Genomic DNA, 70,449 nt, shown 5'->3' with positions numbered 1-70,449 from the left:
ATGCTATTCTTGAGGGCTCTACTCTCAAGATCTAATTACCTTCCAAAAGCCCCACCTTCTAATACTGTCCTATTGAGGGTTAGGATTTCAACATAAGAATTTGTGGGGTCACGCAAACATTCAATCCATTGCCGGGGAGTTGAGGGAAAGGAAAAAAATCCAGGAGTTATATATAGTTCTCATTTCAGACCTGGAATTCCATCATTCTCAATATATCCTCTTTCTTTGCTTAAAAAAAATCTCAATTGGCTGGGTGCAGTGGCTCACACCTGTAATCCCAGCACTTTGGGAGGCCGAGGCAGGCGGATCACGAGGTCAGGAGATCGAGACCCTCCTGGCTAACACGGTGAAACCCTGTCTCTACTAAAAATACAAAAAATTAGCCGGGCATGGTGGCGGGCGCCTGTAGTCCCAGCTACTCAGGAGGCTGAGGCAGGAGAATGGCCTGAACCCAGGAGGCGGAGCTTGCAGTGAGCGGTGATCACACCACTGCACTTCAGCCTGGGCGACAGTGTGAGACTCCATCTCAAAAAAAATAAAAATAAAATAAAATCCCAATTTAAGGAACTGTCTAGGTGACTGGTCTGGATGGATCCCACCTAACGCTGAAATGATTCTTGATTCAGGAACCAGGTAAGAAGCCCTCTTCTAGGACTCATTGCAGCTGTGCAAATGGCTCATGGAGCTTCTTCAGTGCCTAGCCTGGAGCAGAGTAAGATGAGCCAGCTCCCAGTGGCCCAGCATCCTCCAGGCATGCAGGGTCTGTCAGTCCGCATCCCAAAAGCCCAAAAGAGAGTTTTAACATAGAGATAAAGCCCAAGAGGCTTTAGAGACACCTTGGAATAAACCCTCTACAGGAGTCCTAAGGATATCCCCTCTTCCCAGCCCCAGTCAACAGCTCAGTATTTTGTCATAGGAACACTTGCTAAAGGAAAAACCCCTCCAGCCTCCAGGTCCTTAATCCATACCTGAGGGCAAAGAAGGGTGCAGGTGAAATGACTGACCTGCGGCTAAAACTGGGATAGCCTTTAACCCATCAGGCAAGCCCTAGAGTCAAAAGTTTTTAAAATCATTAAAGCTGAAGGGGCAACTTCAAATACCTCCTTTATTAGATAAACAAAAGTAGTTTTTCTAACTACTTAGAAATGTAATGTCCCAAATCTACTCTTTTCGTCATTCAGGAGTATGTCATGGGCTAAATTGTGGCCCCAAAAATATATAGTGAAGTCCTTAGAACGTGACCATGTTGGAAATAGGCTTGTTACAGATGTGATTAGTCAGGACAGGGTCCTACTGGAGCAGAGTGGGCCCCTAACCCAATATGACCGGTGTCCATACAAGAAGACACAGACACACAGGGAGAACACCATGTGGAGATGGAACACAGCACAGATGCATCCACAAGCCAAGGAATGCCTGGGGCTACCAGAAGCAAAGAGAGAGGCATGGAACGGAGTCTCCCCTAGAACCCTTAGAAGGAACCCACCCTGCTCTGATCTATGTTGATAAGGAGAATGGAGAACCAGGTATCCATGCAGCTCCTAAAGACAGGCTGAAGCTGGGATCTGGACCTTCAATCAAAGCCTTAGAGGGGAGATCTCAAGTTTCAACACCATGTGTTGGCAAAATGTCCAGTGCTTTACCAGCCTTACCTAAAGCTACCAGAAAGGCTTTTGGAACTGTCAACAGGGCTACAGAAATGCGAGTGAAGACCAACAGACTCCTCAAACTAAAACACCCAAATTTCTCTGCCAAAAAGATACCAGGAAGACTGTTAATGCAAAAAGCTCTGTTCCTGCCTCAGATAATGCCTATCCAGAAATAGAAAAATTCTTTCACTTCAATCTTCTAGATTTTGAGAGTTTTAACCAACCTGAAGTGCACCAGATTGCAGGCCTCCCCTTGAGTGGGGTGCCTCTTATGATCCTTGATAAGGAGAGAGAGCTTGAAAAGCTGTTTCAGCTGGGCCCACCTTCGCCTGTGAAGATGCCCTCTCCACCATGGGAACCCAGTCTGTTGCAGTCTCCTTCAACCCTTCTGTTGACCCTGAATGTTGAATTGCCACCTGTTTACTATGACATAAATATTTAAATTTCTTCATGTTTAGGGTTTGTGTGTATTCGTATTAATAAAGCATTCTTTGTTTACAGGAAAAAAAAAACCTCACCCTGCTACCACCTTAATTTTGAACTTCCAGCCTCCAGAACTGTGAGACAATAAATTTCTGTTGTTTTTAAATCACACAGTTTGGTGGACCATGTTACAGCAGCCCTAAGAAACTAATATAAAGTCAACTGAGGGGAGAAGCTGAGGACTGACACACAGTGGCAGGTCCCTCGTAAAATCTGCTCTCCTGTCAGGAACCTGGGCACATCTAGGATGAAAAACTGGGGAGACCTAGGGTTCAATGCTAGCATACTCTTGTGTTTATTCCAGAAATGTTATTAACTTCTCTAGGCCCTTCTAGGAAAACAAAATGAGAAGGGGATCAAGCCATCTAACTCAAAATCCTACTGAGACATTTATGTCAGTTTCATTGATGATTTGGGAACATAAACATTAGTTTTAAGGTGTTTAGGGGTTTTTTAACTAATTTATATGGGACTTTTTTGTTTTTCGTGTTTTTGTTTTTGGGGGTTTTGTTTTGTTTTTTGGTTTTGTGTGTGTGTGTTTGTTGTTGTTGTTTTGTGTTTGTTTTGTTTTATTTTGTTTTTGAGACAGGGTCTCATTCTGTTGCCCAGGCTGGAGGGTAGAGGTGTGATCACAGCTCACTGCCACATCTGCCTCCCAGGTTCAAGCAATCCTCCTACCTCAGCCTCCCGAGTAGCTGGAACCACAAACGTGCACCACCATGCCTGGCTAATTTTTTGTATTTCTTGTGATAGAGAGGGGGTTTCACTATGATGCCCAGGCTCGTCTCAAACTCCTGAGCTAAAGCGATCCACCTACCTTGGCCTCCCAAAGTGCTGGAGTTACAAGCATGAGCCACCGCACCCTACCTATTTTTTTATTTTTAATTTTTGTGGGTATACAGCAGGTGTATATATTTATGAGATACATGAGATGTTTTGATACAGACATGCAATGTGAAATAATCACATCATGGAGAACGGGGTCTCCATCCCTTCAAGCATTTATCCTTTGTGTTACAAACAATCCAATTACATTATTTTAGTTATTTTTAAACATACAATCAAGTTATTATTGACTATAGTCACTCTATTGTGCTATAAAATAGTAGGTCTTATTCATTCGTTCTAATTTTTTTGTACCCATTAACCATCCCCGTTGTATTAGTTGTTTTCACACCACTGATAAAGACATATCCAAGACTGGGCAATTTACAAAAGAAAGGGGTTTAATGGACTTACGGTTCCATGTGGCTAAGGAGGCCTCACAATCATGGCAGAAGGCAAAAGCCACTTCTTACATGGCGGCAACAAGGCAGAATGAGAGCCAAGCAAAACGGGTCTCCCCTTATCAAACCATCAGATCTCATGAGACTTACTGTCTACCAGGAGAACGGATGGGAGAAACTGCCCCCGTGATTCAATTATCTCTCACCAGATCCCTCCCACAACACATAGAAATTATGAGAGTACAATTCAAGATGAGATTTGGGTGGGGACATGGCCAAAGCATAACACCCATCTCCCCCACAGCCCCCTAGTGTTTGGGTTTATTATCATAAATTAGGAAATAAATCTATGATTAACCTTAAAGATAATTCATTTTATGTCTTATGTATATTAGACTTTGGGGGCTGTGGTAGGCAGCTTCTAAGGTGCCCCAATGATCCCCACTTCCTGGTATTGGAACCCTTATGTAATCCCTCCCTCTTAAGTGTGGATTGCATTTACTGCCTTGCTTCTAACAAATAGAAAACAGCAAAAGTGACAAGCTGCCACTCCCGAGATTCCATTATAAAAGGACTGTGGCTTCCATCTTGAGAGTCAGAGTCCCTCTTTCTCACGGCTCACTCCAGAGGAAGCCAGCTGCCATGCTGTGAGGTAGCCATGCAGAGAGGCCCACATGGTGGGGGACTGAAACCTGACAATGACCACATGAAGTTGGATCATCTATTCCAAAAGAGCCTTTAGATAAAACCCTGGGTCTAGCCACCAGCTTGACTGCCAGCTCACAAATGACCCTGGGCCAGAGACTTCCAGCTAAGCCAGGTTCAGAATCCTGACACACAGAAACTGTGAGCTAGTACAAAGGTGCTGTTTTAAATCACTAAGCCGGGGTTGGTGGAGGGAGTCATTTGCCACACAGTACTAATGAATAGACAGACGTCATATGGGAATCTGAGTTTTTGTGGCAGGGTCTGAAATGGGTATTCTGAAGACTGCAGTTTGGATTTTCCTCTAATGACATGGAAATTAAGAGAACAGACTGAGGGTCAGGGTCAATTTCAGCACAAGGGATGACGCACACAGTTTGGATATGTGTGCTTCATGGCAAACCTCCACCCCCAGGCTCTCCCGGTGCCTGCTTCCTCCCATATCCACACTCTTTTTTTTTTCTTTTTTAACTGAACAAATGCAGGTTTGTTATATAGGTAAAATTGTGTCATGAGGGTGTGTTGTACAGATTATTTCATCACTCAGGTACTAAGCCTAGTGCCCAATAGCTATTTTTTTCTGCTCTTCTCCCTCCTACCATCCTCCACCCTCCAATAGACCCCAGTGTGTGTTGTTCCCCCCATGTGTCCATGTGTTCTCATCATTTAGCTCCCACTTACAAATGAGAACATGTATATTTGGCTTCCTGTTCCTGTGTTACTTTGCTAATGATAATGGCCTCCAGCTCCACCCATGTTCCTACAAAGGACATGCTCTCATTCTTCTTTTATGGCTGCACAATACTCCATGGTGTATATGTACCACTTTTTCTTTACCCAGTCCATCACTAATGGGCATTTACGTTGATTCCATGTCTTTGCTATTGTGAATAGTGCTGCAGTGAACACATATGTGCATGTGTCTTTATGGTAGAATAATTTCTGTTCCTCTGGGTATTTGTCCAGTAATGAGATTGCTGGGTCAAATGAGAAAACAATCCTCATCCACATTCTTTCTCTCCTTCCACCTTTACAAAATTGAGTGAAGTCAATCTAGCTTTCCAAATCCACTTGTAGTGGACTGAAAGGCAGTTCCCAAAAAGATACATCTTCATCCTAAACTCCAACACCTGGGAACATAATTGTAAATGATAAAAGATGTGATTAAGTTAAGGGTTTTGAAATATATGAAAAAATCCTCAACATCTTTTTTTTATTATTATACTTTAGGTTTTAGGGTACATGTGCACAATGTGCAGGTTTGTTACATATGTATCCATGTGCCATGTTGGTTTGCTGCACCCATTAACTCGTCATTTAGCATTAGGTATATCTCCTAATGCTGTCCCTCCCCCCTCCCCCCACCCCACAACAGTCCCCAGAGTGTGATGTTCCCCTTCCTATGTCCACGAGTTCTCATTGTTCAATTCCCACCTATGAGTGAGAACATGCGGTGTTTGGTTTTTTGTCCTTGCGATAGTTTACTGAGAATGATGTTTTCCAGTTTCATCCATGTCCCTACAAAGGACATGAACTCATCATTTTTTATGGCTGCATAGTATTCCATGGTGTATATGTGCCACATTTTCTTAATCCAGTCTATCGTTGTTGGACATTTGGGTTGGTTCCAAGTCTTTGCTATTGTGAATAGTGCTGCAATAAACATACATGTGCATGTGTCTTTATAGCAGCATGACTTATAGTCCCTTGGGTATATACCCAGTAATGGGATGGCTAGGTCAAAAGGTATTTCTAGTTCTAGATCCCTGAGGAATCGCCACACTGACTTCCACAATGGTTGAACTAGTTTACAGTCCCACCAACAGTGTAAAAGTGTTCCTATTTCTCCACATCCTCTCCAACACCTGTTGTTTCCTGACTTTTTAATGATGGCCATTCTAACTGGTGTGAGATAGTATCTCACTGTGGTTTTCATTTGCATTTCTCTGATGGCCAGTGATGATGAGCATTTTTTCATGTGTCTGTTGGCTGCATAAATGTCTTCTTTTGAGAAGTGTCTGTTCATGTCCTTCATCCACTTTTTGATGGGGTTGTTTGTTTTTTTCTTGTAAATTTGTTTGAGTTCATTGTAGATTCTGGATATTAGCCCTTTGTCAGATAAGTAGGTTGCAAAAATTTTCTCCCATTCTGTAGGTTGCCTATTCACTCTGATGGTAGTTTCTTTTGCTGTGCAGAAGCTCTTTAGTTTAATTAGATCCCATTTGTCAATTTTGGCTTTTGTTGCCATTGCTTTTGGTGTTTTAGACATGAAGTCCTTGCCCACGCCTATGTCCTGAATGGTATTGCCTAGGTTTTCTTGTAGGATTTTAATGGTTTTAGGTCTAACATTTAAGTCTTTAATCCATCTTGAATTAATTTTTGTATAAGGTGTAAGGAAGGGATCCAGTTTCAGCTTTCTACATATGGCTAGCCAGTTTTCCCAGCACCATTTATTAAATAGGGAATCCTTTCCCCATTTCTTGTTTTTGTCAGGTTTGTCAAAGATCAGATAGTTGTAGATATGCGGCATCATTTCTGAGGGCTCTGTTCTGTTCCATTGATCTATGTCTCTGTTGTGGTACCAGTACCATGCTGTTTTGGTTACTGTGGCATTGTAGTATAGTTTGAAGTCAGGTAGCGTGATGCCTCCAGCTTTGTTCTTTTGGCTTAGGATTGACTTGGCAATGAGGGCTCTTTTTCGGTTCCATATGAACTTTAAAGTAGTTTTTTCCAATTGTGTGAAGAAAGTCATTGGTAGCTTGATGGGGATGGCATTGTAATGATCAGGGAACTGCAAATCAAAACCACAAAGCGATACCACCTTTTTCCTGCAAGAATAAGGTCATAATCAAAAAAATCAAAAAATAATAGATGTTGGTATGGATGCAGTGAACAGGGAACACTTCTACATTGCTGGTGGGAACATAAACTAGTACAGCCGCTATGGAAAACAGTGTGGAAAATCCTTAAAGAACTAAAGGTAGAACTACCATTTGATCCAGCAATCCCGCTACTGGGTACCCAGAGGAAAAGAAGTCATTACACAAAAAAGATACCTGCACACCCATGTTCACAGCAGCACAATTCACAATTGCAAAAATGTGGAACCAACCTAAATGCCTATCAATCAACGAGTGGATAAAGAAACTGTGGTATATACATACAATGGAATACTACTCTGCCATAAAAAGGAATGAATTAATGGCATTCACAGCAACCAGGATGGAACTGGAGACTATTATTCTAAGTGAGGTAACTCAGGAATGGAAAACCAAAATCATATGTTCTCACTCATAAGTGGGAGCTAAGCTATGAGAATGCAAAGGCATAAGAATGACACAGTGGAGTTTGGGGACTCAGGGGGAAAAAGTGGGAAGGAGGTGAGGGATAAAAGACCATAGAGGTCAGTATACACTGCTCGGAGGATGAGTGTACCAAAATCTTCCAAATCACCACAAAAGAACTTATTTGTGTCATGAAATACCACCTGTTCCCCAAAAACCTATGGAAATAAAAATTTTAAAAATAAAATTAATTAATTAATTTTTAAAAAAACGTTAAGGGTTTTGAAGGGAGGAGCTCATCCTGGTTACCTGAGAGGGCTCTAAGTCCAGTGGAAAATGTCCTATGACCATGAGGCAGTGGGAGATTCCACCCACAGCAGAGTAGGCAGTGTGACCACAGAGGCACTGATTGGAGAGTGCAGAGAGTGCGTCCAGAGGTCAAGGAAAACCCAGAGCCACCAGAAGCTAGGAGAAAAACAGAACTGACTCTGCCCGAGAAAACCTCCAAAAGAAGTGCAGCCCTGCCGACCCCAACCCCCATCCCAGCCCTTTGTAACCCTAATCCTAACCTAATCCTAACCCTAATCCTAACCCTAACATTAACCCTATCCCTTTATCAGGGACAAAGCAGGGCTCAGGAATGTCCACCGTACTATACCTTGGTGTTCAGGAATGTTACGTGATCGCTCCTTTTTTCCTAGCCACGAGGGCAGAGCTACCCAAGGTCATGGGAACCCACCTCTCACATCAGTGTGGCCTGAATGTGAGACATGGAGTCAAAGGACATCATTTTGGAGCTTTAAGATTTGATTTCCCCGCTGGATTTTGGACTTGCATGGGGCCTATAGCCCCTTTGTTATGGCCAGTTGCCACCATTTGGAATGGGCGTATATATCCAATTCCTGTACCCTCACTGTTATCTAGGAAATAACTAACTTGCTTTTGATTTTACAGGCTCATAGGCAGAAGGGACTTGCCTTGTCTCAGATGAGACTTTGGACTATGGACTTTTGAGTTAATGTTGGAATGAGTTAAGACTTTGGGGGACTGTTGGGAAGAGATGATTGGTTTTGAAATGTGAGGACATGAAATTTGGGAGGGGCCAGGGGTGGAATGATATGGTTTTGCTGTATCCCCACCCAAATCTTGAATTGTAGCTCCCATAACCCCCACATGTCATGGGAGAGACCCAGTAGGGGGTAATTGAATCATGGGGGTGGGCATTTCCCATGATAGTGATTTCATGATAGTGAATAAGTCTCACAAGATCTGATGGTTTTATAAAGGGGAGTTCCCCTGCACACACTCTCTCTTGCCTGCCACCATGTAAGATGTGACTTTGTTTCTCCTTCATCTTCCACCATGATTGTGAGGCCTCCCCAGCCATGTGGAACTGCGAGTCCATTAAACCTCCTTTCCTTTATAAAGTACTCAGTCTTGGGTATCTGTATTGTCAGCATGAGAACAGACTAATACACTCTCCCCTCAATGGGACCTCACCCAAGAGGCTACCTGCGAGCAGAAGGCGACCCCAGCAGAAAGAGGCTTTTTTGGTAGTACTGGGCAGAGTGTGAGAGATCAGCTGGGCATCACTCACATCAAGAATGGTGTGGGGGCCGGGCGCGGTGGCTCACACCTGTAATCCCAGCACTTTGGGAGTCTGAGGCAGGCGGATCACCTGAAGTCGGGAGTTCACGACCAGCCTGGCCAACATGGTGAAACCCTGTCTCTACTAAATTGCAAAAATTAGCCACGTGTGGTGGTGCACACCCGTAATCCCAGCTTCTAGGGAGGCCTAGGCAGGAGAATTGCTTGAACCCAGAAGGCAGAAGTTGCAGTGAGCCAAAACTGCACCACTGCACTCCAGCCTGGGTAACAGAGTGAGACTCCATCTCAAAAAAAAAAAAAAATGATATGGGCAGAGTTCCTGGAGGGGGAAGCCCAGCAGTACACCCCCGATGGATGACAAGAGCACAATTGAGGAGCCCTCTCCTCTTCCTTTCCTCCCTCCTCCCTTCCCAGACCCTGAAGGAGCTGAAGCAGCTGCCAGGAGTGGGAGGGGAGGTGAATTCGAGAGAGTAAGGACATTGGCCATACACCCGCTGCCCATCCCCCCAACCTTCCCCACTGCAGAAAGCCAGGCCTGGTCAGCTTGAAAGGAGAAGCTTTATATTGGATGGGAGACAAATATTTTTATTTAGATAGGACTGGGTTTATTTTCTTAACTTGACAAAAGCAGTTTCCTTTTTGCCCAACATTGTATAAGAATTTTCAAACATACAGAAAAGTTGAAAGAATAGTATAATAAATACCTATATATTCACCACCTAGATTTAAAACTTGTTAACATTGTGTGTATGTGTGTATAGATGGTCTTGCTAAACCACTTGAAAGCAAGCTTCAGACATCATGACTCTTCGTTCTTAAATCCTTCAATGTACATCTCCTAAAAGAATCAGACTTTTAATGTCTAAAATTGAAATTGATCTAATACCTGAAAAAAATGGGTAAACTATACTTAGCCGAAACATTTTCAAGGAGGGGTGCTATGGTTTGAATGTCCCCTTCGAAACTCATGTTGAAATTTAATTGCTATTGTGATGGTATTAATAGCTGGGGGTCCAGCACAGTGGCTCACACCTGTAATCCCAACACTTTGGGAGGCCAAGGCGGGTGGATCACCTGAGGTCAGGAGTTCAAGACCAGCCTGGCCAACATGGTGAAACCCCATCTCTACTAAAAATACAACAATTAGCTGAGTCTGGTGGCATGCGCCTGTAATCCCAGCTACTTGAGAGGCTGAGGCAGGAGAATCGCTTGAACCCGGGAGGTGGAGGTTGCAGTGAGCCAAGATCATGCCACTGCACTCCAGCCTGGGAGACAACAGTGAAACTCCGTCTGGAAAAAAAAAAAAACAGGTGGGAACTTTAAGATATGATTAGGTCATGAGGGCTCTGCCCTCATCAGTGGGTTAATGCTGTTATCAGAGGAGTGGGTTAGTTATCCTGGAAGCAGGCTCCTGGTAAAAGGATAAGTTCAACCCCCAGTTCTCTCTGTGTCTCACACTCTCTCACCCTCTCTCACCATGTGATGCCTGCCACCATGTTATGATGCAGCACTAAGGCCATCACTAGATGTGGTACCATGCTCTTGGACTTCCCACCCTCCAGAACCATGAGCCACATGAATCTCTTTTTTTATTTTTTTAAATTACCCAGTCTGTGGTATTCTGTTAGAGGCAACAGAAAATGGACTAAGACAATGTAGGGAGAGAGAAGCAACAGAGCAAGTGCAAGGATGGAGGCAGAAGAAAAATAAAAACTATATCCTACTTTGCACTCTACAAAATCCAGCCCATAAAATGACCCAGTTTCACAGAGAAGACAATTTCAGATCATGACAGGTGCTACGAAGAAAATCAAACAAGACAGAGGTGATAAGAGTAAGGCTAGAAGGTAAGGCAACATTGGAGTGGCTGGTAAGAAATGAAATCCCCAGAAAAAGAAGGTGACATTTAAGATGAGACCTTGATGACAAGGACGACCCAGCAACGTAAGACAATCAGGAGAACAGCATTCAAGTCAGGGTAACCAATGAGGCCAAAGGCCTGGAGGCAAAAGGAGCATGGAGTAATATCTTGGTGAGGGAGAGGTGGCAGAAAGTACTGAGGGAGGAGAGGTGATCACAGACCAGATCCTGTTGGTCAAAAAGAGGAGTGTGGGGAGAATTTTAAGCAGGAGCGTGACTGATCTGACCTAGGTTTCTAGATGTTATGGCTGCTTAGTAGAAAAAGACTTGCGGGGAGGGCCAAAGTAAAGCCGGGAGACCATCAAGGAGGCAGTTTGCAATCCTCCAGGTGAGAAAGTATGGTGGCTTGGACCAGGGTGGTGGCAGTGAGGTAAGCATTATTGCTCTCCCCACTTTACAGATGAGGAAGCAGAGGCCCAGAGAAGCTAAGTGACTTGATGAAGCTCATGCAGCCCTTAGGTAGCAAGATGGTTAAAATGGTAAATTTTGTGTTATGTATATTTTATTACTTTTTATTGTAATGAAATATACATAACACAAAATTTACCATTTTAACCATTTTTGAGGGTACAATAAGTGGCATTAAGTATATTCACGATGTTGTGTGGCCATGACTATTATCCATTTCCAGAACTTTTTCATCATCTCAAATAGAAACTCAGTGCCCATTAAACCATAATTCCCCTTTTCCCCCTCTGTGAGCCCTTGGTAACTTCTGTTCTACTTTCTGTCTCTGAATCTACCTGTTCTGTATACCTCCTATAAATGGAATCATAAAATATTTGTCCTTCTGTGCCAACTTATTTTCACTTAATGTTTTTGAGACTCATCCAGTTGTCATCGTTTTCTTCCATTTTAAGGCTGAGTAATATTCCATTGTATGTTACACCACACTGTGCTTATCCATTCACCTGTTGATGGAGGGCCGGGACTTTTACCAAGGTGTCTGATTCCAACGCTATTCTGGTTGGCTCTGTTGAGCCCTGTGCAGTACCCGCCGTAGCCACCAGAGGGAGCAGAGGGAACACCAGGCGGGCGCACTGCAGGCACCGGGCGGTTTCTGGGAAGAAGAGGAACAGATCCAGCCTTTTGCACACAAAATCTTACACGCAGAAACCATGCAAATAGAGGGAAGCTGGCCGCCAGGAAAGCACCCAGACTACAGAATCGGCCACCAGTGGAGAAAAGGAGAAGGAAGGGTTAGGGCTGGAAGGAGCTGCCCCTGTGATCCTGGTCCAACCCCTAAAATGGAAACAGACGCCTCTGGCCACCCACAGTTTCCCTGCCAGCTGTCCTCAGCGTGAACAACCTCCGTGCTGAAGAGCTCAGGAGGGAGGCGGAGGGGGGCTGGGTCCAGTAAGGCTCGGGTTCCCATTTCTGCCCTTCTCCAGCAGCGGCGTGACCTCCAACCTGTGGCTTGCACATTTTACGGATGAGGAAACTGGGACTTGGAGCTGTTGATCGTCCAGAGCAAGTGGAAGAGGCAAGATCTGAATGCCGCCACGTGCCTTGGGATTCTCTTCTCCAAGCTCAGCGCCCTGGTTTCTTCAGCCGTATCTCATGATATGTGGTCTTTAGGACTCTTCCGCACCTCATCTGGTTGGCCAGCCTCCCTACAGGCGAAATGTACAAGGGTCTGTGGCTCGTGAGGCTGCTCTGACCACCGTGGCCTCCCTCCTCTGAGCATCCAGCCTCTGATAATGCTACCCAAGTTTGCCCTGGCTGGTTTTGGCAGCCACCTCATGTTGACTGAATTTCTGTCAGTTTCAATCCCTCGGCTTTTCTCACATGTGCTGTTGCTAAGCCATTTCTCCCCCACTGCATCCTTGTGCAGCTGGGTCTTTGGATCCGAGTCCAGGAACTGACATTTATCCCTGTCAAATTCATCTTGTTCATTCATCTGACAAACATTTGTTCAGTGCCCACGCCATACCAGGCACCAGGAATACAGGAACGAAAGACAAGGCTCCTGGCCTAAGGAGCTCACATTGGTATTCATCACGGCAGTAGCCACCAGTGAGTGAGGGGCTACTGTGTGCCAGGCATACAGCCTCTGCTCGGTGCTCTATGTAGGCTGTCTTCTTAACCCTTACAGCACTGCAGTGTCGGTGGCATTGTCCCCATTTTGCAGATGGGAAAATCAGGGCTCAAAAACTTTATGAGACTTATCTGAAATTACATTGCCAGAAGGAAGCAGGCCCAGTATTCAACCTTTCAATAGCTTTGGATCTTGATTCTGTTCTCCTACTTAGACACCTTGTATCCCAGCCTTGGGTTCTCTGCAAACCTGATAAACTTTACTTTTCTGAATTTCATCAACAGCACCGATGAAGCTAAGATGAGATCAGAGCTCTGGGGTGGGCCACCAGTGTCCCCCTGCCTAAGATAAATAGCCATCTATGATTCTGAACGCTGTGGGTTCAGCAGATACAAATGCACCCAACAGTGAACTCCTGCCCTCACCCCCAGCACCAGGTTCCCTCCCCTGACAAGCAGCTATGTATATGGTTGCTGTCGTTTTTATCATCAAACTAGTCCCTGCTGCCGAGTCCTCTATATGCAGGAGCTCAGCTGTGACTGGCCCTTGCCTTCATCATGATAAACTTTCATCTGCCAATCCCCCTCCCCAGGAGGGACACTGCAAGTCCAAGGACAAGGTTGGTGGGGGAGGGGAACAGTTGAGGGGATTTCATAGGCTCCGAGTATTTTCCCTTGCATCTGTGACTTCTCTCCCATGCTGTCTGCTCCTGGAGGCTCAGCCCATCTTTATCATTAAGCTCTTCTGCCATGCTGAGGGAGACCAACTGCAGAGCAGGCCTGTGCAAGGGCTGTGGGCAGGAAATAAGGCAGGCAGAATACATGCGCTGCTTGGTGGGGGTAGGTATAAAATGAGCTCCAAGCTTCCAGCCAGGACCCAGGGGACACCATACTTCATGACAGAATTTGGGGTTACCACCTCACAAGACAACATGCACTCCCCTCCTCACACCCCTACGAGCTTGCAACAATTACGATTCTGCCCATTTTTGCAGGCGAGAAAACTGAGTCCCAGCAAGTGTGGTCTGGGGCAGAGCACTACCTCTGCTAAGGATGTTTCCTGAAAACAGATCTGGGATTTCCAGGGCCCCAAAGGACAGCAGAAAGCAGGGCCCTGCCATGGACACACCAGTGGAGATAAAAGGACTGCAGATGATGGAGGTGACTCCAGACTTTTAAAGACCCTTAGGACATTGTTGAAAACCTCTAGTCTAGCTTTTTGTGCCTGAAGAGCATCTGGGGAATATAAACTCACAAACTCCTGCCAAGGGTTCAGAGAGCAGCAAATACATCCTTCAGGAAGGCCCTGCCTTTGTGGCCTTATAGTTGGGTGGGGAGAGGGCAGATAATAAGCAAGTGTGTCATTTCAGACAGTGATGAGTGCTATAAAGAGTGTACGGCAGTATAGAGAAAGCTGCTTTAGCTAGCATGGTCCAGGAAAGCCTCTCGGAGGAGGTGTGATTTGAGGAGCCAAGAAAGACCCAGCCTTGGAAACAATGAGAAAAGAGATGCTGAGTGGGAACGAGGCTCTCCACCCAAAGCATGGATGGCATAACAGGGAGGAGACCTCATAGCTCAGATAGAAGATCCCAATTGGGAAGCGGTGAGAAGGTGTCCCAGGGAGCCTGACACCTGTGCCCTCCATTCTTCCTTCATTCTCCAAAGCAATGCTCTGTGTCTTCTCCATTTCCTCCCATCTTCAAAATCCATTTCTGCACAAGGCCTAGCCCAGAGCAGGTGCTGGATAAATGTTTGCTCGGTGAATAAACTCCTGAAGGCCAGCAAGGAGGAACTGTGAGGACAAATCAGAGGAGATCCTACCTTCCTCTGCAAGGAATCACTTGATGGAGTTGATGACCCCTTTAGGTGGTTCAAGCAAAAAAGACAAAGGGATTCCAGAAGGTGGGAGGAGGGGTCGCCTACACAATTGGAAAATTTCACACAAAAGTCCAGATTTCAAGCTATTTTTAAAATATCTGAAGATCTGGCAACCGAAGCCTGCATATCCCCATGGCAACACCAGCTGGTGCTGAGTGGGCCGCTGCCCCCTTCAGACTGGACATGCGCTCTGCAACTCCCCACGGCCCCGCGCTCCCTTTGGCTGGCACTTGGCCCACCTCACTCGGCCACATCACCCGGACCCCTGAGTTGAGTCGGCCAACCCTGGCTTAAGACATCGGATGAACAGAAAGCCGTGCTGGGACATGGGGACAGTGGCATGTGTCCCCTCCACCTGCTGCTAAGGAGCATCAGCCTGGGGTCCCGCCCTCGAGTTCTTAGACAGATGTCCGGTGTGAGGGAGCTCCGGGATCCACATAATCCGTTCCCTGCGCTGGGTTCTTTGCCAGGTGGCACAAGGGCTCCAAAATGCAGCCACGCCCTCTTGAGGAAAGAGGTGTCGTTCCGCTGCACACCAGAAGGGGGCGACTCTCCTGGCCATGCCTTCAGAGCTGCCCATGAGGGCCTTTCCTAGCCTTGCCCTGGCAGCTGGAGCACAGATCTCGGAGCGTGCTGTGTCCCTGCACTGTGCCACTTAGGGTGGCAGCTGAGACCCAGGTTGCCTGGCAACATGATGGGCTCGACCAGAATTAGTTGGGCCAGGGCCGCCTCCAGGGGACCAGGGAGGGCCTCGAGAAGCCCACCCACCTGGAAGGGCTTTCGGCCTGTGCCCCAGGAGCTGGAGAGCACTCCTCCTGTTCTGGCCTCTCTTCCTCCTCCTCTTCTGGGAGTGTCGGGCCTTGCTGAGGCCTGTGCCCTCAGGGCTAACCCTGTAATTAAATACTGTGTGTTTGGCACCGTGCTCAGGCTTTATAAATTTTTATTTAAAACCCCAACAATCCCATAGGTAGGTTTTATTCCCCATTTTGCAGTTACGAGTGAGGAAACTGAGGCTTAGGTGGGTATCACCAGGCCAAGTCCACGCAGCTAACAAGACGTAGAGTCGAGATTCAAATTCAGGCCTGCGGGGCTGCGCACGGTGGCTCATGCCTGTAATCCCAGCACTTTGGGAGGCCGAGGCAGGCAGATCACCTGAGGTCAGGAGTTCGAGACCAGCCTGACCAACATGGAGAAACCCCCGTCTCTACTAAAAATACAAAATTAGCTGGGCATGGTGGCGCATGCCTGTAATCGTAGCTACTTGGGAGGCTGAGGCAGGAGAATCACTGGAACCTGGGAGACGGAGGTTGCAGTGAGCCGAGATTGAGCCATTGCACTCCAGCCTGGGCAACAAGAGCAAAACCACCTCAAAAAAAAAAAAAAAAAAAATTCAGGCCTGCGGAATCCCCATTCCCTGAACTGCCTCACTCCCATAAAGGAAACTTTAGAATCAGCCTGCGAAAGGAAAGAGAGATTGGGGCTTGAGGGCAGAGGACATCCCTTGGCAGGTCAAGCCTGAAACCACCATACAGTGGCCACCAAATCTGTTAGAACCACCCAAGAACAGGGGCTGAATCTGGGGTCCCTAATAAGTCATTGATGAAGCCACGGGCTGAGAGGCCCCCAATCAGCCACCAGAGAGGAATAGCTCCTGGCCCTTGGGAATTTACGGAATGTCTTGCCATCCCTGCCAGGGGCTGCAGTCTGGGGAGCAGGACAGGGGCCCACACATGCTGCAGAACTGCCTGGAACCACCCTGGAGAGGGTGGTGAGTGGGCAGCCAGCAGGCAACAGCCAGAGCAGGAGCAGGGGCACAAATGGCCCCATGGAAGTTTCATGAGGGGTGAGAGACCCAGAATCTGCACAAAGTAAGTCTAGGCACCCCTGAGTGTGACTCAGTGAGCTCCTGGAGCCTCATGGGCCACAAGCCTTGGGAGCTTCCCCACTCCCACCCCCAGGAGGACAGAGAAGCCCAGGGGATTATTGGCCCCTCTGAGACTATCACAGAGATGTCCCAGCCCCTGAGACCAAGGCCACCACCCTGGATGGAAGAGAAATTCTGCCCAAGCTGCTTCATCCATTTTACCTCCCATTTCCCCTCAATACACCTTACACTCACATCCCTGGGTTGGCAGGTCCGTCTCCGGTTTTATCTTTTGATCCCCACCCTCAACATCCAAGTTCAGTGTAAAGGCCACCTGATCCCAGGCAGCCCACCCTGATCCCATTCCCCAAACCTGGTCGTTATCACCCTCTCCTTTGACCCCCGGAATGTGTGGACTTCTCCCATGACATTGAGGTCATCTCCTTCATGCTATGATTGTTTCTGGGCTGCTGCCTCCTCTGAGGCTGGAGGGTAGGGCAGGCGCCATAGCTCCTAGAATGGGGCCTCAGATGTACAAGCCCATGACACACACTGGATGGAGGGAGGGATGGATGGATGAATGAATGGATGGACAGATGAATGGGCAGATGGACAGACAAAGGAGTGAGCAGCTAGGAGGGTTGATGGCCCACAGAAAGTTCCATGAGGCCACCTGGAATTGTCCAGAATGCCTAGACTCACCTACTGCTTCTGAAGATAAGACTTGTCATAGCTCCTCCCCTGCCTGAGTGAATTTAAGACTTCAAAGAGTGTCCACTGTGTGGAGCTGCCAGGGAATCGGGGAATCAGACCAGTGCTGCTCCCCTCTCTGCCCCTCAGTTTCCCATAGATAAGATGAGAACGTCGAACTAGATGATTTCATGGGCCCTTCCAGCTCAAAACACAGGTCCATGCCAGGACCCAGCAGAGAACAGGGGAGACTGACTGAACCCAGGTCAGCTTAAAGGAGCCCCTGGAAGAGTTCGGACAAAAGATGAAAAGAGAGAAGGTGGGAGGAGGAAGGGAGGGAGCGGGGAGAGAGGGAAGGAGAAAAAGAGAAAGAAAATCTATTTCCATATCCCAAATTTAAAATGCATCTAGCATGTAAGATTTCCCAAATGTATAGTGTCTTTAAAAAAAAAAAAGTTAATTTGAACAGATTGAATTTAGGATCACAGCGTGTAAAAAGTGATAGATCCCCCGATAAGGTGGATTTGACTTGGGGAAGGACTGCCTGGGGCAGAGAATCCCAAAGGGAAGGATGAAGCGTGTGGGGTGGGAGAGGAAGGGTGACAGAGGGAGCGGTAGGGTTACGGAGGGAGAGGTAGGGTGATGGAGGCAGGGCTCCTCTGGTCACTTTCTCTCCCACTTTCCGGAGCATCCCCCACACCCACAGTCCCCACTTTAGCCAAAGCACCTCTATTGTCTGCTTTATACATTGATCTTAAGAACCCAATATATTGTTTGAATAAAAGGTTTCTGGTGCTTTTTTTAAAAAAGCCACGTAACTAATGAAGAGAAACAAGAGGCACAGAGAGAGTGATTTGTCCAAGGTCATATAACAAGTGCATCACACAATTCCTGATATCACTAATCCAATCACATCCATTAGGGGTTGGGGGGCGCTGCCCGGATGCAGCTGCCCCTGACTGGGCAGTTTAGATATGTATACTCTGGCTTAACTCCAGCAGCCTCAGTGGGGAGTCACCAGGCTCCTTTAAACAACATTCCACTAGGACAGGAACAGATGGATAACCCAAGCCAATTAGGAACCAGAAAATCTCCAAGAGGGCAAATGCCCAAAACAGGGGGAGCTCCAGGCGGCAGCCCAGCTCACTGCAAGCCTCACAGTCGAAAACCTTCCTAAAACAACCCCTTGGCTGCCTTGGAGCATAATTTAATCTTCCTTTGATGACTCCAGATCTCGCCCTGCCTCAGGCCACTCCGAGAACATCAATAACTGCTGGGCCCAGGTGGGAAGCCGAGGGGCGGGGCTGGACCCAGGTTGACCTGCTGACCCTGCCCCGCGGTAGGAAGGAAACTCAGTCTGGACCCTGGGGGCTGGATGCTGCCTTGGTGGAGAGGGGGCCCAGGAGGAGAATGGAAAGCCCTCCCCAACCAAGAAGGGGAGCCCTAAGGGGGCCCCTCCCTAGCCCCCAGAGCAGGTGGGAAGGGGCAGCTCCCAGGGGTTTCTGGAGGTAGGAACAGAGAGGTAAAGGCAGGCAGGAGTGATGTTGAAAACCAGCCTAGATGACTTTTTTTTTTTTTTTTTTTGAGACGTAGTCTCGCTCTGTCACCGAGGCTGGAGTGCAGTGGCACGATCTTGGCTCACTGCAACCTCTGCCTCCCAGGTTCCAGTGATTCTCCTGCCTCCGCTTCCCAAGTAGCTGGGACTATAGGCGCATGCCACCATGCCCGGCTAATTTTTGTATTTTTAGTACAGACGGGGTTTCACCATATTGGCCAGGCTAGTCTCGAACTCCTGACCTCGTGACCCACCCGCCTTGGCCTCCCAGAGTGCTGGGATTGCAGGCTTGAGCCACCCCGCCCAGACCTCTAGGTGACTCTTTAAGGGAGAGGCAATATATTAATAGTACAGTGCCCCCAAAGGCTTCGTAGAGAATGTTGGTTCTAGGGGAGGGAATGGGCTTAGGGCCACCCTGCCCCTGCCCTGTGCTTCCTGGCTGGGGGATGGTAAGGAGGTCACTTAATCTCTCTTTGCCTCAGTTTCCTAATTATTAATGCCAGACTAGTCACAGGGCTGCCGTGAGGGTTAAAAGAGCCTAATGTTGGTGGCTAGAAGTTGGGGTCTTAGACCGAAGTCTCTGCTGAGGAAAAGACCAGAAGAACAGATAGGCTCTCAGGTGAGACTGGACATTTTGCTGTTTTGTTTTGTTTTGTTTTGTTTTGTTTTGTTTTGTTTGGCTTGTCTGTATTTCCCATGTTTTATGCAGGAAACACACATTCTTATATAATTAAAATAATATTCAGAGTGAAAATAAAACAGCAGGGACTGCATTTGGTCCCCAGGGAGAAGCGGCTGATCAGGAGAGAAGCCTGTCCATTGAGGGTGGGATGGAAGGGGGCAGTTCACCTGTGTCAGAGACACAGACAGGGAGGTCCTGGCTGCCCCAGGGGCCCAGGAGATGGCAGCCCTGCATCCTCAGGGATAGATGAAAGTGACATTTTCTGTCTGGGTGTGCCCTAACACTTCCTGAGAGGCAAATCCCCTTCCCCTACTCAGGAGGTGCCAGGCAGGGGAGGTAGCACACAGGAGAATGCTGCCTGCTTATGGGCACCAGTGCCTTTCCCATTGGCTGTCCTCAGCTCCAAGTCCTCTGAACATCAGTTGAGCGGGACCTTGAACCCTCAGAGGTCAGGCCAGATTCCTTCCCAGACTCTCCCCTCGGTGAGCCTGCCTAAGCTGCTCACATTGGGCAGATGTACAAAACGGAGGCACGTCTCAGACTTCCCATTTGGGCCCATGGTGTCCAGCCAGCAGTCCTGCTAGGCTCAGCCATGCTGCCCCACCCCCACCGGCCTTCGCTGAGGCAGCCCTTTGAGGAGAGCTGGGCTTGGTGGGTCCACAGCACTCTCCCTGCCAGTGACGTTAATCCGCAAAAGAAAGTCAAACATTAGCCCGGGAAACAGCTTATGCCTTATATAAGCCCCCCTGGGGGAGGCACAAACACAGCTTGTTAGAGCTGAGCTGCCCCACTACAGCAGCTGCCGGCCCCTAGGACAGAGCAGGGACCTCAACTACACTGATCACCAGCCCCATCGGATCCAGACCCAGCCACCAGGTGAGGAGGGATGGAGGGCCCCCCAGCCCAGACACCTAGGAATCCCCAGGAATCTCCCAAGGCCAGGCTCCAATTGCGACTGGCCAAGCCCCTAGTGCCCTCTGAGACCCGCTTCGGGCTCTTACAGATACTCCAGCATGGTGGGCCCAGCCCCAGGGAACTGCCAGAAGCCAGGAGGCTCTGGGCTTGGGGAAGCCTTTCCCAGCAGGCAACCTGAACTCTGCTAACCCTGTGTATCTGCCTGGAGCAACTGGGGACGTTCACCACCCACCCCCTAATCTGTCCTTTGTAGCCAACATCCAAGGCTGGGCCCCTTGGTCCCTGCTATGTGTCCTGCACTGCTCCATGCATGCAGCATGTGCGACCAGCCTAGCTGAGCACGCACATGCTCGTACCCACAGGTGCACATGCGCACAACACACACCCGAGCCCACACAGCTGTGTCCTTATGCTGCAGCCTAAATGAGCACATACCCGTAGATACCTTTGTGTCCACACACCTGGACACACACTTCCACCTTTGATCCCGCAGCCCTCCATGCAGCTGGGCTCTTCCTCAGGCATCCACACAAGAATCTGCAGCTCCGCATGCCTGAGCTTCCACATCTTTACACACTTACACATGCACCGCTCCACACACCTGTGCTCGCATATCCACCTGGTTCACCCTCCCACATATGGTTCCATAGACCCACGCACCACCAGGCACACATATACCTCTCCCCGGCCTATGCCCTGCCCACAGCTCTGGCTCATCTTGCCCCAGTGCCATGACCTTCTCGGAGATCCTGGACCGTGTGGGAAGCATGGGCCGTTTCCAGTTCCTGCATGTAGCCATACTGGGCCTCCCGATCCTCAACATGGCCAACCACAACCTGCTGCAGATCTTCACAGCCGCCACCCCTGTCCACCACTGTCGCCCGCCCCCCAATGCCTCCACAGGGCCTTGGGTGCTCCCCATGGGCCCAAATGGGAAGCCTGAGAGGTGCCTCCGTTTTGTACATCCGCCCAATGCCAGCCTGCCCAATGACACCCAGAGGGCCACGGAGCCATGCCTGGATGGCTGGGTCTACAACAGCACCAAGGACTCCATTGTGACAGAGGTATGCCTGGGCAAACCCTCTCCCTCCACTTACCCGCGTACCCCCACACCCTGCACCGCTGGTGGGCGGCAGAGGAGGCTGGGGGGTCTGGTGTTCCCAGGAACTGAGGACAGGCCACTGGGCGGGCAAAGAGGAAGGACCTGAGTGCAGAAGCTCCTGTACCAAGACCCTTGGCTTCTTCCCACTCAGAGTCCAAGCAGTGCTTCAACAAACTGCTACTGAGGGCCCGTTCTGTGACAGGCACAGAGCTAAGCTCTGGGAATACAAAAGTGCACCATGCCTGCTCCTGAGGGATCTACAGCCTGGTGGGGATAGCACCCATTAAGGAAAATATCACAAACAGAAGTGTAAAACTGCAACTTCAAAGTGACCTTGCACTATGACCTACCCCTGGGGTGGGTGTGGGAGTGAGGGCGTGGGGAATGCACGTTGAAGGAATCCTCCCTACAGAAATGCCCCTGGAACTGAGATATAAACATCAGTCAAGGGCCAAACAGGCAGTGAGGGAAAGGAGGAAAATTCCCTCTTGTGCAAAGGCCCCAAGGTGGGAGGGCTGTGGAGGAGGGACCCCACAGAGGTAAGGCTTGAAACACTCCACAGCAGACCCAGAAAATGTCTCATCCACACACACGCAGTCACTCGTGGGTTCACCTCTCATTCCCACAGCCCTTCACTGATTCACTGACTCTCTCACCTGCCACCTCGGGGAAATCCAGAGTTAAATCAGACTCTTCAATGAACTGACAGGCCAGTCAGGAGCCTATGATAGGATGAAGATGAGAAATCGAGGACTGGCATGCATCACTGACTGCCAGGCACATTTTGGGGCTTTGTAGACACTGTCTTGTTTGATTCCAACGTGATGCTCTGTTGAAGGTGATTTCTATCTCCCCTTACAGAATTTTTAAAAATAAAAAACCTAAGACCCAGAGAAGGGAAATGATTGTCCAGTGCCACATGGCTGGTCAGTTTCAGAACTGGAATTTAGAGCTAAAGCCCATAAGAAGTACAGGGAGACAAATGTTTATGGGGGTCCAAAAGAGGGAGAAACCGTTGGATTCAAGGGAGGCTTCACGGAGGAGGTGGCATCTGAGCAGTGAGCAGAGACCAGTGTTTTCACCCTCCCTCAGGTACCATGAACCCCTCAACGGCAGGAGCCTGTTTTTGCCTCATGAGAAGAGATGCGTTCGTTGCAAAGCCCTTAACTGGTTCCAAGCACTATACATCTGTGGGTTCCTGGAGGCCCAGGAGATGTTATCTCTTTAAGAGAAGTATTATCTCCAGTTCACAGATGAGGAAACTGAGGCTCAGCTTGATTCCATGACCTTCCCATGTTATACATGGCTAGGACCTGGCAGAGGCAGGATTTGAATTTAGGGCTATGTTCAGAGTCTGTGTGATTGTTATTCATTTGTTTAACAAATATTTTTATATAAAGTGCTTACTATGTGCCAGGCATTGTTCTAAGAGCTTCACAGATATTAACACTTTTAACCTTCCTGACAACACTATAAGATAGTTCAGATTGTAATTCTCTCTCTCAGATGGGGAAACTGAAGCACAGAGAGGTTAAGTAGCTTGCTCGAGGTCACACAGCTAATAAGTGGCAGACTCAGGACCCAAACACACACACCTGCACTCCACACCATGACATTGGCTGCTCTCATATCCCTAGATTATATCTCCTCCCTGTCATATTGCTACTTTCTCCCCCCAGCACCAAGCATAATGCCTGAAACCCATCAAGTCTCCATTTGTTGACACCCAGTGCATAATACTGAGGACATAAAGTCAAAGAGCCGCTAGCCCTGCCTTCCCTCCAGGAGCACACCACTAGTGAGACGCAGACCCGCTCTCAAGCATCATGGGCAGTTTGGTGGAATACACACATTTCCCAAGGCAGGGATTTTCTGCTGCTTTGTTTACTACTCTATCTGTAGCAGCTAGAATAGTGCCTGGTACAGAGGAGGTGTCCTATGGAATGAATGAATATGTGCTTTGTACACTCAGAGTGCTCCGAGGCCCGGGGAGCGTTATCTAACCAGCCTGGAGCGAGGATCGAGGCGGGCTTGCTGGAGTCAGTAACGCCCACACTGGGCATGAAGAGGTGGGAGTTAGCGGGCAGCGCACCCCAGGCAAAAGGAAGGGTGGTGAGGGAGAAGGGTCAAACGCAAAGGCACAGAGGCAAGAAGAGAGGCCCAGCGCAGTAGCTCATGCCCGTAATCCCAGCACTTTGGGAGGTGAGAGTTAGTGAGCAGTGAACCCCAGGCAAAAGGAAGAGTGGCGGGGAAGGAGGGTCAAACGCAAAGGCACAGAAGCAAGAAGAAAGGCCGGGTGCAGTTGCTCACACCTGTAATCCCAGCTACTTTGGGAGGCCAAGGCAGGCAGATCACCTGAGGTCAGGAGTTCGAGACTGGCCAATATGGTGAAACTATATCTCTACTAAAAACATAAAAATTAGCCAGATGTGGTGGTGCACACCTGTAGTCCCAGCTACTCAGGTGGCTGAGACAGGAGAATTGCTTGAACCTAGGAGGCGGAGGTTGCAGTGAGCCAAGATCACACAACTGCACTGCAGCCTGGGCACAGAGCGAGACAACCCCATCTCAAAAAAAAAAAAAAAAAAGAAGAAGAAGAGAGCAAAAAGTCAAGATTGCAGGTTCCAGGGTAAGGCTGGAGGAGTGAGTAGTAGGATATGGAGGTCCCCAGACATGGAGCTGGAGAGGACAGCAAGAGGGCCCAGCTTAGATGCTACAGAGGTGAAGGTGTGGCCTCTGTCCTAAGGGCACTAGGGAGCCAGTGACTGTGGTGGTGTTAAGCAGGGCTGACACCACAGGTCACCTTCAAAGGCTCGTCACTCTGACTGCCCCTTAGAGGGTAGTTTGTGGAGTCTTTTAGTCCAGCAGCAGGGAGACCTGTTAGCAAGCTACACAGGGATCCAGGACACAGAGGACAGATAGAAGGGACAGTCAGAATAGATACCGGGAAGACCAGGAAGTTGGAATCTCTGGGACCTGGTAATTGAACGCAACTGAATGATGTAGGGAGTGAGGGACAGGGAGGGAGTCAAAGATGCCTCAATAGCCATAAGTAAGTTTCCAAATGTACAGGTGACTTGCCATGCACCTGAGACCTGGGAAGACAAAGAGGAGTAAAACCCACCGCCCATGTCCTGCAAAAACACAGAACCTAGCCAAAGAAACAAAAATCTCACAGGGAACAATTCAATCACCGTCACAATAACATTTGCTGCATGCTCACACTGTGCCAGATGGTTCTAAGCACTTTGGCCACATAAACTCATTTCGTCTTCACAATAACCCTCTAAGGTTAGCATCTTTATTATCCCATTTCACAGATGAGGAAACTGAGGGACAGGTCATTGGCCCAAGGCCTCACGTTTCATACGGGATGGAGTGGGGAGTCAAAGTCAGGACAGGCTCCAGAGCCTACGCTCCTCAGGAATGCACAACCCCCAACCCACAATCCGTGAGGCTGACTGTGCACCCTGCTGCCCAGGGGCATCACAGATCCTCCTTCCCTGCCTTTAGTAGCTTCTCCAGGGCAGAGACTGTGCCTCTCTCACCCATCCCTGTCATCACAGGACTAGATGCATGGCAAGTGCTCAGTCAACACCAAATGAAGGACTTGCCCCCTCAGAGCCTGGTGGGAGAGACAGACGGGAGGGATGCAGACACTGCTCACTGCTGGAAAGTGGCTTCCTTTCCAGAAAACCCCTCGAGCAGCCTCTAGAAAGGCCAGGTGGAGAGAGAGGTTGCAGGCCTTGTACCCAGTCAAGCATCAGTTCACGCTTGAGCCAGTTCCCAGTCACCATTTCAGCAGCTGAGACAGTGTGAACCGCCATCCCAGCAGGACGCCAGGGGTCGCCAGGCCTCGGGGCACTGCACCCTTCTCTGGGTCAGGTCTGGCCCAGGCATTCATCAGGCGCCGGATCCCTAGGACTCTCAGCTGTGAGAGCCCTTAGGAAGCGTCCCTGCCCAGCCATTAATGCATTAGTGGCTGGACCCAGTCAGCCACACTGGTACCAGCACAGCAAGGGCAGAGCCCTTTCATCTTTCTGTTTATGGTTCAGCCATAACAAGTCCAGTTCCATGTGCTTGGGTCAGGTTCTGGCACCCCTCGGCTAGAGATAAAGCAGTGGCTGGAACTTACCTAGAAGTAGGTCTCTGACGCAAAGGCGGGGAACCGACGTGTTGGCTCCAGGTGAGGAGGGTGGTAATGAGGAAGGCAGGGTATTTGGCGAAGAGCGAGATCAGTCCAGGTGACACCTGTTGGTAGAAGCAAGGGGCCATCTCGCAAACAGTGTGGGATCGTGAACCAGAGCTCACAACCTGCCTCTGCCAATGATCAGGAATGTCATGATCCCTAGAAGTCTCGGATTCCTCATCCGTAAAAAGGGCTAAGAAAGCAAGTGTGAGGGTTAACGGGGATAACGCAAGCACAGTACTGAGCCCAGGGCCTGGCACAGAGCATTCCATTTCCATGTACTGAGCCCAGGGCCTGGCACAGAGCATTCCATTTCCATGTACTGAGCCCAGGGCCTGGCACACAGCATTCCATTTCCATGTTAGCTGCACCCCTTGCTGGTGCCATGCTTTTTTGCTGTTGTTGTTAATAGGGATATCTGAGAACTAGAGGGTTTGTCCCCATCAGAAGAGAGGGGGATCCCCCAGTAAAAAGGGGGGCCAGCTCTCACAGTTGTTTCTAGCTCGCCCAGGCCCTGACTTTGCCTCCCTCCTCAGCCTGGCCTTCGTCTTCTGCTCAGATCCAGCTCCTCCCCCACAGTCAGCAACCTGGCAAGTTACCTCGCCACTCCAGCTTCAGTCCCCTCATCTGTAGAATGGGGATTTTAAAGAGGCTCCCTCTTGGAGGGGGCAAGAGGGCTGGAGGGCTGAGCTGGTGGAGTGCACAAGCCCAGCACTGGGTCTGGACAGGAGTGGAGGCGGTCTCCCTCCCCCTTCTGATCCCCTAAGCTTTCCTGGCAGGGGTGACCACAAATTCCTTTCTCTTGGTGCAGCAGAGAAGGTCAGGATTTTTCAGAATGAGCTTTACTAGGACATTAGGAGGAAACAAAGGCCTTTAAGTCTAGAAAGCATGGGAACACGAATTCTGGACTCTGGGCTCCCTGGAGAGGCACGTACCCCATAGTCCACACCACTGAACCTCTGCTTGTGGGCCTCAGGGCGTGGGCCCGGCCATGGATGAGCAAGATCCATCTCTCTAAGGGCCCTGGGCTTCGTCTCTGGGCCTTGAGCCTCCCTGTCTTGTCTCCAGGGCTGCAAGAAGCCCGTCCCCCACCCTCTCCAGGGTGGAAGACTGCTCCAAGGAGGCCCCAGGTCAGCTGCTGGAGAAGCAGAGAGGCTGCCCAGTGAGGCCTCCCGGGAGCAGAATTCCAGCCAGGGGAGGGTCCCCTGCCGGGTCTCTGGTCAGCCGCCTCTGATCCTCCTTCATCCCAATCCCCAGTCCCCAGTTGCCCATCTCTCATCTCCAGCAGCACTTCTGCTTCACACCCCCGTTTGCCCACCCTCGGCCCTGCCGGGGGCTCGTCCTCCTCCATCTCTTTCCTCGCCTCCCATCTGACTCCTGGGAAAAGGCTTGGGAGCCCCACCCCAACCACTTTTCAAGCCAGCCTGATCCCTATTGACAGCCCTGACCTAGAAAGCCCCTCATTATGTGCGCAGGAGGAGGTGGGACCTTCCTGTGAGCTCTCCAGGATCAGGAACTCACCAGTGAGCACCCACTGTATACAGGGCCCTGGGCTGGTGTTTGCATCCCTTCTCTCGTGACCCTGCAAATCAGGCACTGTTGTCCCCATTTTACAGAGGAATACACTGGGCTCAGATCCAGAAGGTGGCCTTCCCAGACGTGATGGTGGGTCAAGCTTTTATAGAAGAATGAGGGTGTTGGGAGGTCCTGACTACAGAATCCATGCTCTTTCTACTGCATTACCTGTCCCTGTGAGCACAGGCCTTACAATGACTTAATGACATTAATAGTGACAATAATAATAAGAAAGCTATTGTGAATTGAGTGCCTACTGTTTTCCAGGTATAAGTGCTGGGTGCTTTTCATTCCTATGTCATTCACAAGCCTGAGAAGCAGGTACTAGGTACCTGTGGGTACTGATGAAGAGGCTGAGCCACACGGAGGTTAAGTAATTGGCCCCAGAACACATAGCTCCTAAGTGGCAGAGCTGGAAACTGATGTCTTTTTGACTATCCCCAAGATACCTGGCTCATCCTCTCTGGTCCTCGTGCCCCAGCACAGGTTCCTTCAGGGATCCAGGAATGCACATGGGCAGCAGCAATTCTCCCCTAAGCTAGATCTGACCTAGCTCCAAAAGGCCCCTGAACTAAGGTAGGCTGTTTCCTTGTTCCTGCTCTAGGGGGTAGGGACCATGTATGTGGTTCCAGGCAGAGCCAGCTCCCCACACACACAGCAGGGCTCCATCCTGCTGATCATGGTCCTGATCACAAATGGCTCGTCCTGACTCTCTACAGCCCACTTTCTGCCTCATGCTCTGCAGGGGCCACCTAGCCTCACTTCTTCCTGCTCACACTTTGGATACGATGTCAGAGCAGCTTATCTGGCTCTGACCTTGACTGCCTCCTTGACCACAATCCCAGCCTATGCTGGGCTATGCTGTCTTACAGTGGCTTTCAGTAACAGCTCCCGTGTATGGTGCCTTTCCTTCAGCAGCCCAGGCCTCAGAGCATGGCACACAGGGAAGCATCAAGGAGCTGTGCTCAGGGCCAAGGGTAGCATCTTGGGTCCAGCAGACCTGAGTTTGAGTCTCTTTCTTGAAATGAATTAAGCTATGCTTGAGCAAGCCACTTACCCTCTGAGCCTCAGGTTCTTTGTCTATAAAAAGAGATAACAATAGTACCTACTTTATAAGGTTATTATGGCGTTAATTGCAAAGCTTTCTCCTGAGCATAGTGCTTTTCTCTTTCTTCCCCACCACCTTCCTGATGCATCAGCCCACACAGAAAGGCATGGCAGTGAGTTTCCTACCCTTTCCTTCCAGAACCCAGCTCCCTTGGGGCTCGGCTACATTCCAAGAAAGGAAAAAGATGGTCAAGAACACTGAACTAGGCCAGGCGCAGTGGCTCATGCCTGTAATCCCAGCATTTTGGGAGGCTGAGGCAGGTGGATCACCTGAGGTCAGGAGTTTGAGACCAGCCTAGTCCAACATGGTGAAACCTCATCTCTACTAAAAATACAAAAATTAGCCAGGCATGGTGGTTCGTGCCTGTAGTCCCAGCTACTCCGGAGGCTGAGAGAGGAGAATCACATGAACCTGGGAGGCAGAGGTTGCAGTGAGCCGAGATCGCACCACTGTACTCCAGCCTGGGTGACAGAGTGAGAAAAAAAAGAACACTGAACTAAAATACTGGCAGCAAGAACATTATGTGGAATTGCCAAAAGTTGATGAGACAGATCAGCCAAGGTCATGTCAAGGACTAAACAGAACCACCAGGAAGTTGAGTAACTGGCTCTGTTCAACCAACAAGTTGCCTTTCTTCCCTCTCTGGGCTTCCTCAGTAAAATAAAGATAATTAAATCCAAGGACTCCAAGTGGCACAGCCTATGCATGGAGACACAGTCCAGGGAAACACAAGTCACACTCAACTCTTTGAGTAATAATCAAGACATCTGCTATAGGTTTTCTTAGCAGGGCCTCCTCAGGGGCTTTGTACAGAAAGCGTGCCAAAATTCTCCCAGCCCTGTTCACTCATTAATTATTTGTTGAGGAAACATTAACATATACTATGTAGCAACTATTCTGCTAGCTATTAGAGATAAAACCTCAAGGCTGGGCACAGTGGCTCACTCCTGTAATCCCAGCACTTTGGGAGGCCTAGGCGGGAGGATCATGAGGTCAGGAGGTCAAAACCATGCTAGCTAACACGGTGAAATCTCATCTCTACTGAAAAAAAAAAAATACAAAAAATTAGCCAGGCATGGTGGCGCATGCCTGTAATCCCAGCTACTCAGGAGGCTGATGCAGGAGAATTGCTTGAACCTGGGAGGTAGAGGTTACAGTGAGCTGAGATTGCGCCACTGTACTCCAGCCTGGGCGACAGAGCGAGACTCTGTCTCAAAAAAAAAAAAAAAAAAAAAAGTCAAATGAGACATTCTCTGTCCTCAGCAAGATTACAGAATACAGGACAGCAAACAAGTGAATAAGCAGCAAGAATGCCATGTAATAGGTGCCCTACTGGAGGTAAGAACAAGAAAGGGAAATGAGGAGCACCTTACCTACCCTGGGCGGCTAGACACTCTTATCCATTTATCGAACTGACAAACACTTATTGACCACCTGTTTGTGCCAGACGACCATAAAAGAAGTTCCTGGCTCTCCAAAACGATGATATTGACATGAGTTTCAAAGGACTGTCAACACTACTAGAATAAGGGGATCATAACCAGCACCAAAGCAAAGAGAAATGCAACAGCATGGAGCTTCTGTAGTGTAACCTGATTGAATCCAAGGACTTGCATGGCTCAGACTATCATGGAGACACAGTCAAGGGAAACACAAGTCACACTCTTGACACCTTCAGTAATAATCAAGACATCTAGCCTAAGTTTTCTTAACAGGGCCTTCTTAGGGTCTTTGCACAGAAAGCATGCCAAAATTTTCTCTAAATATCTTCCTCTCTCCCAGAAATTCCAGGATGCCTTTAAAAATCTCTCCCATTTGCTCCACATCTGGTTCCCTCATTGCCATGCTTGTCTAGTCCCAATCTTCTTCCGACCACCCCTTATAAAGCCAGCAGGTCCTTCAAATATTCAGGAATCATGCCGTATATTGGTTTCCTAGGGCTACCATAACAAAGCACAACAAATTGGGTGGCTCAGAACAACAGATTTTATTGTCTCACAGACAATAAGAGGCTAGAAGTCCAAACTCAAGGTGTCGGTGTGTCCTCTCCAAAGACTCTAGGGAAGAATCCTTCCTTGCCTCTGCCAGCTTCTGGTGGTTGCTGGCAACCCTTGGCATTCCCCAGCTTGTAGACGCATCACTCCAACCTCTGCCTCTGTGGATCATAACATCCCCATGTGTCTCTCTCTTCTCTTCTTACAAGAACACGAGTCATAGTGAATTAAGAACCCACTCTACCTCAGTATAATCTCATCATATTATAACGTAGCTAATTACATCTACAACTCTATTTCCAAATGGGGTCATATGCTGATCCACAAAGAGTTAAAACTTCAATGTATTTTTTGGAGGGACACAAGTCAACCCATAACAGTTGCAGATCTCAGATCTGAGTTTCAGTCTCTGTCTTGAAATGAACCAAGCCATGCTTGGGCAAGCCACTTGCCCTGTGATATCAGGTTCTTTGTCTATAAAAAGAAATAACACGAGTACCTACTTTATAAGGTTATTATGGCATTATTTGCAAAGCTTTCTCCTGATCTTCAGGGAAGATTTGTGTTGGTCTTCAGAGAAAATAGATTTGTGTTGATCTTTAGGGAAGCTATGGCCATATTTTTCTCACCAGTTCTGATGTGCTTCATTAACCATGAAATCTCTAGGAGCAATTTAGAGTGCAATTGAAGTTCAATTTTTTAAAAATATTTAACCACAAATTGCTCTTCCTTCCAAGCTTCAAAACGTCATTGAAGGATGATAATCCTCCAGTAGACAATTTTTCCATAGTAGGTTTTCCAATCTGACTGTGAAGAAAAAACACTTCTCTCCTGCTCACTGGTGTGTGGTTATATCCTCAGCACATACAGCCTAGACACTATCCATCTTGACATGCACTCATTCTGGTGAAATGAGGCAGTTCTCCACATAGCATTTGGAGTGTGGGCCCTATGACCTCTCATGTAGACATTGGCAGATCTCTAACTTCTAAGGCTCTCAATCCCTCTGTTCTTTCTGTGGAATGTTCACACATTCAATTCCACAAGTATTGAGTGCCTAGTATGTGTTGGATACTGTTCTTGATAATGAAAGTACAGTGGTAAACAAAACAGACTAAAAGCTTTATCTTCATCAGGCTGATATTATTGGGAGAGAAACATGCAATAAACCAAAAAGATGGAAAGTCATTCAGCATTCTGATGGTAGAAGTACTACTGAGAAAATTAAGTAGAGTAGGTATAGGCTGCTGGAAGTTATAATTGTAAATAGGGAGGTCTCACTGAGAAGATAACATTTGAGCAAAGATCTGCAGGAGATGCAAGTCAAGTAGCTATCTGGGAGAACATTCTAGAAAAAGAGAACAACATACGCCAAGACTCTGAAGTAGGAGCATGCTTGAAATGTTTATGGAGCAGCCAGGTGAACAATTCAATGAGAGTGGAGTAAGTGAGGGAGAGGGCAGTAGCAGGTGAGAGCAGAGAGGTGACAGGGATAAAGATGTTAGCCAATTTTCCAGGGCCTCATAAGCCATCGTAAGGATTCAGGCATGTTCTAAACAGGACTCGAAAGTTTATTCCAGGAATGATATTTTCTGCAAATTGCTCAATTTTCTGGTAGAAACTAGCTCATGACAGTTATTCTAAAGCCTACATGATCACAAGCATCGTGGTAGAAACCAAGATCCAGCAGATCTGGTCTCAGATGGTAGAGCAGGACAGCAGCCTGAAACTATTCCAAGCAGGTCTGACAACTGACCTTCTCATGATCCAAACAGATTACTGATTTCTTAAGGCATTAATTATCATGGAGGTTGGGATAAAAATCTAATTTCCATTTGCAACTTCTTATGGGATGTATCAGGATAGGCTAGGTTATTATAACAACAATAATCCATGGCTTGAAGAATATTGAAGTGTTTCTCTTTCTCATGTGACAGTTCCAAGGTGAGTAGCATTTTAGGCCAATGGGTGGTTCTGCTCCACAGGGTCATTCAGGGACCCAGACTGACAGCAACTCTCCAGAGTTGTTCTAGTTGTCACCATTCCCACCAACAGGAGGGGAGAAAGCATGCAAGTCCAGACTAGGGAATCCCTCTTAAGCAAATGAGGTGGAAGTAACATACATCTCTTCTACTACATTCCATTGTCAAGAACTACATGGCCCCACCCAGTACAAGGTCATCAGAGAAATGTGCTATTTAGTACAGAAGAAGGGGTGAATGAATTTAGGTGAACAGTAGGTCTCTCCTTTAGATTTTCCTAAAGGGACTTTACACAGCATGCCACAAAGTACCAGAAGTCTCTCTAGATGCCCCCTTGCATATTCCACCTCACACCCCCTTGCTTCTTCCTTTACCTTTTTCCCTCCTCCATCTCCTCCCAACACACATACCACGTAGGCCCTCTTCCCAACTAAAAGGGACCACCAGGCTTGCTGGCCATGCTGGGCCACTCTGAGACAGCTGCAGGACCTGGAGACTCCATCCACCACCATTCTTCCTCACTTCCAACTGAGGAAAGTGAGAAAGAGCTCCCTGGAATGTGTGGTTCCTCACCTTTTGGAATGTTTTGCTTCCAAAACATTCTTGTGAGGCATTTCTATTGAATTAAATTCTCCACTTCATTGCACAAGTAATTCAGATGGCTAGAGCAAAGGGTGCATGTTGGGGATTAGCAGATTAGACCAGACAGGTAGGCAGGGGCCAGAGCATGGAGGGCCTCATAAACCCGTGTTAATGGGGCATTATCTTTACCCAAAGGGCAAGGAGAAGCCAGTGAGCACATTAGGCAAGACAGGCACCTGATTTGAGTGGCGTTTTAGCCCTTCAGGTTATCAGGAAAAGAATGGCTAGGAAGGGATGAGGCCGAAGGCCGGTAGACCTGTCAAGAGGTTGCTGCAGCAGCCTCATCTGGGCCTCAATTTCTTTATCTGTAAAATAGGGTGATATTAGCACCTACATAATAAGGTTATTGTGAAGATTAAAGTTAAAACATAGGAAGAGCTTAGAACAGCACCCAGTACCTAGAATGCCCTCAATAAATATCGGTTGTCATTATTAATCTAACTGCAAGATGATGAGGCCTACACTAAGGCAATAGTAGTGGAAATAGAAGAATCCAGATTCAAGAAATATCAAAAAGCTAGAATCTTGAAGATCAAGTGATTGTGGAGTAGGAGAGGGAGGAAGGAATCGAGGGTTATCAGCGTGATCTCATTTATATATGGTATCTTTTTAAAAAATGTCCAATTCACAGAAGTAGAGAGTAGAATGATGGTTACCAAAAGCTCGGAGGGAAGGGGCTGGAGCAAAGGAATGGGGAGTTACTGATCAAAGGGTACAAAGTTTCAGCTAGATGGGTGGAATACGTTTTGAGATCTGTTGCACAGCATGATGGCTGCAGTCAAGAATAATGATGCATTGTTTATTTCACCATAACTAGAAGGGTGACTTTCAAAAGTATCACCACAAAAAATGTCAAGTAAATGAAGTGATGTTAATTAGCTTGATTTAATCACTTCACATTGCATACATATATCAAAACATCACACTGTTTTCATACATGTAATATAATTGAGTTGCCAATTAAAAATAATATAAAATTTTTTAAATAAAAATAAAAAAGAGGCTGGATGTGGTGACTCACATCTGTAATCCCAGTACTTTGGGAGGCCAAGGCAGGCAGATCACTTGAGGCCAGGAGTTAGAGACCAGCCTGGCCAACATAGTGAGCTCCTGTCTATACAAAAAATCCAAAATTAGCCAGGTGTGGTCATGCACACCTGTAGTCCCAGCTACTTAGGAGGAAGGCTTTATTTAGCCCAGGAGATTGAGGCTTCAGTGAGCCATGATCATGCCACTGTACTCAGCCTGGGTGACAGAGTGAGGCCCTGTCTCAGAAAAACATTAATTAAATTAATTAATTAATTAAAAAAGAAGGGTACCAGTCCCTGAGATTGGGACTTTAATGAGAAGTGGGGTGATAAGTCCCATTGAATCTGGGATGTGCCTGTGACTTTATGCAGGTGGAGTTCTCAAGTGGGACCACCGAATCTACTCTGGGGGTCAGAAGAGAGGTTGGGCTGGAGGTGTAGATTTGGAATCTTCAGCATAAAATAGGAATTGAAGCCATAGGAACAGATGGCACCGCCTGGGGAAAGTGGAGAGAGAGGAGGATTCAGGAAGAGCCCTGGGGAAGCTTCAAGGGCTAGGCAGAGAGAAAGGAGCCGTGAAGGAGAAGAGGAGTGCAGAAGAGCAGGAAGCCTGACGGAGGGCGAGATCAGCAGCATCCACATCTGCCAGAGGGCAAGCCAGGCCAGGATTCGGGACGTTCCATTATGCGCCGTAAAAATGAAACTTCGGTGACCTTGATAAGCACAGATTCAGTGGACGGGTTGGGGGCAGAATTGAGACATGAAAAGGAGATGAGGATGGAGTGATAGCAAGTACAGCTCCTCGTTCAAAGGATTTGGCTTTGAAGGGAAGAGAGAAATCGAGTGAATGAGGAAAGGAAAGAGGTTTTAAGATGGAGAGATTTGGACACACCTAAATACTGATGAGGAGGAGCAGAGAGAGAGAGAGACTGGATCTGCAGGATGAAGAGAGGTGGCAAGGATAGAGGAATGTCCCTGTAGAGGACAGAAGGCAAGGTCAAGGGGGTAGGCAGAGGGACTGGCCTGGGCTATGTGAGGGGCAGGGAGGAGGCAAACAGGGAAGCAGGCAACTTGGAGAGGAGGAAGAAGTTGAGGCCAGACCTGGATGTGGTAGCTGAGTAGACTTTGAGAGCCATAGGACAGGCCACACATGCCTGAGGGATGCAGGTAAGGGGCCGAAGAGTCACAGACAAACCCAAGGAGCTCTGAGCTGGGCTGAAAAAGGAAATGGTCCTTGGGAGGTAGGGGCCAAGTCAGGGCACTGGGAGAGGAAGCCCACATGTATGAGGGCACAGGCTGAGCATGGCTGAGCAGGCTGTCTACACTGAGTTGGGCTAGCCCTACCTTTCTCTTGTGCAGTGGGACTTGGTGTGCAACTCCAACAAACTGAAGGAGATGGCCCAGTCTATCTTCATGGCAGGCATACTGATTGGAGGGATCGTGCTTGGAGACCTGTCTGACAGGTGAGACATGGGGGCACAGCCCATGGAGGCATGACCCATGGAGACAACCTTTCCCTACTCTGCTCCACCCATGCACCCCCAAAGAGGCAAAGAGCTGGGGAGGGTGGGATGGCTCTTGCTGTGTGGCCTTGGGCAAACCTCACTACCTTTCTGGACCACAGCCTTCTCTCCACCCCAAAGCCCTTACAAATGGAATCTTCCAGCCTTCCTTTCTTTTTTTTTTTTTTTTTTTTTTTTTTTTTTTTTTTTTGTCTTAAGACAGAGTCTCACTCTTGTTGTCCAGGCTGGAATGCAATGGCAAAATCTCGGCTCACTGCAACCTCCACCTCCTGGATTCAAATGATTCTCCTGCCTCGGCCTCCCAAGTAGCTGGGATTACAGGCGTGTGTCACCACGCCTGGCTAATTTTTGTATTTTTATTAGAGACAAGGTTTCACCATGTTGGTCAGGCTGGTCTCGAACTCCTGACCTCAAGTGATCCTCCTGTCTCGGCCTCCCAAAGTGCCGGGATTACAGGCATGAGCCACCATGTCTGGCCTCCAGCCTTCCTTTCTTCCAGGGGAAAAGGCCTCCACGTTTTGGGACACAGCATACTGGCTGTGTAGCAGTGGAGGCAGAGGAGATGGACTGCTTAGAGATGGGCGGTCCTTTGACCCCTGCTCAGTCAGCTAAACTGAGGTGGATGTAGAGGAGATCACTCATTAACTCAAACCTCTAATTGCAAACTTGTCAAAAATAGCAATTACCGAGAAAGCTGTATCTGGGGAGGGAGCTTTATGTGCCCCACAGGGAAAGGTTGGGGGTCGGGTTCAGCCCTTTGCCCCACAGCATGCAGAGTCACTCCTCTTGGCAGGCACACTGTGGCTAACCTGGACCCTCCTCTCCTTTGAGCTACAGGTTTGGCCGCAGGCCCATCCTGACCTGCAGCTACCTGCTGCTGGCAGCCAGTGGCTCCGGTGCAGCCTTCAGCCCCACCTTCCCCATCTACGTGGTCTTCCGCTTCCTGTGTGGCTTTGGCATCTCAGGCATTACCCTGAGCACCGTCATCTTGAGTGAGCTGCAGTGGGGCAGGCAGCTGGGTTTTGGGGAGCACCATCCAAAAGCCAAAAGAGAATGGGGTCTGGGTCTGGCTCAACCACAGGCTCCCAGTGACCTTGGTCAAGGTGCCACCCCCTCTCAGGACCTCAGAGGCCTCACTTAAACTTAACAATGACAACAAGCATAGGAGTAGCAGCTGTCAATACTGAGGACTTACCCTGGGCCTGACACTCTGCTAGGTGCACAATCTCATTCAATAACACTTGCAAGTAAGTGACACTATTATCCCCATTTTACAGATCAGGAAACTGAGGCAGAACAAGGAAAGTCACTTGCCACTGGAGAAGCAGTGGTTAAGAGAATGAGTATGGAAACAGACACACCTAGGTTTGAGTCCTATCCCCATGAGCCTCAGCTGCGGCATCTGTAAAATGGGGATGATGAACTTAGGGTCAGCATCTGAATGGCAGGAAGCCCCAACAGAGGGCGGTATCAACAGCGTATGTGGGGAGGATGTCGGTGGCCATGGGGATGCAGAAGCTTGTGCCCCTTCACAGGGAGGTGCCTGGGACCTAGCAGAACACTAATCTGGTGCTTGAACTCCTCCCACAGATGTGGAATGGGTGCCTACCCGGATGCGGGCCATCATGTCGACAGCACTCGGGTACTGCTACACCTTTGGCCAGTTCATTCTGCCCGGCCTGGCCTATGCCATCCCCCAGTGGCGTTGGCTGCAGTTAACTGTGTCCATTCCCTTCTTCGTCTTCTTCCTATCATCTTGGTATGTGGCCCTCTCCTCTTCATCTGTTTCCTTAGGTGCCCCAGGGCCAAACAGGGGAGCCCATACCTGCCCAGGCTGGCCAACTCTGTGTCCCTAGGCACCCAGTCCCAGAGTCAGGGAAGGGCACTCCAGGGAAGAGGAATTACATAAACAAATGAATGCTGCAGGAGAGAGCAGGGATGGGGGCACGTGGGGAAGCAGGGCCTGCCTGCAGCTGAAGAAGAGGGTAAGTGGAGGTGGACAGGATGGAGACCAGCTGGGAGAGCATGGAAAGCTAGGGGGGCCTGGACTTCATGTGGAGGGAGGTAGAAAGCCATGGAAAGAGTCTGTGGTGCTACAGGCCTGATCAAGTTTCCATTTGTGAAATAATAGTCCAGAAGGACAGACAGACCCAACTGAGTGGGGACAACAGACAGATGGGAGGAGACGGTGCTGGGAGGAGGATTCTGGGAGACTAATCTGGGATATATCTTGAAGGAAGAATCTGGAGAACTGAGGACTGCTGGAGTTGAAATAAAAGGAAAGTTCAGAGAGGAGCCTAAGCCTGGGAACCTGGGAAAATGGAGGTGCCTGGGTCAGAGACCCAGAGTGGGCAGAGAGCTCATTACCAACATGTTGAACCCGAGGCCACACAGAAAGACAGGAAATGGGTCTTTAGAAGGTAGTCAGAGCTGGCCGGGCGCAGTGGCTCTCACCTGTAATCCTAGCACTTTGGGAGGCCAACGCAGGGAGATTACTTGAGGTCAGGAGTTTGAGACCAGCCTGGCCAACATGGTGAAACCCCATCTCTATTAAAAATACAAAAATTAGCCGTGCATGGTGGCGCATGCCTGTAATCCCAGCTACTCAGGAGGCCGAGGCAGGAGAATCGCTTGAACCTGAGAGGTGAAGGTTGCAGGGAGCTAAGGTCACACCACTGCACTCCAGCCTGGGCAACAAAAGCAAAACTTCATCTCAAAAAAAAGGTAGTCAGAGCCAAAGAGCAGGAAATCCCACAGGAGCTCAGGAAAAGAAATGAAGTCTTGGAGCGACCTTTTATTGAGCATCTGCTACGTGCACGGCCCGTTTTGGGCATCAACCTACGTCATCTCTGATCCTCATGGCTTCTCTGTGTGAGGGAGACATTATTGTCCCCATTTTACAGATGAGGAAACTGAGGCTCAGAGATGTGAAGCAGTTCCTTAAAGTTACACAAAAAGATGCAAAGCTGGGATGGAACCTTAGCTCAGAAATGAGAATAGCAGCTCCCAGAGGGGATGGATAACCTGGGGGTGAGAGCATTCAGAGTCAGGAGGCAAAATAAGGGTGGGCGATCAGCAGAGCACAGTTCAGAGCTTGGGCCAGTTCACTGTGTGACTTGGGGCAAGTCTCATGCCCTCTGAGCATCAAGATTTTTCTAGGTGGCTGGGTGCAGTGGCTCACGGCTGTAATCCCAGCACTTTGGGAGGCTGAGGCAGGTGGATCACGGGGTCAGGAGTTTCAGACCAGCCTGGCCAACACAGTGACACCCCGTCTCTACTAAAAACACAAAAAATTAGCCAGGTGTGGTGACGCATGCCTGTAATCCCAGCTACTCGGGAGGCTGAGGCAGGAGAATCACTTGAACCTGGGAGGTGGAGGTTGCAGTGAGCAGAGATCGCGCCACTGCCCTCCAGCCCGGGCAATAGTGTGAGGCTCCATTTCAAAAACAGAAAAATATTTTTCTAGGTAAAATGAAGATAATGTTGCCTGTCACCCAGAGTTTCATGGGCCTGGTACACAGGAAGGCTCACTAACTGTAAGCCATTCCTGCCATAATTCTCGGGAAGAGGAGGACAGAGTGCAGGCCCTTGCCATGGTTTTGGGAGGAAGTCACTGATAATTGTGGTAACAGCAGGCTCAGAAGACCGTCAGGGCAGGAGGAGTGATGGGCCCAGGAAGCTGCCACCATCAGCTGGGGCAGTGGCCTGAGGCCAGGCAACCAATGTCCACTCCCTGAGGGCCTCACTGAATCCAGGTCACCCACAGGGGCTACAGCTAAAGCTGACCCCACATTGGACCAGACTTCTCCAAACACCACTCCTTTCTCCCCACATCTCATCCTCTTCCTTTCCTCTTATCCTGGTGACCCTCAGGAACCGCTCAGAATGAGCCAACCTCAAAAGCATAGCCTGGGGGCAAGAGAGAGTGGGGGTGACTGCCCATTTGCCAATCCCAAGACGCCATGCTGTGCTCACTCCTTCCCCACAACTCCCCCAGCAGAGTTAGTCCTTTGCAGGGAGAATTTGAAGGTCCCAAAGCCTAGTCCCTGACCTCACCTTAGCCTCCATCCCCCTCCCAAGCTGCCCTGTGGCTGCGGCCCTGCCCTCTCTTCTCCAGAGAGACTGGGAATGCAGCCCAAAGACGGCTGGGGAGGTGGATGTGCAGGACCCTCCAGCAGTCCAGCCTTGAACATGCCGTCCCCTCCCCAGGCCCCACCTGCCTTGGCCTACAGCCTAGGTCTCCTAGTTAGGGAAGACACCCAACAATAACAAGTGGCCCAGGTTGGGGGCAAAGGAAAGGCTCTTCTGGAAGGGGAAGAAGAGAACACTGGAATTTGTGCTGGCTGCAGGCAGCCCAGGTGCAGAGTTTGGCCAAGTTTAAATTCCATGAAATCTGCAGTGAGATAGCTCAGGTTTCTGGTCCTCCTACCCCTTGGCCCTGGCTATTGTTCTTCCAGCCTCTCAACAGGGGCTCTGGAGTGGGAGGAGCCACTGTGACTGGTCTCTGGCCCCCAGGTGGACACCAGAGTCCATACGCTGGTTGGTCTTGTCTGGAAAGTCCTCGAAGGCCCTGAAGATACTCCGGCGGGTGGCTGCCTTCAATGGCAAGAAGGAAGAGGGAGACAGGCTCAGCTTGGAGGTAGGGGCTGAGGACTACAGTCTGGGAGCAGAACCCCTGTGCTCCACTCCGGGGCTGGCCCCTCCCCTTGCCTCTGTTTCCCCGGCTCACAGCCTATACCACATCTGATTCCCTGAGCTCCTCTAGAGGCACCAGGCCTGCATCTCCCTCTCTTCTTCCTGCCCACCAGCTGGTCATTAATGGCACCCCTCCCCCTCCTCTGCCCCAAGGAGCTCAAACTCAACCTGCAGAAGGAGATCTCCTTGGCCAAGGCCAAGTACACCGCAAGCGACCTGTTCCGGATACCCATGCTGCGCCGCATGACCTTCTGTCTTTCCCTGGCCTGGTAACCCACCCTCTCCCTGCCCACACTCTGCCAAGGAACGGGTGATAGACAAGGCCTCCAGCAGGCTCACCTAACAGCAAGGCCTAGGGCATCTGAAAGAGAAGTCAGGGAATCCCCTCTCCTGGGCCACCACAGCCCAGCCCCAACCCCAGAAATCTGCTGCATTCCTGCCCCACACCCAGGTCCAGCCATCAGGGTCTGCTTCCCGCTGGGGTCACAATGCCCCACCCCTCACCCACAGGACAAATGCTCCAGACCCCTTCCCCAGCTCACATCCCTGCCACTCAGTGTCCCCATGCTCTCCCTCTCTGTCACTGCCCGCCTCTGGGTCAGCTCTGCCCTCTGGAACCCCACAGAGCAAGGCTAGACCAATGGGTTTCAGACTGGAAGACAAAAATTATATTTCTCTCAAGTTTTCTCCTCTGTCTGACTTTCTCCTGCTCCCTGAAGGCCCTTTCTGTGACCTGGTTTCTGCTTCCCATCCTGGCCATTTCTTTGTGAACAGGATTCAATTTGTCCAGGAACCCCTCAAAGGGATCCCACAGTTCAGAGAGAGGAAGGGAAACATCTGACCCAAGCATACAGCTCAATGCTCACCTCGCCAGTCTGGATGTTAAACTGCTGCCCAACGAGGAGAGATCATTTACTGCCTCCTTTGGTCTCCGAGATTCCCTCCAGCCCTGATCTTCTCTAGAGTCAGTTATTGGTGCCTTTGCCACCACACCCTGGACCATGCCCACATCAGACATGACCAATCAATCACAGCGCTTTCTCCCTGAGCCCAGACACGATCTCAGAAACCTCAAAAGGACACTCAAGCAGCCCCTATCATCAGTTGCAGTTGGCACAAGAAGTGAAGCTATTCATCATTCTGGTGACCCCATGACCAGCATGGGGAGTGGCCTCTGCCTGGCTGCAGATGCTAACCAATCCTTCTCTGCCTCTCAGGTTTGCTACCGGTTTTGCCTACTATAGTTTGGCTATGGGTGTGGAAGAATTTGGAGTCAACCTCTATATCCTCCAGATCATCTTTGGTGGGGTCGATGTCCCAGCCAAGTTCATCACCATCCTCTCCTTAAGCTATCTGGGCCGGCATACCACTCAGGCCGCTGCCCTGCTTCTGGCAGGAGGGGCCATCTTGGCTCTCACCTTTGTGCCTTTGGGTGAGAGACTGGGGCTACCCCAGAACCCTCTGGAAGAGGCTGCCAGGTTGGGTGCCAGGGACTTCACTGCTGGCTCTGCCTCTAAGTCACTGTGTTACCTTGAGCGGGTCCCTGCACTCGCTGGGGCTCAGGGTCTCTCATCTAGAAAATAACGCAATTGGGCTAGATGACATCAAAGCTCCTTTCCAGATCTGACTTGAACTGGGCAAAGTATGATGGTATCTGGATAGTGTGAAAATTTTTGAGGTATTGAGAGTGTCCTGAGTGACATCACTGTAGAGGATAAGCTGAGATGGTAAAATGACAGAGCTCATGCTCAAGAAAGACCCCACAACCTACTCCATCATGACCTTGGAAAAGCTACGTTTATTTTATATGGGTGTTGGTTGATACACCTATACCCTTCCAAAAGAACTTGAGGTATTTTAAGACAAGAACAAGAACATATACAACAAAATATAAATAGAAATAGAGGATCAGAGGCAGGGGAAAACACAAACATAGCAGGACACAGGCATGCAAAGCATTACTCAGCTTTAAGTTTGGATCTGAGCTTCCTGGAAGCCAAAGCAAAAAGGGAGACAAGATCAGCTAAGGAGTGAGAACTCTTAGGTGCTCCTGAACTCCAAGGCCCACATTTTCTTCCCTCTGCAGACTTGCAGACCGTGAGGACAGTATTGGCTGTGTTTGGGAAGGGATGCCTATCCAGCTCCTTCAGCTGCCTCTTCCTCTACACAAGTGAATTATACCCCACAGTCATCAGGTAGGTGCTGGACCTGGGGCCAGGCCCAGCCAGAGGACACAGGTCAGGTGGGACTGTGGCATTGTCCTGTCCTCTGCCCAGGGGAGCCATCCTTTATGTACCCCACACACAGGCTGCCAATCCCTACTCTGAACCCTCGCAGGCAAACAGGTATGGGCGTAAGTAACCTGTGGACCCGCGTGGGAAGCATGGTGTCCCCGCTGGTGAAAATCACGGGTGAGGTACAGCCCTTCATCCCCAATATCATCTACGGGATCACCGCCCTCCTCGGGGGCAGTGCTGCCCTCTTCCTGCCTGAGACCCTGAATCAGCCCTTGCCAGAGACTATCGAAGACCTGGAAAACTGGTCAGTCACTGCCTCTGGCCCCATCAGTGCTCCTCCCTGGGGAAGCAGGTCTGGGCCCAGGGCTTTTCCTGAGCTCTCTGTCCCTAGGTCCCTGCGGACAAAGAAGCCAAAGCAGGAGCCAGAGGTGGAAAAGGCCTCCCAGAGGATCCCTCTGCAGCCTCACGGACCAGGCCTGGGCTCCAGCTGAGGACAACAGAACCCCCTTTCCCTGCCCTCCAGAGAGTGATCCTAGCCAGGCACCTTAGGAGTACAGGGAGGCCCCAGATAGGTCCATCCTCCTAGGATGAAGCCTTCTGAGAGCTTGGTGAAGGTGTCTCCATCACCACCACCAGAGCCTCCTGCCCAGCCCTGGCCAGTTCAAAGGTTCAGCCATCGACCTTTCCATATCCATCCCTGCCCTTGTTCTCCCTGCAACCCAGGCCCTGCCATTCTTCTGTCTAGCCCTTCCCCACTGGCCACCTTCCCCCACTGCCCTGGTCCTCTTCCCCTGAGGTCCCCTGATATCCCCTGGCTCAGTCCTAACAAGACTGAGTCTTAACAAGATGAGAAGTTCTCCCCTCTTGACTCCCACACTTTTCTTTGATGGGAGGTTTCAATAAACAGCCATAAGAACTCAAGCCATGATGTTCAGGAATGGGGGTGGGGGTGGGAATGGGAGCTGGCCACTGTGTGGACACGTGAGCATGCACATCTGTCCATCCACACTTCATGTACGACAGGCCTGTGTACAGGCACCACAGGTACATGCAAGCTGGACTGATGTGAACATGAGCAAGCACATGTGAGTGCTCTGAGGTGTGTACACCACGCCTGTGCATGAAAATACATGTGTGTGTCTACATGTCCCAGCATGCATGTGAGCAGATGACTGACCAAGCCCATCTTGCAGCCCAGTGGCTACAGACAGAAGCCAGAGCCCCTCCAATCCTGATTCCCTTCCCCTGATCACCCCAAATCTCTGATCTATGTCTCAGCCCCATGCCCAGCAGATAGTTTTTCTCGTGTTAACTGAGAAAACTGCATTGGTAGGTGACCGCTGTCAATATCTGCTGCCATGTTCCCGGTTCCCTCCAGCAGCAGCAGAACAGCCAATCCCTCCACCAGCAGCCATCCCTTTCCCTCTGGGGTCTCTGCCCATTCCCTCTGTCTTGGCTGCTGCCCATCACCAGTTAAACAAGCTTAGGCTTCTCCCAACTTAACAAAAATCAAAACAAACACATGCCAGGATGTTGTATCTCTTTCCAAGGGCCACACTGGCTCTTTCTCCCCTTCGAAGCCAGACTTCATAAAGGAGCTGGCTGCCTCCCCTGTATTCACCTTCTAGCCTCATACACCTCCTCCACTGCACTCCGGCTCCTACCCCTTCCCTCCCTGGAACTGCTTTCACCAAGGACGCTCATCCCCTCCCTGTGCTGAATCCATAAGTCACTCTTCAGCCCTCCTCTTACTGGCCTTTCGGCAGATTTGGTCCTACTGGTCACTCTCTTCTTCCTTAGTTTCTGAGAGGCCACGTGTTTGCAGCTCCCTCCCACACACTGGCTACTCCTTCTCAGGCCCCTCTGGGGTATCCTATAAATGCTGCAGTGTTCACTTTGCCTATCCTGCCCCCACCCCTTTTCTAAAGATCTGCATCCCCAGAATCTGCCAACTGAACAGTTCCATGACCTGCCATCTGTGGTGGTGACCAGCTAGACCAGAGGGCACTCCAGATCCAAATCTCATTTATCACAAGGGCACTCCAGATCCAAATCTTGTTCATCACATACTCTCTCCTGGGCTAGGATTTGAGATCTTAGAGGTTCTTATCCATCTCTTCGTCCTTGCCCTGGGAAGGCAAGTTAGCATGAGGCTAGGCTGGCCCAGATGCAGACAGAGCAGAGAAAGCCAGTTGCAGCAAGAGAATAAGGCAGATGCACAGAGAAAAAGAGAACAAGAGACCACATGGGCCCAGATAAAAAGAGTTGGTGAGGCGACTTCCATTGGTTCTTAATGAATTCCAGGTCTCGGTTCCTCATCAGCCCTGGATGCGCTTTTTACCCTGGGGTTCTATTAAATATCCCTGAATTCTCCAAATAAATTCCCCTTTCTGTTTAAGCTAACTTGATGGGCTGCTCCTTGTAACCAAACTGCTCCAAAAGCAGCTCCTCTCGGTCTATCATCTCTTCAACACTGATGTGCCCCAGGAATCTTTCCTAGGACCTCTTCCTGTAACATTCTTCCCCAGCACTGTCCAGTGGAAACAGAATGTAAGCCACGTATGTAATTCCAAATCGTCTAGTAGCCATTTTTAAAAAGCTAAAAGAAAACAGGCGAAATTAATTTTGAATATATTATATACATAATATAATAATATTTGACCCAGTATATTCAAATATTACATTTCAAGATTAATATTAACATTATTAATTAGATATTTTAAAACCTTAAATTCAGACTAAGTCTTCAAATTCTGGTGTGTATGTTCCACTAACAGCATATTTCAGTTTGGACTAGCTCAATTCAAGCACTCAGTAGTGGCTACTGGCTACCACCTTGGACAACTCAGACATACAGCAGGGCTTTAATTATCAGCCACAGAGCTAATTACTCTCAAATCTGTATTTGGATATTTGAGAGACAGCTTAATAAATATGAAAGGGATGGTATTGTACCCCTGCGTCAACCTTCTGGTGACTTCCCACTGGGATAAAATCTAAAGTCTTTCACAAGGCCTGCCATGACCAGGCCCAACCTCCCTCAACGGCTTTGGTTTTTAACACTCTCTACCTTGTACCCAGAAATCCAGCCTCAACTGATTTTTTCAGATCCTAGACTGCCCCTGCTCTTCACCACGCCCAGCACTTGGCTTCTCCCCATCCAACTCAACAGCACTTGGCTCACGCCAACTCATCCTTAAGGCCTAGCTTGGATGGATTCCTCTGAAAAGCCTTCTGTGACCCGCCCCCCCACTGCCCGAGCCTGGGTTGGGCACCCTGCTTATCAGACAATGAACTGTGATCACAGTTGTGTCTTAGTGGGTGTTTCCCTGGAAGCAGACTCCAAGACAAGAATTTGAGTCCAAGTACCATAGATTATTTGGCAGGAGATCCTAGAAAGCCTAAGTAGGGGAGTTAGGGGGTAAGTCAGGGAAGAGAATCAAGAGGCAAGAGGAAAGACAATGAGAAGGGAAGAAGGGTCTCCCATCCCAACCCATCTGTCACCCAGCCATGTGGGAAGCTGCTGGGACTGGCCATTTATGATCATGTTGGATGCAGGACTCCCCCCTTGCCAACCTGTAGATAACCTGGGGCTGGCGCCTAGGACCAGCCTTGTGCTACACTGCCCCCTGAGATCTGGCCCTTATGCTGAGAGTGCTATGGGGTTGGATGGGGAGAAGCCACCTAGTTTCTATCTTGTAACCTGGTTTCTACCTATAGGGTTTCTACTGTGGAGCCTAGGATCAGCTGACAACAGAGCCAGCAATGCCTCCCCTTGGTTTGACTGGGTCTCAACCTGGAGGGAGAAGGACTAGGTTCAGGGAGGAATACTGACCCCACCATGCCCCTATCTTTCGGTTGTCTGGAATTCTGAATGGCTGCCAGGATGTCCTGGCCATGATTATTCCTGTGCTGCTTCAGGGTGCTTATTGCAAGGACACGCATGAAGGGAAGGGAAGACACCCAGGAAAATGCTTTCCAGGTACATGGTCAGGACTCATGGTGAACTGAGATGTTGGTCAGGACAAACTGGCCACTCACAAGACCCATTCTTCTTGCAATCCCCAAATCTCCATTCTGGATTCCTCCTTCTCTCCATTGCTGCATATTCCTCTACAACCCCAGCTCCACTTGCTTTTTCTACTCCCTCCCTTCTGTCTCTAAGCAGGGACTCCACCTGTCTCGGTGCATGGAGATCGATCCAACATGGAGCACCACTTTTGGGCAGAGTCCTCATGCTGCATCAACTCATAGGTCACTGGCCTCATGTCCAGCCTTTATATGGAAGTCTTTGGATGAATTTCTAATTTCTGTACCATCCATCAGCCAGGATAGTCAGGCCACAAGGCACAAAGCTCACAGTGTATCTCAGAATTCCTTACTCAGAATGTTGCGAGGGGCCTGGCAGACACTTGGAACCTGCTAGACTCCTCCCCAAGTCAATCATTTCAAACCCATGCTTAGGACATGTGATCTAAGTAAGAGTGTTTTATATGATCTGTAAATTACGTATTTGAAAAATCTCACAAAAGAATAAAAACAAAAATCACAGGTAGTCCCACACTTCAAATCCCAATTATAAAATGGAATAAAGTTATACAAAATCAGGACTTATCCCAGAAAATGTGGGATATGTGATGGCTGCTGGCATGGTAGGAAGAACAATGGAGTCCAAAGAGTTGAGTTCCAGAATTGTTTGCTGTGTGATCATGGACAAATCCTTTGCCTGCTCTGGGCCTTGGTCTCCTTATGTGTCCAATGAGACGTTTTTATCTGAGTGATGGCATTCAACTTAGATGGCATGTGGTTCTATGGCTCTGGGCCAATCAGAGATTCCCATATTTGACCCTTTCTCAGTGAGCATGACCAGAATTTAAGTCTACATTCCAGTCAGCACAAACAAGTCCCATTGTGAGGTTTTAGTGGCCCAGAAGTTTCCCCTAAGGGACAGTTCCTGGCTCTGAAAATCACTTGCTATGAGAGTTTGCCCATCCAGGAACTCTCCATGAGCCAGGAGGCTGCTGGGGAATCCCTTGCCACTCAGATGATCCCAGGATCCAAACACAATTCAAGGCCCAGTATCTCCAATGGAGTCTTTTCTAGACTCAGCCAGGCTCAGAGCTAGTCAGGCAGTCAGGAGGGAGCTCTTCTCCAACGTGAGGCTGGCACAGGCTTAGAGAAGAGGGTGCTTGTAGGGGCCCACCATCCCCCGCTGCCCTCAGCACTCCACCCACTCCCCCATGAGGGCACCAGGTCCTGGCAGGAGACTGGCCCCGCAGTCCCCAAGCTGTTTGTCCAGCTGTCCTCGCATCCCCAGACCACAGGACTCTTATGTATCTTGGCCTGGAGAATGTTGTCAGGCATCTGGACACCCACTGGGTCCCAGCCCAGAACCAACAACGGGTGGGAGGGGGAAGGCTGGGCTGAGTTACATACCTTTCTGGGCCTCCCCTTTTCTCTTTTGTACATATGAGCCCAGATAATTTCCAAAACCCTTTGGGCTGGGCAGTCTACACCTCAACAGCAGCAGTTCAGAACTCAGCTTTGAAGTTAGACAGAATGGGTTTGAACCGATCAAAGATTTCATGGATCTCAGAGTCCTGATGAATGATAAATACCCGGCAGGCTGGGCGCGGTGGCTCACGCTTGTAATCCCAGCACTTTGGGAGGCCGAGGCCGGCGGATCATGAGGTCAGGAGATCGAGACCATGGTGAAACCCCGTCTCTACCAAAAATACAAAAAATTAGCCGGGCGTGGTGGCGGGCGCCTGTAGTCCCAGCTACTCGGAGAGGCTGAGGCAGGAGAATGGCCTGAACCCAGGAGGCTGAGCTTGCAGTGAGCCGAGATTGTGCCACTGCACTCCAGCCTGGGCGACAGAGCTAGACTCCGTCTCAAAAAAAAAAAAAAAGATAAATACCCTCCCAGCTTCATGCACAAGGCTGTAGTTTGCATAAACTGCACAACATTAACAGGGCATCTCGACTTCTAACAAGAGAAGTTGGACATCAAACTACATCCCTTCAATAGCAAGACTTGGAGATTTCTGCCCAGAAGAATTGAGAAGCATCCTTTCTTCTCATGACCCTTGGCATCGGCTCATTTGTATAGGGCCTGGAGTGCTTTCTGTAAAATGATGGAACCCTAATCATCCATCGTGTTTAGACACATGCCAAGAGAATGATGAAGCTAGGTGGAGGGGCAGTCAGCAGCAGCCAGGTTACCTAGAGGGATAGTTAGAGACCCAAAATGTAAACATACCATAAAGGGCAAGGAAGAGTCCAGCATGGTAAGCCAAGCTCAACAGTCAAGTTAGGATATAGTGGAGAAGGGTGTTAGAGCAGGAAGATCAGTTTCCTGATTCAGCCACCCCAGTGGTGGAAGTGGCTGGATGGGCCCAGGCTGGGAAAGAGCTGCAGGTCCTTGGAGGCCAGGCTATCCAGCTGTCCTCCAGCAGAACAAGGAGGAGGAGAATGTCTCTTCCTTGCCTTCCAAAACATTTTCTTCATTCAAATGAGATCCTGGGGGTTCTTGGAAATATTTTTATAAGAGTCATGTTTCCTTGGCCAAGCAGGTATAGGATTGATTACTATACACACAAACTCTGCAACATCTTTTTTTTTCTTTTTTAATGAAGTCTCGCTCTGTCGCCCAGGCTGGAGTGTAGTGGCATGATCGTGGCTCACTGCAACCTCCACCTCCCAGGTTCGAGCAATTCTCCTGCCTCAGCCTCTTGGAGCAGCTGGGATTACATACGCGCACCACCTAATTTTTGTATTTTTAGTAGAGACGGGATTTCACCATAGTAGTCAGGATGGTCTCGAACTCCTGACCTTGTGATCTGCCTGCCTCAGCCTCCCAAAGTGCTGGGATTACAGGCATGAGCCATCTCACCCAGCCTGCAACATCTTTTAAGGTAGTATTTCTCAATCTCAGCACCACTGACATTTGGGGGTCTAGATAATTCTTCATTGTGGGGGCCTGTCTTGTGCCTTGCAGGATATTCAGCAGCATCCCTAACCTCTACCCTCTAAAAGCCAGTAGCACCACCACCATCCCGAGTCGTGACAACCAAAAATATCTCCAGACATTGCCAAGTGTCCCCTGGGGGGCAAAATCACCGCCAGTCAAAAATCACTGTTCTTAGGATAAGATGTACTTAGGCACATTTTCTTTCTAAAATCAATGTGATAGTCTCACCTTTTCACCAGAAACAAATAAGAAGAGCCAGTAACCACTGAATTACAGGGCATCTGAGCTACTTTAAGCTTCTTACCTATATTAGTTCATTTAATGCTCCAAAAATTCAAGGCAGCCAACATAGCTATTATCCCCATCTTGCAAATGAGGACACTGAGGTACAGAGGAGTTTAGTCACTTGCCCCTGGTTCCACAGCCAGTAAGTGTGGAGTGAGGGTGTGGGTCCAAGTAGACTGACTCCAGAGTCCATGTTTTATATAATATGAATTGCATAAGTTAATAACAAGAAGCTGCCATCTACTCTCTCTCTCGGTGTCCTCAATCTGGGATCCAACCAACTGGATCCCATGGAAACCCATCCAATCAGAGCTCCACTTCCCTGATCACATGTAACTCAGGAGCCAAAACTCTATGGGAGGAATTCACGTGATTGTCTTAGAGTTGTGGCTAAAAACACAGTGAGTTCATGCTCATTGTTTTAAAAAATAACACTATGGCTGGGCGCGGTGGGTCACTCCTGTAATCTCAGTCATTTGGAAGGCTGAGGCAGGTGGATTGCTTGAGCCCAGGAGTTCAAGACCAGCCTGGGCAACATGGCAAAACCACATCTCTTAAAAATAAATAAATAAATACATGTGTGCTGGTGCACACATGTAGTTCTAGCTACTCAGGAGGCTGAACTGGGAAGATCATCTGAGCCCAGGGAGGTCAAGGCTGCAGTGTGCCAAGATTGTGCCACTACACTCCAGGCTGGATGACACAGTGAGACCCTATCTCAAAAATAAATTAAAGGGGCCAGGCATGGTGCCTCACGCCTATAATCCCAGCACTTTGGGAGGCTGAGGCGGGCAGATCACCTGAAGTCAGGAGTTCGAGACCAGCCTGGCCAACATGGTGAAACCCCATCTCTACTAAAAATAACAAAAATTAGCCAGGCGTGGTAGCACACGCCCATAATCCCAGCTACTCGGGAGGCTGAGGCATGAGAATCACTTGAACCTGGGAGGCAGAGGTTGCAGTGAGCTGAGATTGCACCATTGCACTCCAGCCTGGGCAACAGAGTGAGACTGTGTCTCAAAAAGAAAGAAAAGAGAAGAGAAGAGCGGAGGGGAGGGGAGGGGACGGGAGGGGAGGTGACAAAGGAGGGGAGAGGAGGAGAGGGGAGAAAAGCAGAAAAGAAAAAAAGAAAAGGAGGGGAGGTGAGGGAGGGGAGGGGAGGGGAGAAGAGAAGAAAACAAGAAAAGAAGAAAAGAAAAGAAAAAAGACACTATGGACAGAAGACAATATGACTAAGGGAAAAATCTGACCCTTGGAAGGGTCAGAAGAATCACTGGAAGAATCACCCGACATTGTGTATGATGTTGGTCTTAGGTCCCACTCCAAGGGCAGCCTCTGACTTCTGTTGTTTCTTCCAAATGAACAAACCCATGGTTCTATAAGACGTGAGCTGTCCCCAGAAGAACAAAGACTAGGGTTGTCACATTTAGCAAATAAGGATACAGGGTGCCCAGTCAAATTTGCACTCCAAATCAATCAAGAATTGCTTAGTGTAAGTATGTCCCATGCAATATTAGAGACATACTCATACTTTTAAAAACTCTTCATTGACCTAAAATGCAAATTTGACTTGGCACCCTGTAATTTCCCTGGCAACCCTTCCCAAAGGCAGACTATTTGGATCTCATCCACTAAAAAGGGCAGAAACTCCTCAAGAGGCCACCACACTTCCCAGAGCCCAGTCTCCTTCCTAAAAGGAAGACAAATAGATCCAACAGATCCCACTCTGGACCCCCTGCCCCCAGATGCCCCCCCAGTACACCCCTCTCCCCGCTCCTACTTCAGTCCACCCTCTCCTGCCCTTTATAACCACTTGGAGAAATTCCACTGACACAAGGAATCCTTGGAGGGTTAATCCTTCTGATACCAAGTCACACTTTAACTCATTCCCTCCAGGCCAAGGATTAAAAACTGCCCATGCAAGGGTCAGGTCTCCAGCAGACCCTGAAAGCTGAGCTGCCCTGACCCCCAAAGTGAGGAGAAGCTGCAAGGGAAAAGGGAGGGACAGATCAGGGAGACCGGGGAAGAAGGAGGAGCAGCCAAGGAGGCTGCTGTCCCCCCACAGAGCAGCTCGGACTCAGCTCCCGGAGCAACCCAGCTGCGGAGGCAACGGCAGTGCTGCTCCTCCAGTGAAGGACGGCAGACAGGCAGAGAGACAGAGGTCCTGGGACTGGAAGGCCTCAACCCCCAGCCGCTGGGCTGGGCCTGGCCCAATGGCCTTTAATGACCTCCTGCAGCAGGTGGGGGGTGTCGGCCGCTTCCAGCAGATCCAGGTCACCCTGGTGGTCCTCCCCCTGCTCCTGATGGCTTCTCACAACACCCTGCAGAACTTCACTGCTGCCATCCCTACCCACCACTGCCGCCCGCCTGCCGATGCCAACCTCAGCAAGAACGGGGGGCTGGAGGTCTGGCTGCCCCGGGACAGGAAGGGGCAGCCTGAGTCCTGCCTCCGCTTCACCTCCCCACAGTGGGGACTGCCCTTTCCCAATGGCACAGAAGCCAATGGCACAGGGGCCACAGAGCCCTGCACCGATGGCTGGATCTATGACAACAGCACCTTCCCATCTACCATCGTGACTGAGGTGAGCACCTGGGCTCCCTATCCAGGGGCCAAGATAGGAAGATGGGGGCCTTTGTTAAAAAAAAAAAAAATGTACATGGAGAAATTAACTGCTGAGTTTTTTAACTGCTGAGTTAAAAAGAAAAATGCTCTCAGCTGTCAGGACCAGAGAGGCAAAGGGCAAAGTGCTGGAGGAAGAGGGTGACATGGACCCCAGAGGACCAGCTGAAGCGGGGGAAGGGGATTCTCTGAAGCCAGGCTCATCTCTGCCTGACCCTTGCTCCTCTCCCCACAGTGGGACCTCGTGTGCTCTCACAGGGCCTTACGCCAGCTGGCCCAGTCCTTGTACATGGTGGGGGTGCTGCTCGGAGCCATGGTGTTCGGCTACCTTGCAGACAGGTCAGTCCTGGGTAGGGTCAAGAGGCTGGGCTGGGGTTAGGGGCTCAGCTGGGCTCAGGGTGTCTAGGTGGGAGCTTGGCATTGCCAGCCGGGGCTGGTTTGAGGATCTACAGCACCAGCCTCATACTTCAGAGGTCCTCAAAAGACCCCAGCCCAGGCATCGTCCAGGGCGAGCCCTCCTCTCCTGGCTCAGCCTGACCCCCATCACTCTCCAGGGCCCTGCTACAGGTCTCCCCTCCTCCCACAGGCTAGGCCGCCGGAAGGTACTGATCTTGAACTACCTGCAGACAGCTGTGTCAGGGACCTGCGCAGCCTTCGCACCCAACTTCCCCATATACTGCGCCTTCCGGCTTCTCTCGGGCATGTCTCTGGCTGGCATCTCCCTCAACTGCATGACACTGAGTGAGAGATGCTTACCGGCCCACTCCCCTCCGGCCACCCAGCCCAGCAACCCCTTTCCAGCCTCCCCTTCCAGCCTGCCCCTCCTGAGCCCTGCCTGCCCTCCAGCCTCTCTCGGGTCTCACCTTCCTGCCAATAGAACAACCTTTTCTCAGGCTCGTGCCACCCGGACCCCTCATTTAAAAACAGGATTGTGGGCCAGGCACGGTGGCTCATGCCTGTAATCCCAGCACTTTGGGAGGCCGAGGCGGACAGCTCACGAGGTCAGGAGATCGAGACCATCCTGGCTAACACGGTGAAACCCCATCTCTACTAAAAATACAAAAAATTAGCCGGGTGTGGTGGTGGGCTCCTGTAGTCCCAGCTACTCGGGAGGCTGAGGCAGGAGAATGGCATGAACCCGGGAGGCAGAGCTTGCAGTGAGCGGAGATTTCGCCACTGCACTCCAGCCTGGGCGACACAGTGACACGCTGTCTCAAAAAAAAAAAAAAAAAGCAGGATTGCAAACTCCACTGTTAGAGCCAGCAGATCATGTAAGAGGGCCAGGTGCAGGAGGCATTAGGGAATGGTGAGAACTGTATTCAAAGGAGAGACACATTCATCCAGAGACACCACAGGCACACAGCTGCTCCAGGCAGGAGATCCTAGGGCTGTCATAGCTTCCCCCTCCTCTTTGATTAATGTAAAATATCCCAGTTTTTTTTCATGTTTGCAATTAACTCTAATAATAAACACAGGACGAGGCAGCATCATGCAGACAAGACACATTTGTGGACTGATCGTGGTCTCTCCATGGGCCATTGATGTGCATCCTCTGATGGATCAACCCCCCCTTACCCCATGTTTCCCAAATGAGGAATCCGAGGCCAAGAAGAAGGGAAAGGATTTACCCAAGGGCATTCCTCAACCACAGAAGGGAATCCAAGGATTTGGGATTCTCTGGACGAGAGGAATTAACCAGGACTGGGCTAGAGCCTGGGCAAGACACCTAAGAAATCCAACCCCCAAGTCCAGCCTAAGTATCCAAGTCCCTGTCCCAGCAGCCCAATGGGGAGCCCACCTGTATAGGAGGTAGGCCTCTCCAGACCATACCAGAGAGGTGGTCCCACTCCTACTTCAAGACTCCAGGATGGAGAAAAGCCACTGCCTCCTCCAAGATGCTCTGGCCAGTGAGAGTGGAATCCAGCCCATAGCTGAAGAAGACCAGAGGAGTGGTTGCTGTTGAAGACAGACCAAGTGGCCAGAGGTGCTCTCAATGGAGAAGGAACTCTAGCCAGGAGAATAGGTTGAGGAGGAGCAGAAAAAAAAAAAAAATCAAGAGTGTGGAGGGGGCAGTTCCCAGATATTCTGAACCAGCTCCTCATCCATACCTCCACTGAAATTCCCCCACTCCCATCACTCTGGCACTCAACTTACTCGATGCATTTTCCACTGAGCCTTGGGACAGACCAAGGTTTGGAGGGAGGGAGGGGTCTTTACTAGCCCAGCAGCCCAGGTAGTTGCAGCATTCTGTCTTAACCCTCTTTCCAGATGTGGAGTGGATGCCCATCCACACACGGGCCTGCGTGGGCACCTTGATTGGCTATGTCTACAGCCTGGGCCAGTTCCTCCTGGCCGGTGTGGCCTACGCTGTGCCCCAATGGCGCCACCTGCAGCTACTGACCTCTGCGCCTTTTTTTGCCTTCTTCATCTACTCCTGGTGCGTGGGGCCTAGGGTTGGAGGTGGTTGCCACAGGAGCCCAGAGGCTGCAAGGGACAGGACATCTCCCAGAGCTCAGCACACATCCCATCCCACAAATGTAGAGAAGGTCAAACCCAGTCCAATGCCTCTGTGTGACAGATAGGGAAACCAAGGCTGTGGGGAGAAGGCTTTGCCCCAGGATATCCAATTCTCTGGCTTCCCCCACTCAGTTCTTCAGCCTGCCTGCTCTGCTCCCCCTACCAGCAACCAAGAGCTGAGCTTCTGGATTGGGGAATATGTCATTACCAAGCTCGGCACTGCCTCGTGGTCCTAGAGAGAGGGATTTGGCAAGGCCCCTGGGTTCCCAACCTTAAATAAAATCCCATCGCAGGCCCCTAGAAAGCCCAGCCCCAGCCCCCCACCCAGCTGACTGGAACTGAAGCCATGCTGACACCCACCCCCACCCCCGCTCCCAGGTTCTTCATCGAGTCAGCCCGCTGGCACTCCTCCTCCGGGAGGCTGGACCTCACCCTGAGGGCCCTGCAGAGAGTCGCCCGGATCAATGGGAAGCGGGAAGAAGGAGCCAAGTTGAGTATGGAGGTGAGATCCCCTGAGACTTCCCATGATAACCTCCCAGGGCTTCACCCCCAAACCCCAAACCCAGGACCCAGGGCCCAGGGAACTCCTCTGAGTAAGGGATTAGGCTGGGAGGAGATCCTTGGGAGTATCCCAGGCCCTGAGCTCTGCCGGTCCCAGCAGGTACTCCGAGCCAGTCTGCAGAAGGAGCTGACCATGGGCAAAGGCCAGGCATCGGCCATGGAGCTGCTGCGCTGCCCCACCCTCCGCCACCTCTTCCTCCGCCTCTCCATGCTGTGGTAGGCCCAGAAAGACAGACAGACTGAGACAAAAGGCTGCCTGGGGCGGGAGGAGACACAATGGGTGAAAGAGGCCAGACAAGAGGGCAGGAAGGTCAGCAGACCTGCTGTGAGAAGCAGTAACCCCACACTAGGGATCATCCTCAGGAACCAGATGCCCCCTAGCCTCGACTCAGTCCCAGTCTCCACACGGGACACCAGTCTCCCCATCTTGTCCTTTCACTAGCCCTGTTCCAATGTGGAGACACCTCATCAGGACCAGTGGGCTCCAGAGTCAATAGACTTACATCATGAAGGCAGAGACCAGTCTGGCTTGCAAAATATTCACAGATTTTACTGGCCTGATGGTGCCTGCCAGAAACACATGCACAGGCAACAAGATGACTAAAACTCATCTCCAAAGAACACTTTGGCCAAGGCCAAAGAAAATCTTCCTTTCCCTTTGCAACACTCCCCATTATCCTTCCTTCCCATCACCATAGCAATCCCATGACAGTTAAGGGAAACATAATCAGAAGGAACAATCCTGCCAATGAATTATTTGCTTCCAATTTGGGATTTATTCTCAGTCATGGGCTCTAGCCAATAATCTTGAGCTTCGTTTTTTGGGCTCTTGACATCTTAAAAAGCACAACACTCATCCCAGGACCATGGACAGGTCCCAGAAGGCTCTGTACTCTCCCAGCTGCCTTGGCCCTGAAGATGGCTTGGATATGTACCTGCCCTCCCTCAGCCCAGCATCAATTGATAAGATGAGAACTAAACCTATGTAAATCCTACATAGCAACTAAGTGAAAATTCCCCCAATTAACTGGAACCCTAGTTATCAGAAGATTGGGAAATTTGGAGTACTAGAGGACTACCTCAATACTTAAACTCTGCAGTTTAATTATATGGTTAAATGAAGAAATATTAGCCAAGGCAGATTCCAGCTCCTTAAGCAGGGTACCCAATGCAGTTCCCCCACTGTTTTGAAAGAGCACCCCACTTTAAGCCTTCCTAACAAACTCCATACCCCTCTCTTCTCTCTGCTAGGTTTGCCACTAGCTTTGCATACTATGGGCTGGTCATGGACCTGCAGGGCTTTGGAGTCAGCATCTACCTAATCCAGGTGATCTTTGGTGCCGTGGACCTGCCTGCCAAGCTTGTGGGCTTCCTTGTCATCAACTCCCTGGGTCGCCGGCCTGCCCAGATGGCTGCGCTGCTGCTGGCAGGCATCTGCATCCTGCTCAATGGGGTGATACCCCAGGGTGAGCACCCACGAGCACCTTGGCCCCTTCTCCTCAGCCCCATCCCCACACATAACCCAACCTCTCAGAAGGGAGGGGGCCAATTCCTCCTAGCCTCCACTCCCAAGCTCCTGCTATCCCCCCTTCTTTCTCTCTAGACCAGTCCATTGTCCGAACCTCTCTTGCTGTGCTGGGGAAGGGTTGTCTGGCTGCCTCCTTCAACTGCATCTTCCTGTACACTGGGGAACTGTATCCCACAATGATCCGGTGAGTGGGAGCCTAATGGGAGAATGACAGCCTTTTCCTGGAGAAAGACATTCTCCTGTGCACAGGTTGGACCCCAGAGCTAAATCAAGTACATCCCAGCCCAAAGGCCCCTCCCAACACTCATCATTGCAAGGCACATAGTAGCCACTGAGTACACACCTCATGGCCTAGCTAACACAGGTGTTACTGTCCTCTAAGCCCTTACCGGACCCTAGAAGGTCTCAAAAGTAGCCACCAACTGGGGCAGGGTAAGGAACCAAGAAGACACATCTCAGAGGGAACAAATTGAAGTCCTCCTTTAATCTCCAAACCACAAATTAGAAGCTGCCACCAAATCTACATTCCGTTTATAAACCAAGTGATACACCTGAAAGCAAAGACCATAAACATGAAAGCAATTTCCTATCTCAAGATTCACTCCTGATAATATCCCAGCAGTAGGAATAAATATAGTATTGCTTATTTGAGTCCTAAGATGGGGGACAGTATTTTTGCATTAAGAAACAAGAATGGGGGCCCGGCATGGTGGCTCATGCCTGTAATCCCAGCACCTTGGGAGGCCGAGGCAGGCGGATCACAAGGTCAAGAGATCAAGACCGGCCAGGCGCGGTGGCTCACGCCTGTAATCCCAGCACTTTGGGAGGCCGACGCAGGCGGATCACGAGGTCAGGAGATCGAGACCATCCTGGCTAACAAGGTGAAACCCTGTCTGTACTAAAAATACAAAAATTAGCTAGGCGTGGTGGCAGGCGCCTGTAGTCCCAGCTACTTGGGAGACTGAGGCAGGAGAATGTCGTGAACCCGGGAGGCGGAGCTTGCAGTGAGCCGAGATTGTGCCACTGCACTCCAGCCTGGGTGACAGAGCAAGACTCCGTCTCAAAAAAAAAAAGAGATCAAGACCATCCTGCAAGACCATCCTGGCTAACCAACATGGTGAAACTCCATCTGTACTAAAAATACAAAAATTAGCCGGGCGTAGTGGCACACGACTGTAGTCCCAGCTACTTGGGAGGCTGAGGCAGGAGAATCGCTTGAACCCAGGAGGCAGAGGTTGCAGTAAGCCGAGGTCGTGCCACTGCACTCCAGCCCTGGCAACAGAGCGAGACTCCATCTCAAAAAAAATAAAATAAAATAAAATAAACAAGAATGGGGTGCAAAATTTACATGAGATGTCAAAGAAATGTCAGGCTTCCCTGGGCTACTTGGAGTGGGCCTGTAAGGTCCGCAGAGTGGAACCCTGAGGGTCATGGTCCCGTGCCCTTACCAGATTTCAGATGAAAGAGCAATAATCCGAAGCACTCACTATGTACCAGGCAGTGTCTTAAACTTTTCACAAATATTAATTCATTTAATCTGCATAACAAGCCATTGTGGTAGGCACTATCATTATTCCCACTTACAAACGTGAAAGCTGAGGCAAAGAGAGGTCAAGTGACTTCTCCAAGATCACACAGCTAACAAATGGTGAAGCATGCATTTGAACCCCAAGCAGTATGTCTCCTGAGTCAATGTTTTTAACCTCTTCTCTCATGAAGAATGTTGTTAACATGCAGATTCCAGCTCCCTCCCCCTAGGGATTCTAATCCAATAGGTATATGTTGGCTTGTTGCAACTGTAACACAATTCCTCCAGGTGATCTGAGAACCATAGGTGTAACACAACTGAATCATTTGACAGCTACAGAAACTGAAGCCCAGGGAGGGAAAGGGGCTTGCCCAAAGTCACACAGCAAGTTAAGGGCAGAGGCAAAATTCAATCTTAAGTCTCCTTATTCTCTGGCCACAACCCTTTCCAACTTCTCTTTTTAAAAAGATTACCAACAGCTGTGGTGGGGGAGGACCATTTGAGCCCAGGAGTTTAAGACCAGCCCTGGCAACACAGATATCCTATCTCTACAAAAAAAAAAAAAAAAAAAAATCGCCAAATTGGTTTGCTAATCAAATGGGGAACAGAGGAGGTACTGGGAGCGTCCTGGGGGCTGAGCCTGAGCTGCCACCCTCCAAATAGGACCAGCATCTGGGCATTCATGCCAGAACTCTAACCAACACCCATCCGCTGTGGGCCCTGCAGGCAGACAGGCATGGGAATGGGCAGCACCATGGCCCGAGTGGGCAGCATCGTGAGCCCACTGGTGAGCATGACTGCCGAGCTCTACCCCTCCATGCCTCTCTTCATCTACGGTGCTGTTCCCGTGGCCGCCAGCGCTGTCACTGTCCTCCTGCCAGAGACCCTGGGCCAGCCACTGCCGGACACGGTGCAGGACCTGGAGAGCAGGTGGGCCCCCACTCAGAAAGAAGCAGGGATATATCCCAGGTCACACATGCAGGGTGGGGTGGCATTGAGACTCAAGCCTAGGCTTCCTCTTCTAGCCCAAAGCCCTTTGTCCCCAATTGCCTGAGCTTCTCCTAGAATCCTTCCTGGGGATCCCAGCTCCAGGGAGCAGTCGGTATTTGGGGCAGAGAGCAGGTGTCCAGGCACAGCTAAGTGGAGACCCCCTGGGAGCCTCCATATCCCAGCCCTGGCCTGGAGGCTGCATACCCAGAGTGCCATTCTTCTGCCGCCCTGCAGGAAAGGGAAACAGACACGACAGCAACAAGAGCACCAGAAGTATATGGTCCCACTGCAGGCCTCAGCACAGGAGAAGAATGGACTCTGAGGACTGAGAAGGGGCCTTACAGAACCCTAAAGGGAGGGAAGGTCCTACAGGTCTCCAGCCACCCACATAAGGAGGAGGAAGAGGAAATGGTGACCCAAGTGTGGGGGCTGTGGTTCAGGAAAGCACCTTCCCAGGGGTCCACCTCCCTTTATAAACCCCACCAGAACCACATCATTAAAAGGTTTGACTGTGCACCATCTCTCCGTGTCTCTCATGTCTCAAATGGAATGGCCATTCCATTTTAGTCAGCTTCCAGCCCAAGAGGCCATACAGTCCCCTCCCACCCATTCCATCCCCAGGACTTTACAAACCATCCCAGAAAATTAGAAAAGACTCTTGCCTTTGCCCCTCTCTATCCCTCCCTCTTCCCTCCCCCATCCTCTAACCTATTCAAATATTTCTGTGAGATTTAGCTAAATATTTAATGCTCCTCCCTTCCCTGTCAGGCTAGAAATTGACAAGCGCTGAAATGACAGGCTGAAGTGAAAACAGCCAATCAGAGGCTTTGTTTCAAGATCGCCCCACTCTGTGAGAGCAGGTGGAAACCTCTGACAGCAAAGGAGAAGAAAAAGGACAACAGCTGGCCAGGGGTGGTGGCTCACACCTGTAATCCCAGCATGTTGGGAGGCCGAGGTGGGTGGATCACTTCAGCCAGGAGTTCAAGACCAGCCTGGGCAACATAGCGAGACGCTGCCTCTATTTAAAAAAAAAAAAAAAAAAAAAAGACAACAGCTGTGACTTCAGGATGTTGCAGGATGTTGGCCCCTCTAGCAGCATGGTCAGGATGATGGACTCTCTATATTCCAGCAGGGTCTGGACTGAAAACCCACTCTAGATTAGCCTGCTAGCTAACCTAATCCTGCCTGCTGCACTACCTGAGCTTTCTTGGTTGTTCTGCCTCCTGTGGGCTCTGGGCTGGTGGAGGGAAGAGAATAGGGAAGGGGGAGTGGGGAACATACCCAGCGAGACCCAGCACTGAGTGCTAACTATGTGTCCTAAGCCATTTCCCTATATTAACTCATTTACTCCTCCCGGTAACCCTTGGAGATTACTACAATTATTCCCTATTTTACAGATAAGAAAATCAAGACACAGAGAGGTTAAGTAACCCGTCCAGTTCACACAGCTGGTAAATTGTGGAGTCAGGATTAGAATTCAGACAATCTGGCACCAGGATATGTGTGCCTGACCCCTCTGCTGCCAAGAGCTGTGAGGCACTGAAACTTTAGCCTCTTTCACCCCCAGGACCCAGCTTCTCCTCCTTCCTTCTGGGCTGAAAAGAAAAAGACTGAAAAGAAGGGGAGGAAGGGAGATGATCATGGGAGGAACCATGTGAAAGGAGTTGGGGGGAAGGCACTTTACAGTCAGGAAAAGACCAGGACGTCCAGCACGTGTGTCCTCAAAGGAGCTCACTTCAGGGAAGCCTGGGGCAGCCTGAGAAGGGCAGCCTGAGAAATGCAGCCCTGTTCACACCTACAGGTGGCAGGAGTGAGGCCTGCTGCGCCCTGCCATAAATGCTCGCTGGCACACTGCCTGGAACCCTATTCCCAGCAGCCAGCCTGGCCCCCGAGCCAGCCCCTTATCCCCCGGGGGAAAGTCCACATTCATTCCTTGAGCTGAACACACTGCCTTCCAGGTGGGACCCCAGGGGTTCGGGTTGACTTACGGCAATCTGGAAAGAGGGGTTGGCCTGAAGATCCCCTGAAAAAATACCACACAGCCCGGGGAGATCTCACAGCAACTCAGACAACAGGACTCTCAGGGCAAATCTGGGCACAGCAGAAATCACCATAACCCACCTCACCTCCTGGAACATCTGGAGCCTTGGTGTTCCCCCTTGGTGCTGAAACTCCTCATGCTCCCATTGGTTGCTTGAGGGTCACCAGCCCCACTCATCCTGCAGTTTCTCAGGCAGCACTGCCCTCATGGCTGACCCTCGCGGAGCGTCTGGACTGAGACTGGGAGACAAGACACATGGATTTAGCCCTGCTTCTGCAGATCCGGGGTTTTGAGACCAGTGACTTGGCCTACCACTGGCTCCAGACCCTGCCAGCAACTCTGACATGCCTGGCTCCTCCTGCAAATCTCTCATCTCTGTGCTCAGATCACCTGGTATCTGCAGATACCTCAGCAAGGATGCCCAGAGCCAGCCGTAGCTTGCCCCAGCTGCACCCCAACTGGTACAAGTCCTGGGTGCTGATTCAGCCAGCTCAGACCATTCACACAGAATCCATTCCCCCAGCTCCTGGCCTGGGACTTCCTATACTCATCCTGTGCCCTTGACAAAAGAGAACCCTACCTTCCTCCCACTTCTAAGTCACCAGTAAGTGACTTCTGACCTTGCCTCCCCAAGGAATCAGCCCCAAACACAGGCTCAGATCCCATCCTCTAGCCTTGGCCCTGAGGCTGAGTTGGGACACTGTCATGCCCCACCACAGCGGCCTCAGATGCTCTCCTCATTTTTTTTTTTTTTTTTTCTGAGACAGTGTCTTGCTCTGTTGCCCAGGCTGGAGTGCAGTGACACGATCTCAGCTCACTGCAACATTTGCCTCCCAGGTTCAAGCAATTCTCACTGCAATGTCAGCCTCCCAAGTAGCTGGGATTGTAGGCGCACACCACCACATCTGGCTAGTTTTTCTATTTTTAGTAGAAACAGGGTTTCATCATGTTAGCCAGGCTGGTCTTGAACTCTTGACTTGAAATGATCCTTTCGCCTCAGCCTCCCAAAGTGCTGAGATTACAGGCATGAGCCACTGCGCCCGGCCTATCTCCAGTTGTGACCACAGGTCCTATCCTCAGCCAGCTTGGCAGGGCCTTGTAGCCACCCTCAGTTTCCTGGCCAGGATGGCACACTCAGGAGGATCCTCAACTGCCTGGTCCTACAGAGTGCTCACCAGAAGCCACATTCTCAGGGCTCCATGCCATCATCCCAGGTCCCACCTTGACAGCCCCAGTTTCACACCACTCCAAGCCCCTCCCTTGGGCTCTTCTCTCCCCTTTCCCAGGAGTTTGCATGACCCATTTGGGTCATGTATAGAGCAGATGCCCAAATAGCTAAATTTCATATCATGTGGGAAGCTGAATAATGGTCCCCAAATATGCCCACATCCTAATCTCTGGAACCTGTATGTTACCTTACATGGTAAAAGGGATTTTGCAGTTGTGATTAAACTAAGGATTTTGAGATCAGGGGGTGGGTTATCCTGGATTATCTGGGTGGACCCGATGTGGTCACAACAGTACTTACAAGAGGAAGGCAGGAGACCAGAGTGAGTAGTAGATGAGACAACAGAAGCAAGAGGGTGGAGTGAAGCAGGAAGGGACCAAAAAGAATTTTTAAAAAACACATTCAAGTCAAAACAGAGACCATAAACCTCAATTCATTCAATAATTTATCATTCAAACCACTAAGTAAACGCATTTGGTGTTGCCAAAAAAAAAAAAAAAAGAAGGAACCACCAGCCAAAGAATGCAAATAGCCTCTAAAAGGCAAGGAAATGGATTCTTCCCTAATGCCTGCAGAAGAAATGCAGCTGGGTCGATATATTGATTTTTTTTTTCTTTTTTTCTTTTTGAGGCAGAGTCTTGCTCTGTCATCCAGGCTGGAGTGCAGGGGCGCGATTTCGGCTCACTGCAACCTCCACCTCCTGGGTTCAAGCAATTCTCCTGCCTCAGCCTCCCGAGTAGCTGGGACTACAGGCATGTATCACCATGCCCAGCTACTTTTTGTATTTTCTGTAGAGATGGGGTTTCGCCATGTTGGCCAGGCTGCCTCCTGAGTTCAAGTGATTCTCCCGCCTCAGCCTCCCAGATAGCTGGGACTCAGGTGTGCACCATCATGCCCTGCTAATTTTTGTATTTTTAGTAGAGACAGGGTTTCACCACGTTGGACAGGCTGGTCTCAAACTCCTGACCTCAGGTGATCTGCCTGCCTTGCCCTCCCAAAGTGCGAGAATTACAGGCGTGAGCTACCATGCCTCACCGATATATTGATTTTAGACATCTGGCCTTCAGAATTACAAGAGAACAAATCTGTGCTGTTTTAAGCCACTAAATTTGTGGCAGTTTGTTAACAACAGCAATATGAAACTGATATGCATCCCTTGTTCTTAGATTCCTCCAGGGAGGCCCCTGGAGATTTTCTTTTTCCCATGCACTATAATTTTTGTAGGGATGGGTTGTAATGTCTGGATCATCATAGGCCTCACCTCTTCCTATTGTCTTATAGCTTGTCGGATTCACAGAGTCTAAATTAGCCACTAGCCCTTGTAGACACTTAAGTTTGGGACTCCTAGACTGCTCTGTGCTACACTCCCACCACTACCATTCCTTATGTTTAAAAATTGTGAAAGGAAAATTGTGTCATAGGTGCAGGAAGCAAAAGGAAAACACTGACTGGGTAGACTCCATTGCGCCACTGCACCTCCTCTTTCAAGAAAACCATTTGGATGTTCTCTGAGATGTGACTGTCTCCATGTGGTTCATGTTGTAGTCATAGAACAGCGGAGGACTCTACTGCAAAAATGCTGTAGTAATGGCCGGGCGCGGTGGCTCATACCTGTAATCCCAGCACTTTGGGAAGTTGAGGGGGGCGAATCACCTGAGGTCAGAAGTTCAAGACCAGCCTGGCCAACAGGGCGAAACCCCATCTCTACTAAAAGTACAAAAATTAGCTGGGCGTGGTGATGGTTGCCTGTAATCCCAGCTACTCAGGAGGCTGAGGCAGGAGAAGCTTGAACCTGGGAGGCGAAGGTTGCAGTGAGGCGAGATTGCGCCACTGCACTCCAGCCCGGGCAACAAGAGCGAGACTCCTCTCAAAAAAAAAAAATTCTGTAGTAATAAGCTAGATGAACTTGAGGCTCAGCTTTCCTGACCCATTCTAGTGAGGTCTGCTCCTCCTAAACCCCTCCCCCAATAGAATCCTGCACCCCAGTAGCAATAGTAAGTGCCATGTGAACCACACCCATAGAAGAGACAAAGCAGCCTGTAAGGGCTGAATGTAGGGTTTAGATGTAGGTGGCAGACAACGTTGAGTCTGGATGGATATCCAGAACTGTGGCAGCCATCCTGTAACCCAAAGGGAAACCAGAGCATGGACTAAGGCAACCAATGAGGATATTATAATGGAAAGATGGAACTAATCTGGGGTTTGATGATTTAACCCCACCGATTTAATCAATACTGGCACCACCTACCTCTACTCTGATTGTTAAGGGTAACAATTTAAGTCCTCCTTATACTTTAAGCCAGTGTGAGTTCATTTTTCTATGATTTGTGGTCAAAGATATCTTATATTTTTACAGCTTTATTGAAATACAACAGACAGACAATTAGTTGCTCGAGTGGTGGTGGTGGTGTTGGTATTGTTGAGACGGGCTCTTGCTCTTGGCCCCAGGCTGGAGTGCAGTGGTGCGATCACAGCTCACTGCAGCCTCAACCTTCTGGGCTCGAGCAATTATCCCACGTCAGCCTCCTGAATAGCTGGGACTACAGGCAAGGGCCACCACTCCTAGCTAATGTTTGTATTTTTTTGAAGAAACAGGGTCTCCCTATGATACCAAGGCAGAGTCGCTCATATTTACAGTGTAAAATCGGATGCGTTTCGACACATGCATACATCCATGAAATCATCACTACAATCAAAACAATGAACATATCCATCACCACCAAAAGCTTTCTCACGCTCCTTCTTCGTGTGAACATAGGTTTCTACTTCTCTTGAACCAGATTCTCTTGCTCAGATTGGTTTCATCTTTCCATTATATTATCCTTAAATATCAAGGAGTGGAATGGCTGAGTACTATGTAAGGTGTATGTTTAACTTTTTAAGAAATAGCCAAACAGCCAGGCGTGGTGGCTCACACCTGTAATCCTAGTAACTCAAGAGGCTGAGGCAGGAGGACCCCTTGACCCCAAGAGTTCAAGACCAGCCTGGACAACATAGCAAGACCCTGTCTCTAAAAAATAAAAATAAATAAATAATTTTAAACCATGTTTTTAGTAGAGACAGGGTCTCGCCATGTTACCCAGGCTGATCTCAAACTCCTGGCCCCAAGTGCTGGGGTTATAGGCATGAGCTATCACACCAGCCAAAATTTTACAAAAAGAAATAGCCAAAAATTTTCTTAACATTTTATATTCCCACCAGCAGTATATGAGAGATCCAGTTGTTCCACATCTTTGTCAAAACTTGGTATGATTGCTTTTTTTGTTGTTGTTTTTTGAGATGGAGTCTCTCTTCGTAGCCCAGGCTGGAGTGCAGTGGTGTGATCTCTGCTCACTGCAACCTCCACCTCTTGGATTCAAGCAATTATCTTGCCTCAGCCTCCTGAGTAGCTGGGATTACAGGTGCGTACCACCACACCCAGCTAATTTTTTTGTATTTTTAGTAGAGATGAGGTTTTGCCATGTTGGCCAGGCTGATCTCGAACTCCTGACCTCAAGTGATCCACCTGCCCTGGCATCTCCAAGTGCTGGGATTACAGGCATGAGTCACCATGCCTGGTCTGATTGCTGTTTTTAACTTAAGCCATTCTAGTGGATGTGTACTGGTATCTTATTGTAGTTTTAATTTACATTTCTCTGAAGACTAATGATCTAAAGCAACTGTTCACTTGCTTATTTCCATCTAGACCTCTTCTTTGGTGAGGTGTCTGTTAAAAAATTTGCACATTTTAAAATTTTGATTGTTTGTTTCATATTGTTGAGTTGGAAACTTTTTATACATTTCAAAAACAAGCCCCTTGCCAGATATGTGTTTTGCAAATGTTTTCTCCATGTTTACAGTTTGCCTTTTCAGTTTTATAACAGTGACTTCTGAAGAACAGAAGTTTTTAAACTGTGATGAAGTCCAGTTTACTGATTTTATAGTTAATGCTTTTTGAGTCTTTTTTTTTTTAATCTTTGCCAAACCCAAGGACACTAAATTTTTCTCCTTTTTTTAATAGAAGTTTTATAGTTTTAACTTTTATATTTAGGGTCTATGATCCAATTTGAGTTATTTCTGTAAATGATATGAGGTAAACAGATTGTGGTTCATTGCTTTTTGCATATGGATATCCAATTGTTCCAGCACCATTTGTTGAAAGATTTTCTTTTCCTCATTGAATTGTCTAAACACCCTGGTTGGAGATCAGTTGGCTACACATGTGTGGCTCTATTTCTGGACTCTATTTTGTTCCATTGATCTATTTGTCTTTACATAAATCCCACACTGTCATAATTGATGTAACTTTGTAATTAGCTTTGAACTCAGACGGTGTAGATTCTCTAACCTTGTTCAACTTTTTCAAAGTTGTTTTGGCTAGTCTGGATGCTTTGCATTTCCATATAAATTTTAAAATCAACTTGTACATTTCTACCAAGAAAACTTCTGTGATTTTTATTTGTATTATGTTGAATCATAAATCATCTTGGGAAAAACTGACATCTTAATAATATTGAGTGTCCCAATCCATGATATAGTTCTCCATTTATCTAGGTCTTCACAATGATGTTTTGTATTTTCATTGTGTAGGTTTTGTACATCTTTTGTCAAATTTATCCCTACAGATTTCATATTTTTATACTATGTTAAAAGAAAAACTTCAGACAAAATAAATGTAACAGATTTTATAGCATTAAAGCATTAATGAATTGGGCAGCACTCGAAATCAGAAGAGGTTCATGTAGCTGCACTTAAGCACTACAAGCAGATCTTCATAGTCTGAACACAAAAGTAAAGAAATAACTTAATTGCCTACAGGTAGGCATTTGTTTTGTTTTGTTTTGTTTTCTTTGTAGACACAGGGTTTCACCATCTTGACCAGGCTGGCCTCAAGCCCCTGGCTTCAAGTGACCCCCCACCTTGGCCTCCCAAAGTGCTGGGATTACAGGCATGAGCCACCATGCTCAGGCACTATTTGTCTTATTTGGGTATGATCTGGTGGAAAGTTCCTAGCTGTATAACTAATGGCTAACTGGATATTTGTGATTGGCTGAAGCTTGGTATCTGTTTTGGTTTTGGTTTTTCAAAATTAATTAGTTACAAAGAATGCCTCTAGGTTAAGTTTCAGTTTGCTCATGTAAGGGTTCTGGATACAGAAACAATTCCAGGTTAATAACTTCCTGCTTATTTTGCTTTAACAGCTATTATGAATGGTATTCTTATTTCAACTACCAATTGTTTGTTGCTAGTATATAGAAATACCACTGGTTTTTAATATATCCTACTTGCATCCTGAAAACTCACTAAAATCACTTATTAGTCTCAATAGCTTTTTTGTAGATTCCTCAGGATCTTTGGTACAATCATGCTGTTTGCAAATAAAGGTATTTTTTTTTCTTCCTTTCTGGAATTATTTTATTTCTTTTTGTTGCATTATTACATTGCCTAGAATCTCCAGTACACTCTTAAATAAAAGTGGTGAGAGTGAATATCTTTGTCTCTGAACTTAGAGGAAAAACACTGTCTTTCACAATTTAGTATAATGTTACCTATATTTTTTCCATAGTTGTCTTTTATCAATTATTTTTTGAGATGGGATCCTTCTATGTTGCCCAGGCTGGCCTTGAACTCCTGGGCTCAAGGGATCCTCTTTCCTCAGCCTCCTGAGTAGCTGGGACTACAGGCATGTACCACCGCACCCAGCTTATCTATTTTGAGAAGTTCCCTTTATGCCTAGTTTGCTGAGAAGTTTTATCATGAATGGATATTGAGTGTTATCAAATGCTTTTTCTGCATCTGTTGAGATGATTATATGGTTTTTCTATTTTAGTCTATTAGTATGGTGAATTATATTAACTGATTTTTTTAATGTTAAACAAATCTTGCATTTCTGGAATAAACCCCACTTGGTCAAGATGTATTATCCTTTTTATAATTTTTGTTAAATTTGATAAAATTATATTAAGAATTTTACATCTATGTTCATGAGAGATACCTGTCTCTAGTTTCCCTTTTTGTAATCTTTTGTCTGGTTTTAGTATCAGGGTAATTTTGGCCTCACAGAATGAGTTGTGAAGTATTCCCTACTTTTCACCTTTCTGTAGGTGTTTGTGTAGAGTTGGTATTATTTCTTCCTTAAATGTTTGACAGAATTAATCAGTTAAGTCATCTGTTCCTGGAATCTTCTTTGTGGGGTGGTTTTTAAGTATAAATTTAATTTCATTTAACATTTCTTGCAGTGCAGGTCTGTTGCTGCTGTGTTTTTTCAACTTTTGTATGCCTGAAAAGGCATTGATTCTATTATCATTTTTGAAAGATATTTTTGCTAGTAGAGGGTTTTAGTTTGACAGATTTTCTCTTTCAGCTTTTGAAGGTATTTCTCCATTGTCTTCTGGCTTACATCATTTTTGACAAGAAATCTGCTGCTATTCTTATATTTTTTGCTTTATATGAATGTGTTTTTTTTTCCTTCAGCTGTTTGCAAGCAAGATTTTATCTTTATCCCTGGTTCTAAGCATTTGATTATGATGCACCTTGTAGTTTTTATAACATTATCATATCAGAGTTAATTTACCTTCTTGGATCTGGGATCTATAGTTTTTATTTTGAACTTTTTTGCTTGTTTGGTTTGTTTGTTTGTTTCCTTGAGACAGTGTCTTCCCCAGGCTGGAGTGCAGTGGCGCAATCTTGGCTCACTGCAACCTCTGTCTCCTAGGTTCAAGTGATTCTCCTGCCTCAGCTTCCCAAGTAGCTGGGACTACAGGCGTGCACCACCACACCCAGCTAATTTTTGTATTTTTTAGTAGAGACGGCTTTCACGATATATTGCCCAGGCTAGTCTCAAACTCCTGACCTCAGATGATCTGCCCTCCTTGGCCTCCCAAAGTACTGGGATTACATGCATGAGCCACCACACCCAGCCTATTTTGAACTTTTTTCTGGGTCACAATAAGTTACTTTTCAAGGCTTGCTTTTAGGCTTTGTTAGGTGAGAGCAGAGATGCTGCTAATTTTTCCTCTCAAGTGATCTTTCTGAGTTCTCTACCCAGTGCCCTGAATACTATGAGTTTTGTCTTCACTGTGGCTGGTGGGAAGATAAACTGTTCCTGGCCTGTGTGAACTCTGCGAATCATCTAGGTTCTTTCACCAAATGTATGCATCAACCAATACTCACCTAAAGATTCTATGAATAACAAAACCCCCTACAAATCTCCAGTGCTCTATGCAGCTCTCTCCTCTCCAGTCCTCTGCCCTGTGAACTCTTGCCACCTGGGTCTCCCCAGACTCCCAACTTTGTTTCCTAAACCCAGGGAGACTTCTGGGCTCTGAGTAGATCCCCTCTCCCTGTTCTGCAGCCTGCAGTTTCTCCAGGAAGTAAACTGGTTCACAAGGCTCATTCTGTTTGTTTCCCTCTCTCAGGAACAACTGTCCTGAACTGCCTACTGTCCAATGTCCAAAAACAGTTATCATACACACCTAATTTGTCAGGTTTTTTTATTAGTTAAAGGCAGGAAATCATTTACTATTTACTAGTCTGTGTTCCTCCATCTTGGTTGGAAGCAGAATCCTAACAACTGATATATTATTGTAGTCTCATGACTTCTTGCCAAATACGTTTCCATAAACAGAAAT

The 70,449-nt window shown here is 48.9% G+C and overlaps 2 protein-coding genes and 1 pseudogene across 9 annotated transcripts; all 3 read left to right on the top strand.

Moving 5' to 3' along the window:
• Positions 1-1,321: 1,321 nt before the first annotated feature.
• Positions 1,322-2,089, top strand: LOC129488712 (securin-like; annotated as a pseudogene).
• Positions 2,090-20,344: 18,255 nt separating this feature from the next.
• On the top strand, positions 20,345-43,492 carry SLC22A8 (solute carrier family 22 member 8). 5 transcript variants are annotated; one of them, XM_055294402.2, is made up of 11 exons: positions 20,345-20,457; positions 21,224-21,560; positions 35,476-35,579; positions 36,477-36,631; positions 37,230-37,398; positions 40,155-40,278; positions 40,488-40,603; positions 41,552-41,766; positions 42,421-42,529; positions 42,672-42,875; positions 42,963-43,492. In XM_055294402.2, the coding sequence occupies exons 2-11, from the start codon at positions 21,228-21,230 to the stop codon at positions 43,060-43,062; spliced, it is 1,629 nt and encodes a 542-aa protein (XP_055150377.1). In that variant the 5' UTR covers positions 20,345-20,457; positions 21,224-21,227; the 3' UTR covers positions 43,063-43,492. The 5 variants fall into 5 exon arrangements, with proteins under 5 accessions (XP_055150377.1, XP_063498192.1, XP_063498203.1 ...); XM_063642122.1 differs by having other exon boundaries at positions 21,203-21,560; XM_063642133.1 differs by having other exon boundaries at positions 20,394-20,457; positions 21,476-21,560.
• Positions 43,493-51,756: 8,264 nt separating this feature from the next.
• SLC22A6 (solute carrier family 22 member 6) lies at positions 51,757-60,089 on the top strand. 4 transcript variants are annotated; one of them, XM_055294249.2, is made up of 10 exons: positions 51,757-52,408; positions 52,682-52,785; positions 53,033-53,187; positions 54,715-54,883; positions 55,342-55,465; positions 55,625-55,740; positions 56,776-56,990; positions 57,128-57,236; positions 59,439-59,549; positions 59,805-60,089. In XM_055294249.2, exons 1-10 carry the CDS (start codon positions 52,040-52,042, stop codon positions 59,890-59,892), a joined length of 1,560 nt encoding a protein of 519 aa, XP_055150224.2. In that variant the 5' UTR covers positions 51,757-52,039; the 3' UTR covers positions 59,893-60,089. The 4 variants fall into 4 exon arrangements, with proteins under 4 accessions (XP_055150224.2, XP_055150235.1, XP_055150204.2 ...); XM_055294260.2 differs by having other exon boundaries at positions 51,758-52,408; positions 59,439-59,510; XM_055294229.2 differs by having other exon boundaries at positions 51,759-52,408; positions 59,307-59,549.
• The last annotated feature ends 10,360 nt before the right edge of the window (positions 60,090-70,449 follow it).

The sequence above is a fragment of the Symphalangus syndactylus genome, chromosome 1 (genome assembly GCF_028878055.3).
Source record: "Symphalangus syndactylus isolate Jambi chromosome 1, NHGRI_mSymSyn1-v2.1_pri, whole genome shotgun sequence".
NCBI classification, from domain to species: Eukaryota; Metazoa; Chordata; class Mammalia; order Primates; family Hylobatidae; genus Symphalangus; species Symphalangus syndactylus.
Note: the sequence above shows the minus strand (reverse complement) of the source record. Positions and strands in the feature narration are given on the sequence as shown.

Bases quoted from the DNA above. Each gene is read 5' to 3' on its own strand.
- SLC22A8 (XM_055294402.2), top strand. From the start codon at position 21,228: ATGACCTTCTCGGAGATCCTGGACCGTGTGGGAAGCATGGGCCGTTTC. The intron at 40,604-41,551 runs GTAACCCACCCT...TCTGCCTCTCAG, and splicing joins TTCTGTCTTTCCCTGGCCTG to GTTTGCTACCGGTTTTGCCT. The intron at 42,876-42,962 runs GTCAGTCACTGC...CTCTGTCCCTAG, and splicing joins ATCGAAGACCTGGAAAACTG to GTCCCTGCGGACAAAGAAGC.
- SLC22A6 (XM_055294229.2), top strand. From the start codon at position 52,040: ATGGCCTTTAATGACCTCCTGCAGCAGGTGGGGGGTGTCGGCCGCTTC. The intron at 52,786-53,032 runs GTCAGTCCTGGG...CTCCTCCCACAG, and splicing joins TTCGGCTACCTTGCAGACAG to GCTAGGCCGCCGGAAGGTAC. The intron at 57,237-59,306 runs GTGAGTGGGAGC...TGGGCCCTGCAG, and splicing joins CTGTATCCCACAATGATCCG to GCAGACAGGCATGGGAATGG.